Here is a 72,089-nt window from a genome sequence, read left to right on the forward strand (position 1 = left end):
TATATCAGAATGCAGTATAACAATATATATCAATGTGTGATAACACTTGAATAATATATAAAGGTAAAATCACAATAGGACGCAGAATAAATCCCTGAAATCGGATGTGCATGCTCCACCACAACAGTGAAGATAAATTCTTCATAATATTAAAAATAAGGCTTATAAAGTCATCAGAGGGCCCATCATACTCAATACAGCTAACATGCCAGGGAATAACTCTATAAATAATGAAAATATTCCATTGAAACACATGGGATGAAGATCGGTCATACTCGATAACAAAACTTAAAGGGAAATTCTTTCCCAAACATTGAAAATAAGGCTTATGATGCTATCAGAGGGCCCATCATACTCAAACAGCCAATATGCCAGGGAATAATTATATAAATAATGAAAATATTCCATTGAAACACATTGGATTAGGGTTGGTCATACTCGATAACAAAACTTAAAGGGAAATTCTTTCCCATAACATTGAAACATGAAATAATGCATTGGCTTATAGCTATGTGACAGGCATTGAAATGAGGCATAAAAAAATTGTCTAGTTTTCACATATAGGCCCAGATCATGTAACTTAGGGATAACTTTACATGGGAGCCTCATAGTCTACATAATTCTAGACACGAATAGTTAAGGGTATAAGGGGTATGATAATATGGTAACATACAGCAGTATGTAGCCTATATACATTGTATATACAATACATATATAACCATAAAAGACGCATAAAAAATATAAGAGTTACTCCCCCTGAATTTGACTAGAAGGCTACCTTGAAGGACTGAAATGTCTGTCTATAACCGGCGAGAATAGAAAATTATGGCGGATTTCATGCTGCGATAATATTATCTCATCCCCGCCAGATTAAGATGCACTTTGACGGACAGGTACAAAGGGTGTGGGTTTGCCCAGAAACCACGGTGGTGCCAAAATGAAAGCAAGCTATGTTCTTTCACCATGGCCTCGAACAAAATGTTCAACTGTACAACATTTTCATTGTAAACACGATGATCACCAGCAAATCTAGAAATGAGCTGTTTAATAACAACACGCTGCACGGAGGGTGTGTTCGAAACAAGTAAGGCAAAGTTAATTATAGTTCGTGTACATCACAATGAAGTCTAGATAAGTCATTTTCCCCACATTGAATTAACACAGTCCTCGGTAGAACACGTCTTAAAACAGTTAAATCGTTCAACAGAGACTTGGGCCCTGGACGTACGGTCCCCCAGCCGATACCATGAAACGAAACCTGGATCTGTTCTGTAAGCAGACCTAAATTTTCCGATACATTTCGATCATTCGAGGTGAAGTCACTCAGCCTCCGAATGTAAGAATGTCCCATTATCAAAACTGGGAAACCCTTGATAGACAATGCAACGACTACGTGAGCTTGGAGAAATGTACAGGAGAAAGTAATTGGTTAAACGATATCTGGTTTAGCTGCTGGAAAAAATCTTCTTGTAGGTTTATCCACAAATCCGGGAAACACTACGTGAGCATAGGCCTATATATGGCACGAAGTTCTTATCATCAATATCTAAGACACTTCAATATAACAAAGTAAAAAAACACTTCGAAAGATATTAAACGTAATCACAGCAGCAGAAAAATTATGAGGAGTGATGAAGATATGACGCGGTCAAAATCACGAAGTGGTGCGCGCCTAGCTGAATGGTCAATCCAGGCCCTGACTTCCTAGCATCACGGCTACTGCCGCTGGTCACGTGAACAGCCCCTCTGACTTGTCAAGCTAAAACCGTGACCGCATAGCGAGTTGCCCAACACGGCCCTCGCTGCTAACACGTGCGCACACTTAACATCCAAATAACAAGAGATACAAACTACATAGGGTAACATATGGTCACCAGGTGGTCAGAGTTCAAGATCTTATTCCAACAAACAAAATCATGCAAGAGCCAAGTTAACATATAACATTATAATGTGAAGACATCTGTAGGATTATGACAATTATACATATATATATATATATATATATATACATGAATATATAAAGTAACCATCTAACACAAATGTATTTATTTCATGAATAAATTTTATTTGTGTAGGAAATTATCCATAAATTGTTTCACGAACTGTACCAAGAAACTGCATTTCAGCAGTAATAAAGTAAAGAGCTGCTTATGCTAAAAACATATCTTTCAGACCTAAATAAGTCAAAACATTTTTAAAAAAGGGAATATGGCTTTTGATTTTTGATGAAAAATGAAAAAAACATAGTTCTTATAAATAGAAATAATTATAAAGCAAAGAACAACAAATATGTATTTTGTTAAACAAGTTACTAATGCAGCCTTAGGTCCTCAAATGCTCCCTATGTTCATAAAGGTCTTTTATTTCCTCAGCATTAAATGGGCATCGTATTAGATAGACTATTTCTACCGACAGAGCTTCAGCATACAGTGCGATATGTGGCCTTCTCTTGACTAATTTGTTTATGTTTCCTTTGCGGTTTTATTTAACAAAGAACTTTTAAAAGCAGGACACATTGACCTTGCAATGTAGTTCATTAAATAGGACAGAACACCGATGTCTGCAAATGAAATTAAATTAGGTAGGTCGTTACTATCAACAGTACAATCAGCATGCAAAGGACAAACTGTGTCCCTCTCTTGGCAGAGTTGTTCTATTTTCCCTGTGGTTGAACCTATGTAAGAATGTATTACTAAAACAGATCACAAAGACCTCGCAATGTAATTCATTTCACTTTTAGATACATTGATAATAGAATATATTTCTTTGTACTATTTCATACTAGATGTATTTAATGCTGGTTAGTTTGTCTGTTGGTTTATTTGCTTTATATCTTGTTCTTATTGGAGAACGTGACGTCACGTACTTTCATCAACCAATACTAACATTGAGAGTGCCTTTGATGAAGCGGAAGACACCTTTTATTCGGAACACATGGTCTAATTCTCCTTGTACTTTTCGGGAGTGACCATATTCATATTTTGTCATAGTGTAGAAACCTTAAGGCTTAAGTATCGTTGTAAAAACTTAAAGGCGTAAGTATTAGTATAGAAACTTAAGACTATAAGTAGCAGCATAGAAACCTTAAGACTATAAGTAGAAGTATAGAAGCCTTAATACTTAAATATCAGTATAAAAACCTTAAGACTGTAAGTAGCAGTATAGAAACCTTAAGACTATAAGTAGAAGTATAGAAGCCTTAATACTTAAATATCAGTATAAAAACCTTAAGACTGTAAGTAGCAGTATAGAAACCTTAAGACTGTAAGTAGCAGTATAGAAACCTTAAGACTGTAAGTAGCAGTATAGAAACTACAAGTAGCAAACCTTAAGGCTTAAGTATCAGCATGTAAACATTAAGACTTAAGTATCAGCATAAAATCTTTAAGACTATAAATATCAGTAAAGAAACCTTAAGACTTAAATATCAGTAAAGAAACCTTAAGACTATAAGTAGCAGTAAAGAAACCTTAAGGCTTAAGTAATAGTGAAGAAACCTTAAGGCTTAAATATCAGCATATAAACATTAAGGCTTAAGTATCAGTATAGAAACCTTAAGACTATAAGTAGCAGTATAGAAAAACACATAGGTTTAGGCATCATTTATATATAGGTTTAGGTTATATATAGTTGTTATATTTTATGAATGAACAGGAATGTAAATTAAACACATAAAAATGAGAGAGCCTGTAAGTCGTACCTACCATTTTGTAAGAAATCGGTCCAGTTATATTGTTTTAATTTCTCATGTACATGCGAATTGGATTCAAACTCTTCATTGAATAACGGGTCTGTGTATTTTAAATAATACTAGGCTATAGTCCTGTTGCGAATTAGGATAGTTCTTTTGCAGAAATATCAACATTATTCTTTTCAATGGTAAGTGATAACGAACGAAATATTCTCCTTCTTTACAAAAAACCTTTTACCAATATTTTTTCCAAAAGAGTTTAACATTAGAGACAAATTAGGACACTAAAATTCACAATTATCTCCCTTACATTAATAAACAAATACAATTGTTACACACGTGAATGATTTATAACAATACATGGATAATATTTAATAGTAGCTTCAGCAATAACAAATATATCTCACAAGTGTGTCTAATATTTTAGTAGTAGAGCGAGTGAAAGATACAAAAAAATGTTAGTCACAGGAGTTAGATATATTTGTTATTACTGAAGACAACATTATGTATCCTATTTATCACATTTTTACAAGCAAAATAGCCAAATAACTAGCATGTTTAGAACAGATATAAAACAAGGAATCTGCCGAGACATTTTGCGCACACTACTCTCTCATTTTAACTTCGATGTGCGCGACAAAATATAGACCTTTTTTTATTTCATTAAAAACATGTAAATACAAAAAACATTTCAATGCTAATTAAGTTTTATATTCACATATCAAGTGTTACTCATTCCTGTCACTAAGAGATCAAAATAGCAGTAAAACAAAACATTCAGAGAAAGTTTACCCTGTGACAATTTACTATGCGGCTGACGGTGTGGCGGCAACATACAGCTGTCGTTGTTGATGACACGAATCCTTATAAAATGTCTAATGTGTTAACTTCACATTAAAGATGTCGGTTAGGGATTAGATTTGATCTCTGATAAGGTAATTTGCGTTGCATAGTTTGCTGAACTTGAAGGAAATGAAAGTGGTGTTACGAGTAAACAACCCCTTCTGGTTTCTGTCTTTTTATTTATCGGGTTTTATGATTGGTCAATTTTATAAGGTGATTTGTGTTCTCTCATTTCATTGGCGTAAGTCCGCAAAAATATCATTTTTATTGCATTAATGAAAATAGAAAAAAAGGGTTATCTGTACTTATGAAAAATAACACTTTTATCAATGAGTTATTTCTCTATATATCACTGACAAATATGTAATGTTTATCAATAACACTCGTAGTCGGTTTTATCTAATTCCCTGTTTTTATATATTTGTTTTTTTCTTATATACTGTTTACACATTAGCCATGATATAACTATCAAATTGAACTCGATTTTTAAGATACGTTGAAAGTACTTTTACATCGTTATATATGTGTGTGTGTGTGTGTGTGTGTGTGTGTGTGTGTGTGTGTGTACTGAACATTTTTTTCCATTACATTGCTTTGATGTAGATGGAAACTGCTTTGTTGTCAATATATAATAATATTTAATAGAATCCTTTGTCTGAAAAGCTGGTACTCTAAGTGCTTTATATAAAGTACATGCTGTAAGACTTATGCTTATTATAACAGTACAACGTTAATGCTACATCAATATTGTTGTGTTCTAACGTGTTGTTCTCAATCCTGTATTTAGATCTGTAAAGGGCAGTGCCATGGCTTTCTCTTATCTCGTTAATTTAGAAAGGCTAGACTACTAAACACATTCAAATATAATAACTGTTATTTCAGTTATCAAGTGTTCCTATCGATAATGTTTTTATGACAAAAAAAACAAAGCACACTTTATTTTCTACTGTCCTGTTTTATTCACTTAATAGTTGAGATGGGGCTTAGATTTGTTGTGAACGATCACCATTTATTGCCCCGCACCAGCTATAACTACATCAACATGTCTTATCATGTTATGGTCTTATCTAAAATTACCTTTTTATCTGGGTAGAGCATTTTAGAATAAGATGTCTGAAACAACGATATAGGTTTGTTTCTATCGTTTAAGATATCTTTTTAAGTATGAAATTAACTATATTTCTTTGTACGATATGAAGCTGAACGTCTTTGATGCTCGTTAGTATACATAGTGTTCAGATGTATACTTTCTGATCATATGAGAACACGGCATTATCAACTTGGATTGACCAATATTTGCAAAGCGTGTCGGTGAATAAGAATACGCTTACTCTTATTCTTCTTGTACTTTTGTAGAGGTTTCTTTTAAATCTTTTTTAATTCGTATTTTGCGCTTGTTTTATTGAACTGGAGTTTGAATTGGGATTTGTTGGCATGTTGGTATTTTCTTGTTTTTCGGGAACGTATCATTACAGATGCGGGATTGCACAACGCAAATATGTGTGGTTCTATCACATGAATGTGCGATTCTTTCTTTGTGGATATCAATCTATAAACTATTTACTGATAAGTGTAGGATAGGATATCTTTATTTTCTAAATAAAAGCGCACAACTAAGTATATTTCCGAATTGTCCAGTTCAGTTGCATAAGCTAAATGTTTTTTCTATCTGTAATTTAAAGCTTGTTTTGTCCGCTAGAGACAATATGCCCGAACTTATGTTTCCTAAAGAAACTGTCAAAATAAATGTTTAAAACAATAATAGTAAGCTAATAGGTCGTGTAACATAGCATGATAAACATTAATGTAACATAAACGATAAAAACAATAGGATGCGACTGGTCGCTGAAGGAAGGTATGGTAACAGTCGTTTTAATATCCAGACGGTTGCATTTAAACAATATATTAGCCAATCAACATCTAGATCTAACATTCATCTTGTTTTTATATCCAGGCGGTTGTAGCAAAACAATATATCAGCCAATCAACATTGAGATCAAACATTCATCCTTTGGCAATATATTTGCGAGACAGACGTACTATACTCTTTAACGAGAAATGAAATGGGATGGTTGGTCTGGGTTAGCAGTTATAGGCAACTAAATCGAGTCACTGTATCGATTTATGGAATAAGATTACAGTGCAGTATATCGAAATAATTTGTTTTCTTTTTTGTCCAAAATGTATAAACATTTGTACGTGTATTCATGACTTAAATCCTTTTTAATCCATACTACTCTTAATTGCAAATACTTATTTAATGGGACTAAATGGTTAGATATCGTTATTTTTTCCCATGCGTTTGATTTTCGGGCAAGCGTTGTAATACGTAAAATTACACTCCACATCTTAACACTTTCTGACAGAAATTGGTAAAGATTATCAGCTTCAAACTAACGCTTGTCGACACTGGCTGTTGTGGCTACCACTGATTGCTGCTTTGGTCGGAGATAGGCGAGTTCATCACGTGACCTTTTTGAGCCTCGTTTTGACCCTCCGTGGTGATATGATTTCTTACTATGTATAATGATGTAATTAGCAAAAACTAAATTTGCATATTTTAATGCTTATTTTGTAATGATACTTCTTGTTTCACGTTATTCGTGTGACAGAGCGAAATAAATGAATTTTAATTCATTTGAATCTTAAACTGCATCCGAAAAGGCATTGTTTACACTACCCGAATGATAACGATATGAATTAGTGTTGGGTCGCTTTAAATTGTTGAAGTTGTTAAAAAAAATGGTTATGCAGATTTAAAAGATTATGATTAACAGAAAGTACACAATTTTGATAGATATTTTAATGTTATGAAATGAATATCTAACCGATTAGTCCCTTTGAAACGGAAACATTAAGTGATTATGAAGGGAATGGTTGTTGCGACTTATGTTCACGAAAGTTTACGTAGCACTTTTTAAAGAATATTCGGTATAGAGAGCAAGCGATCTAAATATCGTTTTGACTTACATAGAAAAGATCGGGGTCTTAATTGTAAGGACGAGGAAAATGCCTGAGATAAGGCACGTACCGTAGACTATAATAGTGTGATATACATTGTAATCAAACACGCATAACCAAATTAGAAGATGTTAAACTATTCTTGATTATCTAATAATACTGATAATGGTCAGTGTTTTGAATAATATTTAACAGTAAATTACAGATATGATATGTTAGGAAACACATATTAACGTACATGAAACACTGCGTTCTATTTCATCGATATTTGAACAATGTAAACAACTGACGAAGGAATCAAGTTCTGACACAAGCTCGGCACCAGATTGCATAGCAAGGAATTTTATTAACTGCTTAATCATTACACCACCACGAAATTCCCCAAGAGAGATTTTTGAAGTTACAGTGAGAAACGGTTTATGATTCCTGACACGATCATTTTATAAGATATTCCATTACGCTATATGAACACCTGGAAAGCAACATGTACATACATACAGGAGCAAACCTGATCATTTATACACTGAGACTAGTTACAGCAACGTAAATATGTATTTCACCCATGACACATTCGGGTCAACAAACATCAATCTTTAAGTCAATATTTTTTTTTCAAATCTGCTAGAGAAAGGCATTTGATATTTGTAGTATATAAGATGATAAAATTGAAATTATTTTTGTCTTTAATTGTGGTATCCAGTACACGTGTTATTGGAAAGAAGGAAATAAATATCGACTGTTTATGAAATTTTATAAAAAGGTAAATAAAGTACACTATCTATCAAATCGTTCTTAATGATGCATTATTTTCATATGACACGGTAAATCAGACAATCTGAAAAGCACTGTGAAGCCACAGATAAGCAGCATATCCGACATTCTGCTGTTGTAGATATGTTCCATCATCACATGCGATATCTGTTATACGTTGTCCTGTTGCAAAACAGTATAACGATGGACATTAAGGAACAATTAAGAACGTGATGATGTATAATTTGTGACGGTAGCGCACACCGGTCATGTTGTTTTCACTGTGACCAAAGAGATCCTTGTTTTACTATCTCACGACGCTGTATTACAATTATACCTCTGTAACGTTCCGTGGCCGTCGGTACGCCTGAACACGACAGTCAATGCTTTCAAGGTGAAATCTAGGTCTCATCTGTGAAGAACACTTCATAATAGTCCCTGATGGAGAATCGCACAAATTTGTGACGATGAAGAAAAACTGAACGGACAGCGGGACGTCTTGGTTGCATGATCGTCTCCCGTAACCTGTTTGGTACGGTTGTAGCACTAACTCTTTTAGGTTCGGAATATTTCTAGCGGTCCAAGAAGAAGTCTGGAACCACTTGCGCAATATGACGTCCGTATGATCGCACGTGCACAAATGCACCTTTCCCACATGACATCACACACGTACGTCTTGTTCTCGGCTGTCCCGTACAGTATCAGTCTGTTGAAAACGTCTCTGCAATGCATATGTGTATTAAAATGCACCAAAAACTGTCTTGTCTGATTATCATGAGATATGCCATCTTCGAGCATGCCAATTATGTAAACATTCATTTTCACATATGCGTGGCATTTGTCACAATTCTCTCCGGAAAATCAATGATTATGCGACGGTCATGGAAGCATAACAATAGCAAAGGTACACACAGTTGTTAAGTCTAATGCATTAGACCAATACAGATAATATGGAATCTATTGGTATATTAGCAGCTAACTGTCAAGGCTTGGGTGATCATAACAAAAGAAAAGATGTTTTCTCATTGTTACGAAATAAAAAATTTAATATTTATTGCATTCAAGAAACACACTTTACTACTGAAATGGAATATTCTGTAAGGTCTGAATGGGATTATGAATGTTTTTTTAGCTGTTACAGATCAAACTCAAGAGGGGTGGCAGTATTAATTAATAATAATTTTGAGATAAAGGTAATTAAAGAGAAGAAGGATAATAGTGGAATTTTTTTAGCATTAGATATGTTAATAGAGGGTAAAAATGTGACTTTGATAAATTTATATGGTCCAAATACAGATAGTCCACATTTTTATGAACAGGTAGTTGATGTTGTGAATGAGTTTGATAATGAATTCCTTATTATATGTGGGGACTTCAATCTCGTACTTAATCCTGACATAGACTATGATAATTCTTATAGACAAGTAAATAATCCAAAAGCTAGGGACAAAGTAATAGAGATGATGAACGAAATAGGGTTAATAGATATATACAGAGATCAACACGAAGACTCTAGAAGATATACTTGGAGAAGAAGTAATCCAAGGAAACAAGCTCGACTAGATTTTTTCCTTATTTCCGAAAACATGCTGCCCAGTATTCAGAAATCAAGCATAGACCCTGGTTATAGATCTGACCATTCAATACCTACAATATCTTTTAAGTTTAATGATTTCAAAAAAGGAAAAGGACTATGGAAGTTTAATAATTCTTTACTTCATGATATAGACTTTCTGCAAATAATCAACAAACACATTACTGATATCAAGAAGCAGTATGCACTACCTATATACAACCTAGATGCTATTCATGCAATACCAAACAGTGACATTCAATTTACCATCAATGATCAACTTTTTTAGAAACACTGCTGCTTGAAATTCGAGGAAAAACCATATCATTCTCTGCATATAAGAAAAAACTTCAAAACCAGACAGAAAACAAACTAATAAAAACAATAGAAACCCTAGAATCTAGTGATAACATAGATTATACATTATTAGATTCTAAAAAAGAAGAATTAAGAAAAATTAGACAGCATAAACTAAAAGGAAGTATTATTAGATCTAAGGCAAAATGGACAGAGGAAGGAGAAAAACCATCAAAGTATTTTTTGAACCTTGAGAATAGAAATTTTACTTCAAAGATAATTCCTCAGATAGAAAAAGAGAATGGAGAAATTGTAAGGAAACAAGAAGATATTTTAAATGAAACAAAGCTTTTTTATGAAAAATTTTATGCAGGTGATAGTTGTAATGTTCATGATATGAATTTACAAGACTTACGTGAAATGAATATTCCCAAACTTAATCAATTTGAATCACAAAGTCTAGAAGGTTTACTAACTATTAGTGAGGCTTCTCAAACATTGAAGAAAATGAAAAATAATAAGAGTCCAGGCTCTGATGGTTTCTCTGTAGAATTTTTTAAATGTTTTTGGAAAGAACTGGGTGATTTTGCTGTTCGATCAATCAATTATGGTTTCTTCAATAAAAAAACTTTCTGTAACTCAACGCCAAGGAATTATCACTTGTTTACCAAAAGGAAATAAACCTAGACATTTTATAAAAAATTGGAGACCAATTTCACTGCTAAATGTAACATATAAGATAGCATCAGGCTCTATCGCAAATAGAATTAAAACAGTCCTAAATAAATTAATAGATTTAGATCAGTCTGGTTTCATTGAAGGTCGATATATAGGAGAAAACATCAGGCTCATTTATGATACAATGCAATTTGCAGAAGAAAATGATATACCGGGTCTTCTATTAGTTGTTGATTTCGAAAAAGCATTTGATTCGGTTGATTGGAAATTTATTGACAAAGTACTTGACTTTTTTGAGTTTGGTGAAGATATTAAAATTGGATAAAACTTTTTCTTGCTCAACCATGTTCTTCTATTAATCAAGGGGGGAATTTGTCAACATTTTTTTTAGATTAAAAGAGGGTGTAGACAAGGGGATCCAGTTTCCCCTTACCTATTCATTTTATGTGCAGAAATCTTGGCGATAAGATTGAGAAATAATGAGAATATCAAAGGTATTCAAATAGAGAATACACCTATTCTTTTATCACTGTATGCAGATGACACCACTATCATTTTAGACGGTTCCAAGAAGTCGCTAAAAGAAACCTTACGTGAATTAAATGATTTTGCTAAAATATCCGGTTTGAAAATAAATGCCAGTAAAACCCAAGTTATCTGGATTGGAAGTAAAAAATATAGTCAGGAAGTCTTTTACCCTGAACTCAATCTACAATGGGGAGACCATAAGTTTACCCTATTAGGTATTGATTTCCATGTTGATCTACACAGAATACCAAAACTGAATTTCGATAAAAAAAACTTGTGAAACTTAAGGCAGTTATTAAAAGCTGGAGTAGGAGAGCCTTGACTCCATTTGGGAAAATACATGTTATGAAATCGCTTTTAATTTCACAATGCAATAATCTTTTTATATCAATACCAAATCCAAATGAAAGCTTCCTAAAATGCATTACCACTGAAATATACCATTTTTTGTGGAACAGCAGAAGGGATAAAGTGAAAAGGGAGGTAATTACAAAACAATATGAAGAAGGAGGACTTAAGATGTTAAATCTGGAAAGTTTTGTCAGATCTCTGAAGGTAACATGGGTAAGAAGACTATTAACACAAAGTGGAAAATGGCAGGTTTTGTTAAATACAAACATTGATATAACTATGTTAATGAGTTGTGGACCACAATTTATAAATGAATACCTCAAAATATGTAAAAATCAGTTTTGGAAAGATGTCTTTAAAGCTCACATAGAACTTAGCCGGACAGAGGAACTTTTCTCAAATAAGACAACATCAATATTAAAAACACCACTTTGGCATAACAATAAGATAAGAGTGGGGGACAAGACGCTTTTTTATAAGAAATGGTACTCCAAAGGGGTTATGATAATTAATGATTTGATAAAGGATATTAATTCAGGAGTCTTCTATAGTTTTCAGGAATTTGTAACCAGATATGGCGTGCCAACTAATTTTTTAGAATATCAGGGGGTAATTCATATTGTTAAAAAGCTTATTTCAGATATTACCAATCATCCAGTTGTATACCCATATTTACCAAAGGCTTTTGAGATTTATTTTAAAAATAAAAAAGGATCAAAAGATTTTTATCTTTTATTATGTCACAACAATACATTGTCTACAGGTAAACAAAAATGGAACACCATGTTTGAATACAGTGACGAAAAATGGAAACAAATATACAAATTGCCTTTTAAAGTAACAAAAAATACCAAATTACATTCGTTACAATATAGGATAAATCAGCATATTTTAACTACTAACACTTACCTATCAAAAATAGGGATAGAAAATAGTTCTTCCTGTTTCCAGTGTGGAACAGAACCAGAAACAATTATTCATGCCCTATGGGAATGTGAAAAAGTACAAAGATTTTTACAGAATTTTGAATATCTTGTGGACAGTCTTTCAATACCTTTTGCATATAATAAAGAATCCTTTTTATTTGGAATATTGAATAGGAACAATATCAATTTTGTAGTGGACAACACAATAATATTGATAATGAAACAGTACATCTATAGCTCTAGATGTTTAAAAACGGAATTTTCTATTCATGGTCTCAAGAATCTAATTAAGGAAACAAATTGTGTCCAGAAATTCATAGCTACTGGAAAAGGGAATCTGGTACTGGATGAGTTTTAAAAAGTATAGAGGAAATGGGAAAGTTAATTGAGATAACTTAGCATCATAAATTTGTGTTTCTAGTATGTGGTTATACATTCCCAGGCAGCTCCCTCTTAATTTCTCTCTCTCTCTCTCTCTCTCTCTTTCTCTCTCTCTCTCCCTCTCTTTCTCCTTCTGAGATATATTCTTTTTATGTAGTTATGTGTATTTGTTCTGTGTTTTTTGAGTGGGTGAAGTATGAGTGATAATAACATGTAAGAATGTTTGTATAGGTGTAGTATAGGTAAAGAATGAGTGAATATGTATACATAGTGGAAAAATGAGTGAACACATCCTTCAGGGGAGTTTGTATAGGTGTATGATATATATATGAAGAATTAGTGAAAATGTAGTGTATGAAATATAAGTGAATCAATCTTTTATGAGTGTTTTTGTTATATAAATGAGGTGCAAGTGAAATATGAGTGAATGTATTATAGGTGAAGGATGAATGAATATATCCTATATAATTAATATACCAGTTGGGAGTGTTGTATAGATGAAGTGAAGGTGATGTATGAATGTAGGTGTATGATGAGTGACTGAAAGAAGAAAAGCTGAATGGGATATAAAATATAAATGAGAAAGTGTGGTATTTTTATTGTCTTGCAATGTATCCTGTTTGAAGAAAAAAACAAAAAGTTACAAAAAAAAAAAAAAAAAAACAATAGCAAAGGTAGGAATTTAGGCCAATATGGTTTTTTAAATTATCGGTGAGAAAGATATTATGTTTTTTTTTTTTTTTTTTTTTTTTTCTTTGTTTGTTTGGGTTTTTTTCTCGTTATTTTTATGCATTTGCTGTTTTTTCTTCGCGTCGGTATATTTTTTAACAAAATGAGGTATGTTCTAATCAGTATTTGTCTCGGTATGCTACGGAAGCTGGTTTGTTTCACAAATTTCAATGTCATGTTTACGACTAACTGCAATTACTCATGATATGGTCTCATCTGAATTGATTTAATTTGAATGTGGCATATCTATCTCTTACCATTACTGAAAAAAACGATATCAAGTTTCGACTGATCTAATTTTCATTTAATATTGGTTTTATTTCTTAGATTTCCAAACTGTACTGCATTTAATTGTTTTCTGCAACCAATGAACGATTAACCTTTAAACAAATGTTTGTTAAAACAATGAACGTTACAATGTGAATTGACCGACATACTATCGACCTTCCTTTCACCATGTTTGTTCTGTTTACGATAGATGCATCGCATTGTTATTCCCCGTGGGGAAATAGTCTCGTGTAGATTCAAATGTCTGAAATGTTGATATTCTCACAATATTCGATTATGAGTTTTAAAGGCAATATTGTCAGACTGCCAATTCTATTAAACCTTTGTAAGTCCTTTTTTATTTAAAAAATATTAATGATATCCTTTAAGTATTGGCCAAATGAAATGTTGAGAGAAAAAAAAAACAGAAAACATGCATCAAGAACATCGCCATCCAAGTCTACTGACGAGTTTACGAAACGATAGAATGTCAGGTAAAGACGTTTTACGAAAGTGTAAGCGTCAACTGTTAAACAAGAAATGTCTCTGTCACAAAAATAATGGCGTCGATCATTAAGCTGTACGAGCCATATTGGTTCTGCATTTGTCTTGACAACGTACGAGTATTCGTTTACAATCCTACATTTGATTACTGTATAGTATCATATTTTCATCCTTTTATATTTTCACATTTTTCAATGGTTATATCTGCCTAGTTACATTGAGAATCATAAATTACGTGAAATGTCGATTTCTGAAGTGTGCTGGAGAGGCAAATAATGTATATGTCTGCGGCAATATGGCATAGCCATCTTTTGCTTGGTCGATTGAAAGATTGTAAATTGATATATTATATAATATTTCTACATAAAAACATCCCTACGTCCAACGGTGCCTACATGTAACAGTTGGTGAAATATTCAATGGTTTGTTACTTCGAGAACGACGCCATTGAAAGTTGGTGCTAACAGACAGATAACCTTTTCAGTGTTAAGTGATGCAGATGCATGGCACGACAACAGGGGAATTAATATCAAGATTTTCTTTAGATGATAGCACGGTAGGTTATATGGATTCTGTGTAGATTGTATAATGAATTTTGACTGAAATATGAGGCGCAGTCGAGTGTTAAAACAACCAAATGCATGATGCACTATCATTTACGATCCAAATCGATTATAAGTCGGTTAGTTTTACGTTTCAAAGCGACGGAAGACGTTGGAGGTCTCCGCTTTTCACCGTTGTTTCGGCCAGATGGCCGTCAGCGTGTGCACTGGTGTCGAGGAGAGTGCCCTGCAGACGCCTGTGTTTTGGAGCACTACTGATTCTGGGTTAGATCGGTTATGATTGAGGAAGGAATTTCACTTGATTTATATATATATATATATATGTAATGATAATTTGCGTGAATCTACCAGTTGTACGCTATCGAGATGATATCCTGAGGCCTCGTGTTGTGCCTTTTATTATAAGGGACGTTCTTGAAACCTAGAACATTGTCCCTACTGATGGGCCTCCATATAGTTCCCAAAAGACCTCCTTGTGTAATGGATTAGACACAAAAGGTAGGAATCGTAACAAACATCATAAATAACCTCCGCCATTTGGTAAAGGTACTTAATGAGTAATGGAATAACATTCCTCTACCGGCAGCCAATACCTTTATGAACCCCATACCACACATAATATGAGACGCTTTAGTTGTTCTGGGAAGACAAAAGCGATACTAGGGGATCTATCTGAAAAATCATTTTATTAAACCATAAAGTTGAAGCATTTTCATCTTCGTTTATTAACGAAAAACGTTTTAAGTAGGTTACAACGTTTGGACCTTTGAAAGTCGTAGAAAGAAAAAAACATCATTATTTGGCTCTAAATCTGGGCACGGACATTACAATATATATATATATTGCATAGGAATGATATTGCATTGCGTTCGAACGTGATGTTATTGCATTGAATTCCCACGCTATAAGACATTATTTCGTCGGACGCGATATTTCATGATAGTATGTCCCCGCGTAATGATATTGTTATCCAACGCAATATTGTTTCGTTCGCAATGAAAATACGAGAGAACGCAAAAATATTGCTTTGCCTTTCAATAACAATGCAACCCAATTTTGCAATGGCTGAACGCACATTCAGTAAGACGCTTCCCAATGCGTCGCTGGAGAAGGGTCCTGTTCTCAGATGAGTCCAGGTTTTTGCTTTACCTGGCAGACGGCTGACTTCCTGTCTATAGATGTACCAACGAGCGCTATGCAGATGTTTGCGTGATAGAGAATGACCGCTTTGGAGGAGGATCGGTCATGGTATAGGGAGGGATTGCGCATAGTATCAAGACTCCTCTGGTCGTTATTCAGGGAAATCTCACAGCCGTCCGCTATAGAGATCAAGTCCTAGCTCCGCATGTTGTTCCTCTAGTACAGCAGCGTCAACTGACGTTTCAGCAGGACAACGCCCGGCCTCATGTAGAGAGGGTTTGCCGTGGTTATCTCGCAGCAAACAATGTCCCCACCCTAGACGTAGTCCGAATCCTCCAATCAACGTCGCTCAGTTGGCGTTGGATGAGGTTTGGAATCGTATATCATTGATGAGGGTTAATACCCCGATCAATTCAATGCACAAAAGAGTTCGTGCAGTTACTGCAGCTCGCCGGGGTTGCCGTATTGACCTGGAAATTCCTAATTGCGTTTCTTTTCCCTCTCAGTATATATTGGCCCTATCTATCGTTAATTTATAAGATAAACAAAGTGGATTCAAGATAGCCATCTTGTTTCTGACTATGATAAAGGTTATTGCTTTTTTCTCGCATGTAGGTTCCAAGGTTCCTCTTGGTCAAAATCTGTGTCCTTTTGATTTTGAAAGTTGAAATGACAATCTGCAGTTTTGAATGCAGTCAGCTAAAGTCAATTTCGTATTTTATTTTACTACGTTTGCGCATGTCGAAGTATATATATATATATACATATATATATATAGAAAGAAAGATGTATATAATTTGATACGTCTCAGATATAGGGAAAGCAAAAGCGAAATGATTATAAGTTTCATGTGAAACATTTCTTGCTAACTGTATTTGCAATACACTCTTTTCTTTTTCAGTTCCGCCAGCTAAGCTACTCATCTAACAGCAAATTATTAAATAAAAAAACTATTTGATGTCTTCAAATTTCGTATCGTTGTATTGTAGGGTTTTGATCAATATCGAAGTCACAGGTGTCAGTTATATTCAATCTATATGATAACAATGTCATATTAAAAGAGGTCAAGCTCATAACTGGAATTTTCACATATATCTATTACTATTCTGGAACTGAAGTCAACAGCATAACTATACATATTTTTTAAGTCAATGTAATGATATTTTAATCTGTCTCATACAATGTTGTTGTATATGTGCAACGAAAAGAAGTACTATACACATCCAGGATGTTACAATGGCTATAGATCTGTACAGTATAATTAAGCAGGTACCAATGAGCTCATGACATCCAGAGAGAATAGTGCGTTATAGTACTTTGAGGCAATACCACCTAGAACATGTGTTAGAAATGATTTAACAATAGAAAATAAGTTCAGTTAGAAAGGTTCAAAATAAGTCACTGTTACCCTTTTCTATCACAGTTATGATAAGATCAAACTTCTTTCTTTATATAGTTCATATTGGCATATATCAAAATCAATTATGATTTAACATGACTCTTTATATCTTTCACAATGTCACGGTGAGAAACAAAGAATTTGAATAATGTATTCAGAATAATTACAATTGATAATGTTTGTTCAAATATTGATGATAAAAATAAAACTGATTCTTATCATCTGTATTTTGAGACCAACAAGTTAATACCGCTACGCAATACATGTTTAGTTATCTACCTATGAATTAAAGGCAACACCTGTGAACATGTGAATACATTTTACGAAATAGATAGGAAGTTGGTATACCTACATTGTAGGTATGGGAAATGTATACCTACATTGGATAAATATGTGGATTGTGTATCCTTAGTTAGGTATATATCTGATACAATGTATATCTTAAACATAAAACTAAGTATGCTCCAAACAGGACTTGTATGCACACTTTGTTAGAAAATATTAACATGGCTTGAGGATGGAATGATTTAGAGTAAATACTTGGGGTAAATACACTCAGTTAGACTTTGTAACACTGATGCCAAAGATAAAACACATTCAGAAATTCTCAAACACAAAAGACCAACTGATTATCAGTTGACAAACCCAAGACTTGTAACCCCAAACATATGAGCTGGTAGAGTGTTAATTTTTACAAATGCGCTAAACTCACTGTGAAAAATTATTTCAGTTTCATTTTTTTGCTGAAAAATGTGTGGGCGAAAGATTAAATCCTTGTCAATTTGGGCATGTTTCTTGTAAGGGATTTTGCAATGAATGAATTGTTTAAAAGCTAAGGGACTACCAACTTCCTTTAAAACAGGCAAGTCCTAATAGATATTTGGCACAATCCAATTTCATTCAGAAATAAGAACATCTCGGCATAATTCCAGCTATCGGTACAACGTATTCATATCTGCTTTATAACAACCACGTTTTAAAGTATGATATTTATATAATTCAACGGTTAAACCATTTAAAATGAAGTAAAAAAGGAATATTCTAATATTTGAAATATCACATATGTTTTACGTGAAAAAAATTTGAAGCATACTAACAATGCTAAAAGCTGACTATAGGAATATAGGACTGCAAAATGTCAATACCTTGAATGTGATCAAAAACCAGAAAACCAAATTGGCTGACAGGCGGTCGTGTTGGATTTTCGCCATGGAATTGTAGTCACGTATTTCATGAGAAAAATTAAATTGCATTTCTCAAATTTGATATATATACGTGCTCTATGGTCCTTACCTGTGGTTTTAGATTTGGGGACAGACAAGGAAAACAAAATGGTTGACAGGCGACCATTTTGGATTTGACCATTACAAATGATATTTACTGTCTCGTAAGGGGAATTAAAAAAAATAATAGAAAGAATAACGGAAAGGATAAAAAAGAATGGGAAAGACCTAACAGTTCAGGAGAAAAGAAAGATAAAACAATGATGACCGCCAAAATTCCTTTGGGATCTCTTTTTGCCGTGTACTGCAGAGCTTCAAACCTGTTGAGGTGTAATCAGGGCTAGTTCAAAATAGATATAGCTGATGCTTTATATGGAATTTCTACAAATTTAATCATCATTGATTGGTTAAAATGTCGGATTGAGGCGGATGTCAAGAACATAGAATTGAACCAAAATATATACAATTTCTAACGAAATCATCAAAATAACAATTTCTAAAGAAATGATCAAAATATTTTAATAAGTAACGTTTTATAGAATTCAAAATGTTACTAAATATGTGCAATCGATACTACTACACATAACTAAAACAGGCTAAATGTCTATAAACAAGCTACAAATAATTATCTAAAATGACGCATTTCCTGTAGCAGTGTGAAGAAGAGTGTTTTATCAGGACACAGGTACTTTGTTAGTGTATCATGGTATTGAATATACTCCTTAAGTATATTTCCTGTTGAAAGAAACAATGTTACCATTCTACATACAATATCAGTTGTTTCATGTTTTTATTGTGAGTCAATATCAGCATCCTTGCAATGTAGAAAAAAAATCAATTTCTCTTTCCTTTCTGAGATTTTACTGTCCGTTTTAAGATTAGCAAATGTCAGTTTTAGTGCAAAATGTATGCAAATATTGACTTGGATTTTGGACAATGCAAGCAAAGCACAATTTTTCATGATACCAAAGCAAGCCGCGATGGCTGTTTTAAAATGCGTGTGAACAAACGTATACTCAGTCTTGTACCAAGACACAGGCCTTTAAAGTATTGTACTAAGCTAAGTTTCGGGCTGTAATCGTTAATGAGAGGCTTATTCGGTAGCTACGATGACACCATCAACTGAAGCAGCACGTGAAAAATAGCAACAGAAACAATATATGTAAAAAAATCTTTTGTTATTGATTAACTGTTTCAGGAAGGATAATTTACTCTATCATGCTTCTGCAGTGACATTGAAACAACCCCCTACGCTATCATTCTACACTGACAGTGATAAATCAGTCCTTTTTGCACTTTGATTGTTTCCCGTCAGCCGTTCCTCTGTGATAGTTTCATAAAATAAAAGGCGAAACATAACATGTTGCTGTGGATATGCACGTGATCAGACAAAGCGTGCCACGAGTGCTCTTTTCTGAGCAATACTTGTATTTGTTGGTACTCAAATAGAAAATTTTTAATGTTGCAATTTTTAATGTATTCTCCATGCTTGAAGTAATAACTTATTTTCCAAAATCTTGGTTACTATCATTTCTAATGTCTGTGATGCGCTATGCTTTAAGAGACATGTCATAGGATGGAACGAGTCAATGATTGACGCAGATTTGTACAGAGGCCTGATATTTTTGTTACCAAGTCTTTCTTTGCAAATCGATATATGTTCAGAAGAATACCCGTTCTAGTTTCTATCGCAAGCAGGACATTTACAACTTTAAATGCATGGTTTGAATTTACTTCTCACATCAACAGGAAGTACAAAGATTTTTCAATTCACATAAGACATATATGTTACTAGTACAAGGCTAATAAACCGGATAAGCATTCTAAAATACCAGTTTGGTTTCCTATTAAGATCATTGGGAATTAAGTTTAAAAACCTACATACTCGGAGGAATATTGATTTGCAGAGTAGCAACTTCCTTTCCCAGATTTCCACAGATAAAGGTCTAAAGCTTATATCCGTGGCGGTAGGGACTATAAAACAACTGCTACTACTATTGTAATAATTATTACATTAACAGTAGGGACTATAAAACAACTGCTACCACTATTGTAATAATTATTACATTAACAGTAGGGACTATAAAACAACTGCTACCACTATTGTAATAATTATTACATTAACAGTAGGGACTATAAAACAACTGCTACCACTATTGTAATAATTATTACATTAACAGTAGGGACTATAAAACAACTGCTACCACTATTGTAATAATTATTTCATTAACAGTAGAGACTGTATTATAACTGCTACCACTATTGTAATAATTGTTATATTAACAGTAGAGACTGTATTATAACTGCTACCAATATTGTAATAATCATTATATTAACTGTAGGGACTGTATTATAACTGCTACCACTATTGTAATAATTATTACATTAACAGTAGAGACTGTATTATAACTGCTACCAATATTGTAATAATCATTATATTAACTGTAGGGACTGTATTATAACTGCTACCACTATTGTAATAATTATTACATTAACAGTAGAGACTGTATTATAACTGCTACCACTATTGTAATAATCATTATTTTAACAGTAGAGACTGTATTATAACTGCTACCACTATTGTAATAATCATTATATTAACAGTAGAGACTGTATTATAACTGCTACCAATATTGTATTAATCATTATATTAACAGTAGAGACTGTATTATAACTGCTACCACTATTGTAATAATCATTATATTAACAGTAGAGACTGTATTATAACTGCTACCAATATTGTAATAATCATTATATTAACAGTAGAGACTGTATTACAACTGCTACCACTATTGTAATAATCATTACATTAACAGTAGGGACTGTATCATAACTGCTACCACTATTGTAATAATCATTACATTAACAGTAGAGACTGTATTATAACTGCTACCACTATTGTAATAATCATTATATTAACAGTAGAGACTGTATTACAACTGCTACCACTATTGTAATAATCATTACATTAACGGGAGAGACTGTATTACAACTGCTACCACTATTGTAATAATCATTACATTAACAGTAGGGACTGTATTAGAATTGCTACCACTATTGTAATAATTATTATACGCCCGAGGTACAATGGTATATACACCTTTCGTCTATAAACATCATCGTGTCTTGATGATGTATGATCCAAATTCAGTTAACCTTGGTCAGTAGATGAATAATAAGAAAAGGTAGGCTAAGTTCACCAAGAGCACCATATATGGCCTGTTGTAGATTTATCAGTTCAAAGTTTCGCTGTACAGCAAGTGCGAACTATTTAACATTGTAGAATCAAGCTTGGAATGACCTAATTTCATTGTAATGCTTAGCACCAGTGCATAATGTTTTAGTTTTATCAAATTTTATTTAGATATCGCTAAGGAGTCATGAGTTAAATAATATCGAAAAAATGGCAAGTGCACGTGTTCATTTGGCACGGCGACCTCATTACAGTGCTCGTCACTCCAGCTTCCGGAGAAGCAGGTATGTTTTAAGCTTAATCAATATATTGTTAACAGTTCACAGCTATAAACCGAATAAGATTGTACTGAAAATTTTGCAAATAAACCTCATTTTAGTGCACTACACGCCGCCTAAAAAGCAGCGTATTCCTAGAACCAAACGAGATTGATTAAGGTGTACGAGACGATTTCGTAATCGGGACTCTTAAGATCATTTGCTTTCTGTTCTTTCAGTATTTGTGTATCTCAAATTTCTTCAATTTATTTCGACAGTGTTCCTTTATACGTCTGTGTCTCGCTCTATCAGTCCGTTCGTGAGGTTTTTTTTATCCTTCCGGATATCAATACCTTAATTTGTATGTGTATGCCTGTTTGTGTACTCGTCTTTGTGTTTGTTTTGGGTGTAGTAATGTCCGTCCGTCTGTCTTTGTCTAATTAAATTATCCCTCAGTACATCCTTCTTCGGCTGTGCCTTTGTGTTTGTTGCTATATGTCTCTTCACCCCTTTCTTCCTCCATTCACAATTACTGTGGGAACATGAGTTTCAAAAAATGACATTCTTGGGATACCCATTTCCAACAGCAATATCATAAATATGGTAATGACAAGTGCATATTACTCATCATCCTAAATAAATATCTCCTGTGTAAACCTTGATTAGTTTGTACATTGATTGGCAATCGTTACGGACACATATTTATCTCTGTAGGCACGAGGACATCAAAGCTATAAGATATATTATCCTCTTGGCATTTCGTGCAATTTCAATCTGAATTAAGTGACCCGTAGTTTTGCGTACATTATCGTAAGAATGTCCTCACAAAATGACTAAAAAATCGGGAAAATGTCCCAGGAAAACGTCCGTGGCACTATGCTTTTCCTCTCTCTCTCTGTCTGTCTGTCTGTCTGTCTGTCTGTCTCTCTGTCTCTCTCTCTCTCTCTCTCTCATAAGAAAACGCTTTTGCTTTAAAGGTATCCATGCCTTTAAACAACGATGAACTCAGACGTAATATCGACGTTTGGTATCACTTAATTATTCGAGCTACGAGCGCACTGTTTCAAATGGGCAGATAAGGCCAAACGACCTAAAGCAAAATAACTGTTATCGTGCCATGAATGCATCATATCAAAATGGTGCCAGACCCACTTCAGCTAGCTATTGAATAATCTTTATTTCTACATAAATGTTTCTTTCAAATCAATTTTCGCCCTGTTTAGAGCAAAATAGTTTAATTAGACTAGAATGTTACGTCGGCTTTACACTGTTATATACACATTGTTGTTTTGACAGAATATTTTCATTTAACATGACCTTTAAACATGTGTATCTATCTCATGATCGTTGTTGACAGCAGTTGAAGCTAGATACAATTGCTAAATTGCATTTTGAGAAGGATTTGTAACAGACATGTCATTCTTGCAAGAGATAATTATAGGTTAACAATTTATAAAACCGAGACTTGAACGTTCTCGTTTCTCTGATTGGTGTCTGGATATGCAATCCCCTAGGTGCAACTAGCCACAGACTCCTTCACAAGCATCTGCAATAATTGGGTTTTATTTCTGCCCTGACAAGTTATTTGACAGAGCCTTGTCTTAAAACAAATCACGACTGTTCCCAAGAATCAGTTAATAAAACAAGGGTTGTTGCGTGTAACAGCATTATGAAGACTTTGGGTGCAGTTTGATAGTAACTTGAGGAAATATTTTGAACAATTTTAAGTATTTTGTATAATTTGCCGTTTCATTTTACTTAAACCACCACCTAACAAAACTGTAATTCTATCGTGTAATGACGATATGTTTTGATATTGCAGGAATTTATGAAGACCCGAAACTGCCACAGTTTAAGATGAAGTGGAACCTTTCTGATGTTTTTATTAACCTCTCCCCCCCCTCCCCCCCCCCCTTGCAAAAAAGAAAGAAAGAAAGAAAATAAAAATAAAAAAAAAAACAATGAAATACTGACATGACAACAAAATCATCTATGACAATATCTAAACAAAAAGACGAATAGGACCAAGTGTATCGGAAGGGTAAGTGCTTCTTACTTCATCTAGGACACCTAATCAATTATTTGAAAATCCAATTTAACCTTGTCAGGTTCCTAAATACAAGCAATTGAATAATCAGGCGTACGAAACAACACAGAACGTTGAAATCATGACGACCACAAAACCTCGCCATAATCTTCACAAGCCTACATCTCTCGAAACCTTGTTTTGTGATAGAGGTGATAAACGCAACAGATACTGTATACTGTATAAAATGTTAGAATTTTGAGATATCTGCCGTCTTCCGTGTTATACATGACGTAAGCTTGTATTAGGTTGTGGCACAAAATTTATAGCAAACAGCCCTCAATATTCTACAACTTTGACCCAAAGCACAACGAGTTTTTTAACTTCTCTCTATTTGCGAATGATTCTCCTAAAATCGGAAGTATAATGGCGAGTATGACTGTTTAAAACACTTATTTTCACTTTTCAAAGATAATATAATATGTCGTGAAATGATTTATAGTTTTCTATAAATACCTTAATAACACTTCAAATCGTATTACTACTGCTAAATATTTCATGTCAAATATAACCTGACAGACCAAAAAAGACTGTGAGACTGTCATGATCTCATTTTTAGTTCATCGTCAGAAGAAATTCCGTTACCTGTACTTCGATGTGAACGTTAAAAGTCTTTACCAGTCTTCCGAGATTCTGTATATACTATAATGTTTAGCAAAGTATCGTCAAATGCTGTTTGTCTGAAATCTTATTATTGAATTGTGGTCTTGACCTGGATATACCCTTCTGGGATGTGTCTGTTACAGAAATTACAAACTCACAATGGAAGTTGTTGAAGACTTATGATCAGAGGTATAGTTTTTCATAACACGTCTGGAATTTATGGAGCGACTATAACGTCTAGTAGCATTCAATTAATTAATAAAGATAAGTTTTTTTAAAACTTATAATCATATTCAAGTCTTCAAGTCCTGTAATGATTCCGTAGGCGACAATTTTATAATAAGCAATATTTCATAAAGTAAATAATTTAGAAACTCAGTTCTGTATCCAATTATCACAAGGATTTGACGTATCATGTACCCTATTTTGCAATTATTGTGTTTAAATGAGATGCATATTAATACTTTACTTTAATCCTTTGCTTTAATTCAAGGTAATACAATTAATATCTGTGAAAAGTGCTCCTATTGATAAAAAGTGTCGAACCCGAATTTTATATTTGTAACTGACACTGTATTATTGACGTCTGTCATGTAATTTGGTTCAAATGACGCGCCAAACATTTTTTCTGCAATTTGATTGGATTGGAAAACTACGTTATGAAAGTCCCTTAATGCCAGTTTTCTTCCAATTAAACAGTCTGACTACAAATAAATAAAATCGTTGCTTTTGCTTTAATTTCGTGTTCATGCGATCGGTTTTTAGGAGTTGAATTCTGTTTGGGCAAAAGTTGTAGTACTTGTGTCAATTCTATGACGTTCACAAGAAATTGTTAAATCGATCAACACGAAACGTGTATAGGTTTGGTAATCCGAAGGTCAACAGCTGAACTATTAAAAGTTAATATGTAAGTTAAATTAAACTATCCAAAACTGTATTCTACTAGACATAAGTCAGACGTGTTGTCCAGAAGCCAGAACATACTTTCTGTTAATAATCTATCACACATGTTTATATACATTTTCCCGGGTTAATTACATAAGCTTACCAATACCGTCTAGCAGGACAGGTCAGCAAAACCTTAGCTTGTCGTAAACCACCTAATCTACCACTATGTGTGTGCATTAGACCATGTAAATAATTCATGTGTTATCCACTTCTTGTTAGCAAATATGTAATATTAGATTATCAATGTCTACGACTTTTAGTATAAATACGACTAGGTTTCTAGCCAGTCGTCGATCGGTTCCTGAAGGCATGCGAGTGTACCACCTCTCCATGTCTACACACAATAAATTTACATCAACCTGAACAGCGTTTGGATTTCTTCATCTCCACTCAACACTGCACCACTCTTCATTCTCAACAAAGAAGTTCACCCACTACACTTTATCGGACACCACATCACTTTATTGGAGCCGTGACCTGTGACATCACTTTATTGGAGCCGTGACCTGTGACATCACTTTACAGCAAACCATGTTCACAGTAATATTTTTGAGTAGTTTAGTATCCTGTTAATTGGCGATCATTGTAATGAGATTTGCGTGTGTGTTCTCGTTGTAAGATTAAAACTCAGGAGGATATACGTTTAAATGCTGTACTATTGAAATATGACACGGTTAAAGAGCATAAAGGGAATAAAAGAGGGATAGGTTATAATGCAGCTTCAATCTCATCTGAAACGCTCGTTCATCTCAAGCAATTAGCATTGATTCTTGATTTCAGGACAGACAATATCACTCAGAATATTAATTTAGTAGCATAACTCTTTTTGTAAACCATTTGGAATTGATATTTATTTGAAATAGTTGTTGCATTGCAAGGTTTTCCAAACTAATGAACAACCATGCAGGTAAAACTTCAATGTAACAGGATTATTGATTGACCTCATTTCTAGCACAAACATCCTAATATGTTCAGAAAATTGTAAGCAAGGCATTGATTGTAAATGAAAAAGACAAATTGCGTTAATTGCTTTCTCTCACTTCAAGGTGAGCAACCTCATTCACGAAGGTGAAGTTATTAGTTGGAAAATATAGGAAACAATAATTATGTTCTTTTTTGGTGTCATTGTTGTTTTACGTATTTTCAAGTTGTATTCCTTTATGTATTTGTTGTTTTTGTGTTTTTGTGTTCTAATTATTTAATGCTTATTTTCTAAAATTGCTTTCTAATGGAAACAATTAGAAAGACGTTTCAGCTTTTTTTTTCTTGAAGTGCTAAACATGAACATAGTATTCGTTTGACGAAATGAGCTTTCAAAGACACGTCATGCAATATTCATATCGGACAGAAATACCTTTTGTGAGTTATTTTGACAATTGTTAGTAGTAGTATTGCCGTGAGTAAAAACTAAAACGTATCAATTCGTAGAATAACAATATTTTTACAAAAACACTATACATATTTAAAAAAGAAAATTTGTGACGTCACTTTAGATAAAGAAACAATGCACACATTCACTGATTGCAAAGTGACGTATAATCAGAGACCGTAGATATAGAACAGCTATGACTTCAAGTTTGACGGAGAATGTCCATTTTCCACAATATTTGCTTGACAAATCGATATTGTGATCAAAAGGATCTTAAAATTCGTTTCCCTTTGATGAAACGAGTCTAAGGATTGTTCGCTTTAACGAGCCTTTCAAATCGTTAAATAAACATGTATCTTTTTCACTCTCTGTATTGATTTCTTAACCGTTAACTCGAGGCTTCCATGTTTCGACTGTGTAACAATCATTTTATCATATTAATTCATTGCCGAACAGCTTGACAGAATGTCCATTTCAGCTTTCTTTGAAAGACCATTCGTTTTATATTTTCAACGCATGTCTGAAGAGAGGCGAAGGATGAAGTCAAAAACCTATGTTAATTTTTTGTCTGTTCTTATTATTTTCTCTCCTGAATGCCTCTCTAATCTAGTTACTGAAGCGCAAGAAAAGAAACAAGGTGCGGCATAGTATGGGCACGTAATAAGTATCCTAATGACAAATGTATTGAAGTAGACACATAGGATTACAGTTATTTCCCTTTATTCTTATTTGAGGGTATGTCCACCAAATGTTGATGTTTATACAGAATCCAATTTGTCTTCTTAACATGTCATTGTTAACAACCATGTCACCATGCCACATTATTGATGAATTCCTGTCCTTAAAGTACAAGAGATTTATTAACCTCGTCCGTGATATATGCCTTCCAGAATTGGAAATTAAAGACACGACAGACATTTTTACATCAGCCGGTTATTTCCTACTGTGAAACCGTCGTAGATAGCTTCCACTGAACTGTATGAAAAGGGTGCTGATCTCAAATTCTCGATTGTGAAATTTCCATTTCTGGAGTCTTTTCTCCCCGACCTAGGATATTTACAAGTCATAGTTGATTTGATATTCAAGGTCCCGTTCCCATTGTTACGATTTTCAAGCAAGAAGTCGTCAACTGACCGGCATACTCGTCACACAGGATTTCAATAGATGCAGTTTGGTGAAAGTTACGGGAAAGTTTCACGATTGTGATTGTGATCACTTTGAGAAATCGTTTTTGATATGAAGTTGGACGTGTTTCATACCCGTTAGCTTGCCTGTTTGTTCCATTGTTATATGCCTTGTTGTCATTGGAGAATATGACATCACTTAACTTGGATTAACCAAAGTTCACATTGCGGGTGTCGTCGATGAAGCAGAAGACACTTAATCTTCCAGAACACCTGGTCCTATTCTCCTTGTGTTTTTTTGTTATTTTGAATTATGATTATTAAGTTAGTATTTCCTCTTTTTTACAACAACAATCGGGGAAGGACAGAACATCATTGATTTCGCCTGTAAATGTGATACTGCTTGCCCAGTCAAATCTTAATGTAACCATTTCTTGACTCCAATATATCATCAACATACCGTTTCCGCAGGCTAAACTTGTTTCGTTCTCCATATGCGCTATAAAATTACCAAGACTGGAAACACTGGGTTGCCATTGACTGTGCTAAAGCATTGCCGAAAGATGGAAAGTGAAATTTGTTATTATAAGCACAAATGCTAGTGATTTGTGTCTTTACGTCTGGGTGAATCTAGCTCTAGGCTGCTATGAACGGTCCAAAGTACTATGTCAGTGGGCGTACTGATAAAATAAGACACAAATTATGTAAGATGAATTCTTTATCCTATTGAATGCGGAAAGTGGATAGACTTTCTGAAAGAACTTTTGAGTGATGAAAGGAACCCAATAAATTCGATGACACCTGTATACTGGAAACTTGGAAGAAAGGGACCCTTGTATGTGGATCCTGTGTAAGTAGAACATTTTAGAGATGTTCTCAGCATTTGCATCAATGTGTTTGTTTGTAGTTTAGTTCTATGAGTTTGTCTTCAAAATTTTGTACTTAGAATCGAAATTAAACTGTTCGTATATGTAGTTTCCATGAAAAGGAAACTGACAATCATTGTTTGTGCTTAACATGCCGGTCCTTTACCAAAGTGTTGCTGTGTAATTTTGCAGATTTCACCTGAGATCTACTTTGATCAGACTCATTAAATGTTCTGTATATGCCTGCAATGTAGCTACCACAAAATTGTCAAATCGTTTAGCTTTATTTATTTCAAATCTGGTATAATGTTTCGTCTTATATCACAGTATCATATCAATTATGTAATATCTAAATTTGTTTGGAAATAATAATAATAATCTGGAATCTATTTGTTTATTTTTTGATGAAAATTGTTCACGTATTTATTTTTACAGTTGCAGAAACGTACAAGTCAAAAAACTTTCTGAATCAATAAGTCTTTTTATCATACAATTTCACAGAGAAAGAGAGAGTGGCTACGGGTGTCGACATAAAAGGTCCGAATACGTACCGACTAGGCCTCCCGTGTAACAAACACAACAATTATGATTTACTGAAGATATATCTTTTATTTACAAAATTATAAAAATGAGAATAATACAAAAGTAATAAGAATGACATGTCCTTCCTAACAGTATGAGATCTTCGAGCATTCATTACCGAGACGAAAAGAGACGTCCATTTAATATTTACATATGTTATGTGTATAATATGTGTGCCCGTGCACTGAGGCTGGTCACGTGTAGCACACAAAACACTTCAAATTACGAGTGTATCTAATTTTTCAATCTGTATCTGATAGATCTACAACTGCCCAATCAATACATTTATGGCTCAATCTGGGATTTTTGTCAGTTGTACTCGTAAATATTTAGAAATTTGAAAAGCTATATACCACCTTTACCTTCTTAATTTATATCAACCACGATAGAATCGTTTATCTGTGAACCGAACGACGTGCGCACAGATGTACGATATCTTATTTTGTCTAGTTTTCCTATCGTGCGCACATCCCCGCTCAACTGTATGTTTACATCACCTGATGTTCAACGGGAAAACACTGCTGACAACTTTTCATCATCAAAATGTTTCAAGTATTAAATGGCAGGTTGGTTTAAAACTACAAATGTGTGGCTTTCATGAAACTATACAAAACCGAAAAGAATAGGTAACACGTCATCATCATCATCATCATCATCATCATCATCATCATCATCATCATCATCATCATCATCATCTTTGTAGTTTACCGTCTAGTACATCAATATACCATAATTGACAAAATTCTGATCAACAAAAGTATTCCTCTCTACAAGTGAACTACTAGAAGACATCAGTTTTGCTTTATGCTGATGACACGTGTGGCCCCGATAGTCTTATTCCGTTTTAATTGAGTTTTACCCTTTGCCCAAACTGCACATGCGACTTTATGTACAACAACATCGCCATCTGTGAAAAATAAACTTTCTAAAAAAGGAAGCAAAGTTCAAAGTTATTCTTTCCCATAAAACAACGGAAAGTTTCTTTAACCTCGGCTCTTTTTCTCATATATATCAACGTTTAACCAAATGCTCCTAACAAGTAAATGACATTTACTCATTGCTAACTAGCAATAGGTATACGTTGACGAAAATTAAAGATCTATGGAATCTCAACCATGTTTTAACTAATAGAATTCATAAATTATATCAACACTCCCTGAAGTATTCATGCATATTATAGTCATTCACTAATCCATCCATCATAAACACTTCACGTTAAGTTGTCCATGACTTAATTTTCTTGCCACTTCTTATTTTGTACTCGTGCACTCAAGTTACACAAATGTATGTCAGCACTCCCATCCGTCATCAACCATGCAGAATAACTCACAATAATTACTTTGTTTTTGACCGAGAAATCGTCGCTTAATTGCCAAAAGTCCTTTGTTCCGAAGGTGTGCAGTATAAGGAGTACATACAATGCAAAGGTCCTTAATGCTTATGTCCAGGTATAACAATATACTGCAAATGGATTCGTCTTTATAACAAACCTTGGTAACTTTGTTTTATCGATCCAGGAACATCAACCACTATCGTAAGATCTAGTATGAAATCACCACTGGACTTGATGCATTCAAAGTTTATATCAGAGATGTCAGGTATATCGACACATGAAAAAGCTTCCCTGTCAGGGTGTCCCCTAATCGTATTACTGAACATATAGTCCACCATATTCTTAAGATTGTGTTACCCAGTGCAGATCATATCGGACGCAATCCAACTTCAAAGAATTGTCCAGTTAAACCCTGCAAGGTCAAACTTGTTAACAAACAAATGATTAGTATTTTAACTATATTCCGAATGCGGAAAGTTAAAGTCTTCTGCTTCATAGAGGAAATCCACCATGTAAATCTTAATCAATCCACATCACTGAAGGAGAACCAAATACATAACATCACCATCGCCAAAACATATACTTTCAGATCTGATCAAAACCCTCAGAATCTTACCATGACTTGTCAGACGAGATAACCTCTAATTCATTCATCAATTATCAAAGAAGTCTCGCATATTATACACGTTGAAGCAAATATACTTAGAATACAAATGCTATTATCATACCTGCGACACCTGTTCCCTCACGAAACAAAATATATACTTCGCGATGGTAACTCTACGCAGGTATTGTTGTTAAGTGACCAGAAACATAGTTCCAAAAATCGATGAAACAAGCACACCTGGCTCATGCGGGTGTCTTATGTTCATTAAAACATTTGATATCCAGAATAGCAATAACATGCTGACATGTCGGCAGAATGTTTATTCAAAAATCAATTTCGATTAACCCGGAAAACAAAGGAAAGACTGACATTTTAATTAGTGTGTAGTAGATTGAAAACAGGTATTTCGGAAGATCAAGCGTCTCTAGCATCATCGACGAGAACCGCAATGTAAATCCCGGGCCATATAGGGGGAGCAAGGTAAAACAGAGCCAACGAACATCAAACACGTTCGACGTAAGAGAATGGGGTATGGTCATGTATTGAATGGTTTAAAAGACATCAAGATGTCAACACCATCATAATCCAAACTCAATTTCCATAAAACTAGGGTAAAATATGTCTCATGAATGAGAATAAGGAGAATAAGACCAGGTCTTTCGGAAGATTAAGCGTCTTCTTCTGCATCGACGTCACCCGCAATGTGAATTCTAGTAAGAAATGTCATATTTCTCAAATGACAATAAGGTATACAAAAATGAAACCAATAGGCAAACTAACGAGCATCAAACCTGTCCAGCATCATCTCACATAAAGAAATATAATAGGTCTCAATGAAATCACTACGGCGACCATAAAGTTTCCCAATATTTTCCATCAATCAGCATATTTTGAAACCCTATGTTTCTAGTTTGTCTTTCAGTTGACGACTTCTTACACGAAATTCGTGATAATGGGAACAGGTCCTTGAATTTCGAATCAACAGTGACATGTAAATACCATAGGTTGGGGATGCAGGGGTATTGCTTATCAAGAAATGGAACATTCACATCAGGGAAATTTGAATCATCACGTTTATCACACAGCTTGATGGAAAGTTGTCCATGTTGGTTTGTTGTAGGAAAAGAACGAGATAATCGGCTTATATAGAAGGCTCTGTCGTGTTTTTGATTTCCAATTCTGGTGGGCATATGCAATGAACATGATAAATTTAAAGACAAGACGTCATCAATTAATGTGAAAGTGAAATTAAACAACTTTGCAAGGTCTTTCTGACCTGTTTTGATAAGCTCTTCAATAAATTCAGCCTCGTATAAAAAACAAGTCAGGCAACAGAGTTCTTATTGATGACATGATTTTTAGAAGTGGTTAAAGATTAGTTAAAGCTCTATGGAGTTCTTTGAAATCAACATAACATTAATTCAACTTCTTGAATAAATTGTATTTCAATAAGACTTTAGCCCTGACTTGATAGTACTTAGTATTAAAGTAGGTACCATTGCATGGAACGCGTCCATTCCATTTCAGCACTGGTTTATTATTATTATTATTACAATTATCATAATGTTTTATTATCTTTGTTATTATAATTAGTATTATCAACTGAAGCCAACCAATATACAACCAATTAAGCTATATTCATGTCTATATACATTCCCAGGTCATTTCTGTTCTTAATAAGAATACGCTGCTCCATTGAACCTCTTCGTTAATCATATAATTGACACTGAAATTGATAATTAAACTACATTCGTTCAATGCCACCTGTCAGACCCCGTAACTCTCACTCCCTTGAGTTTATGTACGATATTATCCTCTAACAAATTGTTCATAGAATTTACAGCTTTAAAAAGGCTTACCAACTCTTTCCAAATACATGATTTAAGACGTTCATCACCCTTGATCCGCTAGCATCACTACAAATATTTGAGAACATACATTCTCTTCAGACAATCCTATATGCGAATTCCTATATCTAGCACCTGTGCATCATAGAAATGCATCAAGGCTTATATTTGCTATATGAACAACACTAAAAAGTCAGACAGGTTAACGTATCCTCAATCCAAACGCAAATTCAATTAAACTATTGCACAATATGAAGTTTTCATGTCGTTTTACCATGGTAGGAAATTCGGAAGAGATGCATGTACGCTGATGGAAATCGCCCCAGTTGCCTAAAGCTACAGTTAAATAAGCTCTTATTATCTAAAAGGGTTTTTTCAGCTGTACCAAAATAAACACTGCCATTTCAGAGTTGGTACTTTTTCGTTTCGTATTACAGAGACAATTTCGAAAGAAAACATTAACTACGAAGAAAAGATTGTATAAAAGTTAGTACAAGTGAACAACACAGTTTAATACAACATTTAGGGTTATACACTTCAGAATTAAGCAATTGATAAAACTGCTTAATGCAACTAATTTGTCTTTCCAGGAATCGACATTAATACTGAGGGCCCAAGCTGTTTCAGAGGAAATGATTGAATAAAAATCCAAAATAATTTTTCAAAAAATGGCAGAATCTAGATTCATCAACCTACTTCAATCAATATCGTAATTTTCATACAACTGATAATTTTAGAACAGGCATATGTGCCTATTCTGAACCCTGCCACAATTGGGATAAATTGAAACGTGTAATGCAGATTAAGGCCAATCGCGGGGACCAATAGTCCACCAGCAGTGTAAATATTCAAATATCTCGGCAGCAAACATTTGAATATCCAAGGATTCGAAACAAATTGTGTATGATTCCTTATCCACTTGAAATATGTGAAATTAGGTTCATATACGTCAACAATTAACGTAGAGGCGATATTACATCAGTCTCACGCAATAGGAATATCATGAAGCAAGCTTAAAAATGGCATTATTCGAATAAAAAAGAAAAAAAGTGACAAGTCTTATTCAAAATGGTATCGATTGGGAGAGCATGTTTATCATATAACTTGAATACTTCTTGACATCAGTTGTTAAAAAAAAATATTAGACGTAAAAAATGTTTATCGGCGATATTCGGATTTAGCATAACCTTCTTTGGCAACGTCAAAAGGTATATGACTGACGCCATGAAGCTACGACGTTTCCATGGACGCTTACAACCAATTACATCCCCCTTTACGTTTCATTACACGTGTAGGTAGTATATGCATTATCAAGCCTTATTGTGCACTGAGGTATTGACCAACATTTGTCTTCCCATTGTACGTCAATTCATGCGGGCTATTGCATGTCTTTTGTACAATAGTTTTAGGTATTATTCCCAGTCACGCTGGTGTTAATTTAAATGCTTCGATAAAGTGCATACATTGAAATAAATGGCGGTCATTGACATTTAGATCTTATCGAATGCTGTCTTGATAGATCCTGTCCCGATATATCCTAAGTAAATAGTGAAAAGAGGTCATATACAAAACAAAGCAAAACTACAGCATTTGTTATCAGATTAAGCAGGTTTACGTTAAGTATTATCAACCTGCCTCCATAATGAAAGTCTGTGTGTTGGCAAGGCAGTTACAGTCTGTTCCAATTAAAAAAAAGAATATTTTGCATAATAGAATTTTTAATAACTGCAAAGGATAACCATAGAACATAACTACAGTCTGTTCTGATTTAAAAAAAAAAAAAAATGCATAATACAATCTTAAATAACTGCACAGGATAACCACAGAACTAAGCAGATAGCTTTCCCTGTTTCTCAAGTCGTATTTCATTTCAACATGTTTTATTTATAAGACTGTATTCAATGTAGATTTAATACCATTAGAGTTAAAGTGCACCGCGTGCAGGTACATTTATTCATATATATGGGGGCTGGGTTGATATAACGAAGATATATTCCAGTGTGAGCTATGGATCACAACTCATAGATATTTGATGAATGCACATTGCTGTAACATATAAATTACAGAGGGGAAAAACTGATAGTGCGGACACAATTCTTTTTTCAATTTCCATTTTCAACAACTTTCAACATTAATATTCAATGTATATGTTCATATTTGTACATTCGAAGGCAGTTATTGGCAAACGTTGACAAAACGTCATTCACATGAAATTGTAGAGGTTCCTACTCCTACCAACATGCTTTTGATAATCTAGAAATGAAACAATAAAATGCTCTATTCGATTATTCAATAAATACAATATTACATACGAGTTTGTTGTGTATTTTATATAGTATACGGTTAATGAACCAAAAACATCGCGCACACATCGTGTATACATCGTACACACACACGTACTCTACAGTATCAAGCACACAACTGTGCTATTTTTGTACACATTTTGTGCTATTTGTTTGGTTGACTAATATTACGGATTGAAAACAAAACGGAAAACTCGTGCAGTTAAGATTTAATAACGATCAAAGGCGGCATAAAATTGATTGGTGTTAATATAAATCATTAATCTTGACAGTTTGCGAAATAACACTAGACCCTGCATTGATTGTTCTTTCTATCGTATATTTTCACACAACAGAGAGTGGCGAGTGGCGTGCATCGGGCAACAGAAATATCCGTTTACGTGGTAGGTCCGGATCCGCGCCTGGCGAGGTCACCCGTGTAACAAACACAACACGTAAGACTTGTCTGAGCGTATATTTTTGTTTAGAAGATGAGCGTAATGAGTAAGTTATTTGTTTTCCTGACGATTTCATTTTTCAGATTGTCGAGAAAAAAAGAGACGTCTATTAAATATTTATCTATTTAACGTACTATCATGTGTCCGTACACTAAAGCTGGTCACGTTTGTAAACAAAGCAATTAAAATGCCGGGTGTATATATCTGTTCAGTCTATATCTGGTAGATCTACAATGTGTTTAACCTGTATATTCGTGACTAAAGTAAGAAAATACACAGGAAAAACAAAATGACACTTGGCCACCGCTTGCACGAATTCCTGCATGGAATATCATATTGAATTCATGAGAACATTAATTCGCCTTCAGGGGGCGTTGTACCATTCTTGTGTTAATGCTGCGATCAACTGAGCGCGGTTAGCTGTTTTTTTTTACGTTTCCTAATACGCCTGGTCAGCTCATCCCACCGCTGCTCAATCGGAAACATGTCGGGATATATGGGGCATTCCAGAGAGGCTGCGGTCGAGCATTGTCTTGCTGGAAAATAAGGTTATGACGTCTCAGAAGTGGAAGGAGATGTGGTTGGAGGATTCTTTCTCTATATCGAACGGCATAGACGTTTGGATCCAGGACCACTAAGGGTGATTTCACTCCATAGGAGATGCCTCCCCAAACAGTACCCAATCGAATTTACTGCGTTCAACCACACATGCGTCGTCGAAACTTTCTCCGCATCTGCGACGAAATACCATTTTTCTTCCGTCTGAGCGATACAGACACTCTAGACTCGTCGGTGACCATCACACGCTTCCACCGACGCATCCCTAACCTATTCGGGTTATAAATAAATTTTTAAAAAATAGTATTAAAGATAAGTTGAACATATAGGTTTTCCCCTGTCTTTGATGAGACATAACTCTCATGTCATTAGATTGTGAGTAAACATATTTTGACATGTATAAATTGTAACAGTATTCTTTGTACATGCAAAGTACCACGTACAACAGCATAAATCGATTGATTCGACAAGGAATTCTCCAAAACCTCAAGACATAATTTCAGGCATCATAATAAACTTCCACGCCAGAGGATATTTGTAACGATTCACTCTCATAAACTAATGGGGTGGGGGGGTTTCTTTTTTCAACTATACACTTTATAAAGCACGAAGTACAACCTCCAAGTAATAAACTGTACGACTTCAAAGAACTATTGAGATATCTCAACACTTCTTACTCAAACCAAAATAGAGCAAACTCTATGTAAATATCTTATTAAAACATAATTTTCGAGATCGTATGATGTGAATGTTTTTGATATTGAAAACGCTGTTTTCAACGAGCAGTTGACGGAGAAAAGTTAACGGTCATTTGCAAATCTGAGATCACTTTGCAATACAATTACACATATGCGCACATGTCGAACGAGCTGGTAAAATGCGCAAGTGTATTTGTAATGAGGTATTGGATTACTCCTGTAATAAAGCAAAGCAATAGAAGCGATCGAAAGTATGAATGTCAAATGTCTGTAGCTCTGGTTAGTATGTTAATGTATACGCCGCCTTCATTCTCTTTTGTTCTGCATTAACATAAATGCTGTCAATCGGAACGAGCCCGATGTAATTTACCTTGTTGTTATGTGACATTATTTACACAGCCCAGAATACGACAGTAAACATTAGCTTTACTTCCGATAACATATGGAATGGTACCTTGCATGGTGGGCGTAATAATTATACCTGCTGTAGAGGCGACAAAATTTGTTATCTGGTCGTTTTTTCTTTCTAAACAACTATTTTTTTTCTAATGTCTCCCTTGACACCTGCTCACTTTTGGAACTTTTAAACTTTCTATCTACATGCAGACTTTTGGTTTTATTCCCTGGTAAAGACTTAGCTGTCCTGCTTCATATTCAGGGGTTATGATCACTCTCGCCCTCTGCTTGACACAACGTTATATATGTTTTTGAACTTTAACACAAGTTCCGTTCTCCACAATGTTAGTACGAGTCCATGCATACTCGTTAGTTAGTACCCTTACCACTGCACTATTGCTGAAGGCAATCACCAGGCCCCTGTTGAAGGTAGCAACAACCACTTTTTCATCAGCCCTTAATTGGAATGCACATAATATAGATGGATATATCGATGGTGTTGTCCTCTGTGGTTTCGATGCTTCTGTATGATAGTACGAGCACTAGGATTGAGGCTGTCAGTTTGTGTTACTCTTTGTCTCTTTTGCAGGACTGCCATTTTATAGCTTGGCGCAGCTCTAGTGTTTCCCTTACCATGCATATAAAAAGGCAATCAGTGATTTTGCCATTTTACAATGACAATAGATGAATATACCTAACACTAACCAAAGCGCTTATAACTTCGATTTTCCACACCGAGAAAGTGTCATCTCGTTCGAAAGCTTGTTAGTTATGTTGGTGCTTGCTTGACAGTCTTTAACTTTTCTGTTGATTTAATAAGAGTTAGATAGGGTACAACAACAAAAGAAAGAGTCCACAACACAGTGTTTGAAACATTGAGATATGTTTTAATTAACTCTTCTATTGATCGGCCGCGTTATATTGCCTTTTCTTTAGAGAGAACGGCACCAGTGTTATGTCATCGTTCTAAACTGTACATGAGTCGTTTAAACGAACTACACCCAAAGGTGAGCTTGCGATTACTCTTCATACATCAGCTGTCTTTTTCCTATTATGATGTTTACATACTATCGTAAAACGAAGTCTCGTTTGAGTAACAACAAGCCACAGTCCTTCCGTGAAATATTCCGCCTGTGGTAGATTTGTATTCGGTGGGACTTCGCTTCTACATTGTTTTCTAATTTTTGTTGATTTGGTTGGTTCATAACGCGATCAGGCACAGTTTGCTAAGATTTATAAGGTATACTTGACTATTAAACCCACAGTAGTTTGCAATAGGTTTTATACTTCCTTAGCCAGCCTCATCAGGCTTAAGTAGCATATAATGTGTATGTTCTGTATTTATAGCAAATGCATCCAATTCTATACGATAGTTTGCAACTATACCAATCGTTTGTGAATCTGATAGTTTGCTTTCCTATATCATCATAGTGCACGTAAGGGTTTTGTAAAATTGCCACAAACTAGTGTTTGGGTGTTCTGGAAGCTTCAAACTGTTGGAAAGTTGTCTTGAACCGAGTGAAGTACTGTACGAAGGCTACCCGGGGACACTGTACTTTGTGATAAATGCCCCAAAGATAATACATGTAATTGTAAACCAATCTGTTCTAAATAAAACATCGTTTTTTGCATCATTTGTTTCAGGTCTTCTACTATTTTGTCTTATTGTGTTTATACCTTAACCTTATCTAAATTTAGACATCATATCGTTATCTTCAATCCGTGTAAAACCAGCATTATCAGAAAATTGATCATCAGTCATGGAGACCTAACTCTTTAACGTTCGTAGCACGCTGCGTTAGTCTTTTGGCTATTTCCAATTAAAATTATATCTTCCTTCTCAGGCAAGTTATCCCGTCCTTTGCGATACTGTTTTGCAATCTGGTTAAGTAGTGTATCCGAGTCTGAATCTGAAGATACATGTTTACTGCTACTGGTACCGTCCTTTGTCGGTACAACATAGGTAGATTGCCTCAGTTGTCTAATCTGTCCACTAGATATTTCCCAATCGTCAATTTTGACAAGCCGTAAGTGTTCAGCATGTGTTGCGTCGTACTATCGTCAAACCGTTTTTTAATTACAAAGCCATTGGTGGCGTCTGTTTTACGGTCCTAAAATACGGTCACCACTTCCTTGTAATTTGTTCTTTTTCTAAAATGGTTCTTATAGAATACTTCTCCTTGTACTTGTGTCAGGAGTATCCGTGCAAATCATTCTTTCCATTTAGTTCATATTGTACCCTAGTTTTATAGAATTTGAGTTTTAATTATGATTATGTTGCCATGTCGGTATTTTTTATGTTTTTTCGATGACTCACTGATATCAAACCGTATGGCTGCTAATAATTGATTTAGATACACATCCCAAGATGTTAGGTCTTGATAGTTTTTTTAGGCAAGATATAATGTAGGGTTCTAGGAAACCTTTCCACTTTTGCGTTATTCTGTGGAATAAAGAAATTTTAACGTGACTTATATTAAGACTTTCTAACACATATTTTACAACCCTGTTGTCATTTTCCGTCCCTTTGTCAGGAATTATTTGTAAGAGTCCTATATCTCGACAATTTTTCGTCAAACACAAAATAGCAATATTTTCTACCAACTTGTCAGGCACTGCAAATACTTCTGGCCAACCACTATGAATATCAACAAAAGTCATAATATATCTGTTTCCCGGTAAAGTCTTTGAGTATGGACCTGAAAAATACTATTATTAGCAAACATATATGATAGTATATCTGTGTCTTGTAATGAATGTTTTCTTTTCTTAAGGGTAGGAGGTCTGACATATTACAAAACCATACTCATGGAGCTGCTTATACAAATTTAACCGAAAATAGTTTTTGTTGAATGGCGTCAAATGTTTTTTCTATGCCTACATGTCTATTTTCCTGATGATATTGTGTGACTACTTTTTGTCTAACATGTTCTGGTATATACAACCTTAGCACTGGTTCGTCATCTGGTCCAGAAATACAGTACTGTATGTCTTCTTTTATTAGATAGCTTTTAGCTTTATCCTCCTCAAATTGTCTTTTGATTTCCTTTACTTCCTCATCTTTTAATTGCTCGGCCTTAAGTCAAACTCCTGCAAGTTTTAAACAGCTTTTTCTAAGACATCTGGAGAAGGTAATTTACTGCTTGCAAATTATTTATGTTAAAATTGATTAGAATTAAGGGTTCAGATTTCAAATGCCTTGTCACGTTTTATCTGGTTCATATAAAGTTTCATTTGAAATGGCAATAGTACACCCTGTGGTTTGCATGATAAAAGATCAGCACACATATCTTATGGTCCAGCTGTGTATTCTATTTTGCTATTTCAAGCAGCTTTTTCCAAAGGCCAAGCTTGCATATTTTTATTTTGCATGGAACCTGAGAAATTTTAACGGTATGTGATCCTTTTTATAAAACATTCTGTATTGTGCAAATAATGATCTAACTTCTGCATGGCATCGTAGATAGTAAAAACTTCTTTTTTTTTACAGTGGACTACCGTGTTTATGTTTCCGACAGCCCATGAAATAAATAGTATTTGTCTCCCTTTGTTATCTCGTGTTTGTGCAAGACAAGCCCCTATACACGTTTCACTGGCGTCTGTATACAGAGTACATGGTTCGGTAATGTCTTTGTACGTAAGCACTGGTAAACAGCCACCTATTTTTCAGGAGTCCATTTGAATCTATCGGACTTTTTTGTCAAATTGGAATAAATTGTTTGCAGTTACTACACACGCTTATAAATATATGAACTTCTCTGACAGTTTTTGGGATTGACATTACTCGTATGATATTAACTTTGTCTGGATCAGGTTTAACACCATTTTGGTCAATCAAAAAACCAAGATACTTCATTTCACGTTGAACAAAATTACATTTTAAATTATGCTCTTTTAATCTGTCAAAAATTTGTTGATTGTATTTCAAATATTTTTTCCAGGAATGACGAAACTATTAAAATGTCCAAATATGCAATACCAAAGTCCACATAACGCTGTAGTTTTCTATGCATAAGTTCTTGAAACACAATAAGGAGAAACACAATAAGGAAATTAGATAACCCAAATAACATTACATTGAACTCAAATAAACCTTTATGACAAGCAAATGCCGTTTTCTCCTTGTTCTTACTGTCCATGGCTACTTGGTAACAGCCTGATTATAAATTTAGAGTTGTGAAGTATATTGCCTACGAAAGCCAGAATATCATCAATCAGCGATAAAGGGTATGAGGTTTTGTTTTTTGTGTTCTTTTTTTCTTCTTCTTCGTCTTCTTCTTCTTCTTCTTCTTCTTCTTTTTCTTCTTTTTCTTCTTCATTTGTTTTTTGTTTTGTTGTTGTTGTTGTTGTTGTTGTTATTGTTGTTGTTGTTGTTGTTGTTGTTGTTGTTGTTGTTGTTGTTGTTGTTGTTGTTGTTGTTGTTGTTGTTGTTGTTGTTTAATTGCTAAAATCACACAAAATTGTTTTCAGCAGTTTTTTGTCGACTATTACAACTGAGAACTCCAAGGTGAGGTAGATCTACTTAATGACATTTGCTTCAAGCATTTCATTGACAGCTTTGTCGATTACTTCTCTTTTTTTCAAGCAGTATTCTGTAAGGCCTCGTCTAAATTGGGTGATGATTCCCTGTGTCTCTCGTCATTTCTTCAGCTGTTGTAATACCTAAATCAGAATCAGTCTGAGCAAGATGTTCTTGGTTCTTGAAAAGTATATCAGATACAATCATTCGTGATTCCGCCGTCACATGAAGTTCATTTTCCATACTTATTGGTTCAAGTTTGTTAGAATCTTTGCTTTCAATCACAGAACATACAGACACTACGTTTTGTTCTAGAATACATTCAATCTTACCCATTGCACAGTCCCTTTTTTATCTTTACTGTCTTATTGGTATAGTTAATAACCATGAGTGGTATTCTAAAATTATCGTTTACCTTGACTATAGGGTATGAGATCATTAACCCTGGCTCATCTATTGTAGATACTTAAAATGCTGTATCCTTTAGGTATTCTATAAGTTTAACTTTACCTTTCACAAACCATTACAGTGTAATGTTTTAATACTACATATGTACTATTTCAAATTACTGACGAAATGTGATGTCTTCTTCTAATGGCCCATATGTCTTCTTAAGTCTTCGACAGACTATACTAAAATATAAGCGAACTCCATGGTCTTGTAACCAATTCTTTTATTACATCAAATTTATGCCTTACATCCTCATTTCCAACTTTGATAGTCAGGGTTGTCACTCCACCAATGTTTACTGAACTACCATTAAAAGACTGTAAGTGAATTTTTGCTTTGTCAGCTTCGGAGGATCTTTTAGTCTCCGATATACCATTCTATGAATCAGCGACAACTCTATTCCCGAATCCACTAATGATCTAAACTTTTGTTTTCCACTTAAATTAAGATGGAATCAGGATTATATGCTAAGTATATTTTAAATATACTTTTTTGTTTTAACCTTCTTCCGACAGTGACCTCGCAATGACAGGAGATAATTAGCTGTGAACACCTATCTCTCTTATATGATTCGGAAATATTAATGGTACTGCCCCTTTGTAAAGAAATATATTATCTGTTTCTCTATTGCGGAGTTTGGTTGTTCTACTCCTTCGAACGCGTCAGATATTATATCTAACAACATTTCACAAAAAGTCTTCGTTTTCGTCTCTAAACTGAAGAGCTAACGATTTCTTTAATCTCTACAAAGATTCCATCTTAACCTCTTTATTGACCCATTGAATGCTCTTGCCAATGACATAAAATACAATACGTAGTTACTAACCCCAAAAATCCCGATATTCCTTTTGTTCCTTCATACTGTTACTGCTGAAGAAGTAGACACGATAAGACCCACTATATGCGACTACTGAAGTTCCGTAAATAGGTACTTGTATACCCGAAACTTGAGAAATATTCCCGTTTTCGTGCAATCTGCTTAAATTAAGAAGCATTTCTTCCACCAGTATCCAGCAACACGGAACCTTTAGGAGCCTTTAGGAGCCTTCCTTCATATTATGACATTTATTATAGTCACATACCAAGTTACTTTTTGACAGATTTAAAAAATCTGCAGTACAAAATGAAACGGAACGCCATTTTCAGTTTGTATCGTTACGGCGTTGTCCATATTATGATTGATAACAATCGAGCTCTGAGTGTCGCAACCAATTAAAATCGTTTCCGTATATACAACACTAGTAACATATGCGAAAATATAACATGGGCGAACTCATCGGATAACATATATTATATACATGTTAAATGCTGATTTCAAAATGTATGAACATATCATATTACATTTTTTTTTACCAATAAGGATAAATATAAGGTATTCCTGTTAGTATTGGTTTCGGATTTATCTCGAACGAATGCTGCATTTCTGATAAAACATTGAACAACGTCATCAAAATGAATGAAAGACTATTGGCAAACATACCGGTTCAGCCAACAGTACCAAATTATATACCAAATTCTAAATATCAAGTAAAACATGATATGAAACATTACAAAACTGAAATTACTGTTATTTCGATCAATAAAACGAAATGCATGCGTAAGTTAAACCATATACTGTATTAAAAAAGAAACTAGACCACAAATAATTTTCATTTTGAGTCAAGTCAAAACTCGATCTTAAGGTTTTACGATCAATATAAACTCTATGAGTCGACTTTTAACGTCAAACATAAAATCCTGTAATGGAGATTGCAATTATTGACGACAATACAAGTCTGAGTAAGATATCTGATATCTGTATACACAATTTGTTATGACTACATTGTAACATACAGTCAATTAAATGGAACAGAGCACGTTTTCTATGGAACTCTTTTTGAAAATGGGATACTAATCATACTGATATATCCTTTTAAACCTTATCAAAGTAAGTTCACGCATTATAGTGTTTAAAAGTCGCCATTTACATAAGAATGTACAATATACTTCAAACTTCAGTCGGTAACACAATTTCCATGTACATTTGCAATGCTTTTTGATTAACATTAAGATAAGACACAGCAAAACACGCGAAGAGATATTTACATCACACTGAGATTTCATTTCATCGTGATTTCGTCTTCGTCTGATTATGCACGGATCCATATTCAGTAGCATCATTCGGATAAATCATGGCTTTCCAAAAGACTGTAATTCGTCTCCGTTCCTCGCTGCTTCAGGTTCCTCAAAAAAGAAACCAACATCCAGAGGTGTGTGATTGCGAGCAGGATTGAGACAAGCACTACTGCAAATCCCATTACCAACAGGCCGATGCCTTGGTCCTTTATCTTGATCATGGTATGTATTTCTCCGATACTTGTAATCTGATGCATTTGCTGAGCAAAAGGACTTAATGCTACACCCAACAGCAAAGCTGAAATAAGATTTTTAAAAATCTTACAAAATTCAGCATGGAACTGAAAAAACAGACGATAGCTACAAGGTAGATGGTATGAAGGTTTAACTAATAACATAAATCGATGTGAAAGTAGCACATTGCTAAGATGACTTTTTTCGTTATTGCATGCTATTAATTCTGCAATATTGTTATGGAAAAGACTATCACCAATTCATTCTACCATATTTAATTTTAGACGAAATTGTCACATACACTTCTCTTTAATACAGCTCCCAATATTCCCAAAGAAAACATCTGTTCTGAAGCTTACAGAGGACCTCTGCGAGCTTGAAAGTAGGTCACGTCAATGTTTTTAAGAAACATGACAGTCCTTTCTCTCAACATTCTTCACAGCCAATGTTCAAGCCCTGTGCTATTGAGAAAATGGCGTTTGGAGATTTTAACACATTTTAGTCCTGTGCATTAAACTTAAACAAAATTGGAAGGTGTTCAAATCGCAATGTTAAAACGTCAATATCAGTACATAGGGTCTTCCGGTGTTTGAAATCAAAAAGAGGATAAAGAGCGGGGGGGGGGGGGGTATTTTTATCTAGAATTCAAGTAGTAAATCATCACTGGAATTGAAATGAATAAAGCTATTTTGCATTTTTGTATTTCTTTACATCATATAGCTAAATAAGTTTGCGAAATCTATAATAGAAATCATTTATAGATAAGTGAGATTATAACTACATCCAAAACAAGTAGGAAATTTTAGTAGACACAAGATTAGGTTTTATTGATGCAGTATATTTGAAACATATTTTTATCTATGAAGAATGTACTTCTATAAGTTGTAAGCAGTTTACACATTCCATCATTGAACTTTTGTTCTGATGATAATTGTTTTAGATTGAAGAAAAGTCATTTAAAAGCAAAACATCGATATGTTGCTGCACTTGCATTTGCGGTAGAATATGTGTTACCACAGATACTAGTTAATTTTCACATATCATTCTTATTTGTTCCTGAATAAGATATTTTCTTCCTATTGTTTTGTCTCTCATCAAAAGTTAAAATTATAATACTTCGATATTAATAGTAAATAATATAAAAACTGCTAAATATTCAGCTGATTTCCACAAACCTTGGATTGTGTGACATAAAGTCAGCCAAAGCAGGGTTAATGGTTGCGCCTTGGTGCCATTCCCTCTCCTAATCGTGCTCATACACTTTAATACGAACGCAAGGCATGCGAATATCAGAGATATGGCCATTTCAAGTTCAACCCGAATATACATAGTCCTTATCAAATCTGAAATACATATGAATATATAAGCAAATCTGGTTGACTTATCTTCATTTTAAAGGGAATACATGTTAAATTATTTTGGTAAATGTAAGCAATGACATTCCCAGAATAGCATAATTCTCGGAATGTACAGATTGCGATCTCTAGCCTACACATGTCATATTTCGTTTTCAAAATTATTTAGCAAACGTTGCAAATTATGAAAAAAAGAAAATAAATGATCAAGATATCTTTAACTGCTTAGGAGTAAATTAGAAAGTATAGGGGGAATGATATGTTACAAATTGCATATTTTTAAAAACATGATGAGAATATCATTTGTCGGTCGTTACTTGCAAGGACACCAGCGGCGTTTTCCTTCATACCCATGCTGTGCATTTGAGCTTTTACTAGGTTAAAGTTGGTTTTGATGATATCTGCTAGAGTGCCATAGTTGCCTTCCAATGTGAATGGTAGCGGAGCTGTCGTTCTGATTTTCATACGGAAAATTCCGATAGACATACTCATTTGAAAGTCACTTGGGACGTCGTGTAGTAGAGTCGTGGCAGGGATATTTGCTGGTGCACTTTGTTCCGAACTCATCTTTGCCATAAGTGGCTGGATTTGAGTCATATTAAAGCACATTGTGTAGCTGATCAAAGACGGCACGAAAATGATAACAATGGTAAAAAGAACGGTTAATGCTGAGCAAATACACAAAACCGCTACTGATTTGGTCGCCATCTTTGTTTCTTCCTGGTTGTTAGCAGCTGTAGAATCTGAATACTGATATCAAGGTAATATTCTATATTTAGATATACCTCACTTCTGGTAATCCACCCGACTGCGCCCGACAAGCATTATATTAACATAATTGCCATTTTCGTTTCTTTGTTTAAAACTTCCTTGGGTTAGCAGCTACATAATGAAATGTTGATATCAAGGTAATATTCTATATTTAGATATACCTCACTTCTGGCAACACCCGACTGCGCCCGACAAGCATTACATTAACATGATCGCCATTTTCGTTTCTTTGTTTAAAACTTCCTTTGGTTAGCAGCTACATAATGAAATGTTGATATCAAGGTAATATTCTATATTTAGATATACCTCGCTTCTGGCAACACCCGACTGCGTCCGACAAGCAGTACATTAACATGATTAAAGTGTTAAACAATAAGCCACTACGACAAACATATGTTTAAAGAGAAGTTCGCCACCATAAAATCAATATATATATATATATATAAATCATAATATTCCAATAAAGATCTTACAAGTTTTCACATAGTGGTGTATGTGAGTTTAACGCATCATCGACATAGCATGACTATTGTGGTTATAAACAGTTCACAGCACACACATACATAAACAACCAGATACAATGTATAGTTGATGTCTTGCATGGGACACCTGCAATATCAACACACGTAATGTTCTTAAAATATCGGTGAATATGCCATATAAAAAATATCAACAACACATAGATATTTACAGAAATATCTATAAAATCATGCAAGTTAATTCTTTCATCATCAATGGACTTTTCCGTGATGGAGGATACTTAATGGCGTCTCATTAAATGCCGAATATATTTCACGAGTATGATTTAGATACTATGTTTTACGAATGAGGAGTACGAGTGAAATATACTAGATTCTTAACGGGAAACCATTAAGTTGATGTTTAAGGCTTTCCAAACATGGAAAACCAACTGATTGAACCTTGGATCCATTTGCATCCGGACAGGAAAATCGGCGAAATTCAATAGGAATAATTAAGGGGCGTTTCAATAGCATTTAGTTGTAAACAAAGTACGTTCCCAAATTCTATTTTACATCAGTATTTATCTTGTTTATTTAAATTTATCTATTTTTAAATTAACTATTGAATGCACATTATATTGGTAATAATCCCTAATGGTATTTTAAGATAATTTAGTTTCGAGGTCAACATGCTTCTTTCAACAAGTCACGTTACATACACTGCACACCATTAACACAAATTCTATTCATACGATATAATTAGAACACGCTACATGCCTGGACGATAGGTAATTGCTTCATACAGTTTAGTGTACATGTGCGGCATGGCAGATTACTCTGTAACATGTCGATGCCTTTGATTTTCTGAATTAGTACCCAGTCTACACGACCTAATTATATAGATCTATATCACCGATCAGTTTAGGATGATTACTGAATTTGTGACCTATTTTACAAACATGCGAATTTCGTGGCTAGTATCAACGAAACAGTTTTTCGTTGTCGTCTGCTAATACTACACACAGTCGCTGTGTACACTGTCTACTTAATACATTCATTCAGGTTGGTTTTGTCTGTTGGAACGTTTCAAGTCTTTTCAACGGGGGTTGCCAGTCTAAGCATTGATATCTTACCAATTCAAAGAGGAAATTAGGATTGGGTATATTGAGTTAACATCACATAACCAATTGCCTTAAGAAAAATTTGTGGATGGCCCTATAAAATGCCATCACCGCCCATCAGTTTTTTTATATCGTTATTTCGTAATACTTTTCTTGTATAGTTTCAACAGTAGTCATTGCCTACAGTTAGCATACCTAATGTAGGCAAACTGAATGGGCAAAACAGGTGTCCAACGAACATTCAAATCCATTGATTATATTTCGCAAAAAGAATGAATGAAAACGTAGGAATGATAGCATGTCAAGTTGTACGATGAGATAAACATCTGATATTACTGTTTTGTTACTGTTTTTATTTTTCCGTCTCTATTACAGTAATATGTTGATGACTTGTGCAAAGTGGTTGATGCATGTATTTGTAAGCATGAAAATAAAAACACAAAAACACGACCGCTTAATCTAATTTTATTTTATAAACAAATAATTCTTTTGAAACAATCACATCTATGGTTTATCGTTACATTATAGGTAGTTTGTTGACTTGATATCTAAAACCAGATAAATATTAATAACCAGATACATATGTATAACCAGAGAAATGCCATATCACTGTCGAAACCATTTTATCGCTGGAGTCAGCTACCAATGAAAAAAAAAGAAAAAAATATTTGCATGTTACGAACCCATTTTGACAATACTGCAATAAAACACCAAATAATGGTTAAAAGATATATGTCAATCTTTTATATAAGAAACATCAATCTGCTCTCTCTCTCTGTCTGTCTGTCTCTGTCTGTCTCTTTCTGTCTGTGTGTCTCTGTACCCCTCCACCACCACCTCTCTCTCTCTCTCTCTCTCTCTCTCTCTCTCTCTCTCTCTCTCTCTCTCTCTCTCTCTCTCTCTCTCTCTCTCCCCCTGCCCAGCAAACAACAGCAGCAACTTACTACAATTGAGAGTAAAGACCTTATCTAAAACGTAATTTGTATATATATATACATCTGTCCTTGATGAAGCAAATCAACACCGGCGTTGTGTTACTATTATCAGTTTTCATTAAGATAAAGTGTCCGCTGATTAACAGTGGTTAAATAAAAGCTGTTATCAGTATGCTTTTATATGTCCTTTTTTCTTTTAATAGTTTATATTCACTGTTAACACACGTTTCCTGTTTTATCAGATAATGTTGTTATGGAATGAAAAAAATTTAAGAAGATATTTTATATGTGACTCAATATCGGTGTCCTTGAAATTGACAGGTGGCACCAATACTGAGTCTGATAATGAAAACAGTGCTACACCATTATCATTTATGTTTGAAATGAAAGCGTACAAAAATAGATTTAAATACTACAGGCAAATGTTTTATGCAGTTAACACGAACTATAACAGAAGACACTATTTTCTGAGAACATCTAGTCTTATTCTTGAGAATTTTAAAGGACCTTCCTATATTTTTTGCCCTTTTTGCCATCATTTACTTGATTTCGGGATTCAATAATGATTTTGTTGATATGGCAGAATTCTTCTGTTTGTTTCTTCATTTTCAAACTCCTACAATAATGTGTGATTATGAACAAATCTACAGAAACCTACTTCTTTGTATCTGTTTAATTGATGTAGGTAAATTCGCAATTACACCAACTGTTAAACAGCGTGATATTTCATATTACAAATATCCTAGTATTTCCAACCTCCAAAATGTGAGGAACGGACAGAGGAGTTTCATAAGTGTATTATAAAGAAAGAAAACAAGAGATTTAGGAATATATTGTTAACTTTTTTCAAAAAAAAAAAATATATTTATATATAAATATTTGCAAGAATTCTATAACATCAGGGCAACTTTTGACAACACTCCAAGGCACAGGCATAGTTAGTGTTACTCGAGTATATATTAGAGCTAAGCACAGGCTGTTCATTTTTTAAGTCTTTGTTTCTTTCCAAAAAAGTACGATATCGATTACCATTTCTCCTACTGGGAAAAGACAAAACATGAAATTTATAAAAGTGTATTATTCCATGCACTGACAAAAAACCTTTGCAAATATACACCAAAGTAAGCATATAATACTAATAATAAGATGAAATTCGAAGATGGAAAGGCCAAATTAAAAAAGAACATGGAAAAATATATGCTATATGTATTTCTGGTATTTTGCATCTGGAATCTCCGAAAATTCACCAAAATATAAGCCACGCTATTAAAGATACAATATATGTGTTTATGTCACTTTAAAAAAACAATGCGACTTTATCATACTTAAACATTAACCTTTATTTCAATTTAGAAATTAGTCACTTACGTAAAATTATATAGATCTTGATTTTCCCTCTCTGTATATATACATATTTTCATTTTTTTCTTTTTGTTTTTTTGTTTTTTGTTTGTTTTTTTTTTTTTTTTTTTTGTAAAAATATCGCGCATGCAGCACACAGCCAAGTCATGAAAAAACTATATATGTTATCTACTACAAATACCAGAAGCATCAACGGCCGATTTAGCACAATTATGCTTCTAATCTGTCGTGTAAATCCCTTATCACTTGATATGATTAAAATGTCATTGATTTGCATTTTTAGTTGATCACATGCTTGGAAGCCAGGGAGTGTCACTGTTAATTACTTTTGATACACATGACAATCCGTACGTTGTACAAACCATTTTTGTGAATCACTTTCAACATTCTAGGTTTCAACTCGCAATATTGTTGCAATGCAGCTAAACATCATATTCACCACTGAGTTTAAAGTTTTCTCTAGGCGGATATGCGAGCTGGTCTTCACTTTTGCCAAAACGTTTGTAAGATTCATTTGGATGAAACAACATCCGGAAGTGTGCAACTGCGAGAAAGACTGAAGCAAGTACCATAAAAAATCCCAACACAAGTATCCCGTATTCTTTGTCACTTATCTTCAAGATAGCGTATATATTTGCCATAGAAGAAATCTGTTGTAGTTGTTGTGCGAAGGCTCCTAATGCAACGCCCAACAGAATTGCTGAAAGAAAAATCGAAATAGTATGGAAATCAGAATGGACAATATTCAATAGAAAATTGAATTGCTGAGAAGGTCCACAATGTTAATATTTTTCATAGTTATATTTAATGATGCATTAGAAGGAGATTTAAGCAAATGATAAACACGATCTTTCCCTAGCTTCAGGATAGCAGAAGCAAAGCTGTACCCGTGGAGAAGATTCACGACAGTCTAACACGAGGCTCTGACGCCTCTTGTCTCAAATTACAACTTCCGGTCCGATGAGGTAGAAACCGCTGTGTTATTCTTTAACACTGTTACACTTTCACATTTGAATTTTTTTTTATTTATTTCGGAAGAATGGAGAGAGTTTATAGCAGCGGAGCAAACATGCCATCCGCTATTGCTAACATGAAGGGAAAGGGCGTTAGATTGCAAGAAGGGATATTATGGAACTAAAAATATTAGAGAGACAGTCAATCATTTGTTTTATGACCTGTCTTCAGGACTGTTATGAAGAAAAATGTGGAATTATATCATCATTCAGTTAATCAGGGGGGGGTCTATGACGGCCAGTGGTTGTCTATCGACGTCGTGATAACTTCAGTGTAGGCATAGCTCAGCGAGTAGCTAACTTGTTAAAGGCATATTCACGACTTGATTAATATGTTAACCCGTCGGTGATGGCTTGTTTTGGTAAATATAGGAAATGTTTTAACCCTAACGAACACTAAAAATTAACGATATGGACTTGTTTGCGGTTTAGTAAAGTGGAATATGATATGGTGTATGAACACTTACCTAGATAATATGGAAAGAGTATATGTTATGATAATTGTAAAGGTCAGAAAAATAAATTCAATAACAAGGAAATAAAGTTGCTTAAAATGATAACATCGAGTCCCCGTAATCTTAATATCGATAACGGGCCTCAGAGCTTCAATAATTCAAATTTGCTAGCCTTTTTAAGCTTTGGTAATATATCTATGCCACCGACTAAGAGAAAATTTGAATTTAACGTATTAATCATTTCATTCTGTATTTTCAGCCATTAAGATTACTTTTACAGAAAATTTGTATTGATTAACTATAAAGACTTTATGATTGATGAAGATGTTACAGTGTATATGTCCATTTCCCTTCTCTAACTCGTTTCCACCCTTCAGGACTTTGGGATGTCTTGATGTTAGTGTCATGTCATAGGACTGTTTAAAGATCTTCATGATATGCATATAGGGCGTAAAACTTCTTTCCGAGTGAAGAAGGGATAGGGGTGATGATGATTTTTTTTCTTTTCCCGCCCTCATGAAATTTAAAACTAAAAAAATAATAGAAATGAAAAACAGAACAAATAAAGAAGATCATAAGTATCCTTGAATGTTTGCGTAATAATGTCATCTCGTCGCACACAGTGAAAAAAGTTTTTAAGCTTAATATTTCACGATACAAAGATTTGTTACATACAGTGGATCAGATGGCAAATGGCTGCTGTAGAAATGACCAATGGATTTGCCTGTCCCTCTCTAACGCACATGTTAGTAAAGGTCATCACCATTGCAATGATTGCAAACAGCAAGGCCACTGTCACTTCAATCTCTGCACGAACGAACATCGTCCTTATCAGACCTAGAAAATAAAACAGAATCCAATTCACTTTTATAGCGAACGCATTGTGTGGTGCTGTAGACGTCTCATTAGATACATATATCCTCAGACAACGTGGACAAAAACCAATCTTATATTGCCGATTGGATGACGGGAGGTGGAAATGGAATATGGCAAATAAACACGGCTATTTTAAGGAAACGTTATATTTTGCGCTGTTGATATTGTTCTATGATAGGTAACAAGCTGCTCACACATTCTTACCTGCTATTGCCGGTACAGCTTCATCTCCAAGCAGCATCTTAGCTACACCCATTTTATCTATTGTAGCCATCATTTGGTTAGCAGTGGCTTCAAAATTGTCTCCGAGAGAAACATATGACCCTCCCCATGTTATCTGTACTGGCATCTTCGGCATTGTTATTTCGAACCCACAGCGCCATATTCCTAGTGAAACACCGAGTCGATAGTCACCAATATTCAATGGTTGTATCCTGGTCGGTTGTGGTGTTGTTAGGCTTCCTGGTAACGCTGTGTCATAATTTCGCGGCTGGATCATCCCAGGCATGGCACTGAGTTTATCACGTAGATCCTTAATATTAGTCAACGACAAGGAGAGTGTGCAGCTTATGAGGTTAGGCACAGAAGCTATAACAATAGTAATGATAACGATGAAAGCCGAGATTAAAAACGAAATCGTCGTTAGTTTGTTCGCCATCTTTCTGTCTGAAAATTAACATAAAACGCAGAATGGATTCCTCACCAAGGCCGGCTCCGATCGATTACACAGAACACGCGTTCTCTAGTGCACCGGACGCATTGCAGACCAGTCACTTCACTACTGTGCTGCTGTAAGAGCGCCCATCGGTGCATTATGAACCGTTGCATGTATTTTCTGTACGTACGCAGTATGCAAGGGTGCCTTTACGTACGCACGTATGTGACTGAGTGCGTACGTGTGTGCGCGTGCATGCGTGCATGTACGTTTGAATCAACATACAACCATCAAAGGTAGCAATTTAATTTAACCGTCACATTAACACATTCATCGATGAACTTTGTCCAAATACTCTTCAAGAACATTGTGCTTCCCATGCAGTCCATTGATGCCCTTAAGCCAAATTGGCACACCATGTTGATTTCAATTAGTTAGGAATATTGTTGTGACATCTATCAAACTTAGATCAACGTCATTTTATAATTGTGTGATAAACAGTCCAAATCAAACATAGTTTCAAGTTAAAGACTTGTTGCGTGTTCAATGTTCTCTTTATCACGTACGCGAACGTGTGTAGTCCTTATATCGCTTTTGAAATTAAAATGGAAAAAGAAATATATAAAAGATGAAAAATATATTTTGTTCTCACAAGATTTTCAGCAGTATTTATAGCCATGAATAATTTGCCGGAAGTAAAGGATAGGCAGGAACTTATTTTTTTTAAAGTACTCAAGACGTATATAACAGGTATGCTATTTTGTCTGCAGATGAAGATATTAACTAATGCGATTAATGTTTGAAGAGATTATATTTCCTGCATGCAAAAGCATCTAGGCTTGCTTGATTAAGAAGGAACCCCTACCTTACCATCATTCAATCTTTCAAGGAAGAAATACTGACTGATCTTACTTCAGTATAGAAATAATTTATTAACGATTAGGATGCGAACCTCCTCCGTTTATATTGGATTCCCGCAACTTCACAAAAATCCATATTAATAGCATTTTATTGTGGGATTTTCTAGATGTTCAGCTAAACAATTCCTTCTTCCATTCTTCGTAATACCAAAGTGATGTTTACTAACGAAGTGGAATTATTGTAATATGCATTTTAAAGAACTTAAAACATCTTAAGACAAACATTCAACATCATCTTCTAAACAAACAACATTTCTACTATAGAGGTATTTTTGCTCTTTGTACATCACTGTATCCCATTCTTTAATTGAAATACAACAACATAATGTAACCTCAACTAACTATTGTCACTTATTTTTCCCGCCACATGTTTCTAATGGCGGCCAATCTCTTGATAAAAATGTTCCTGTAGGTTTGCAACTACAAATCTGGAGAGATTGTTTAATGGTGATCATTTCTCTAATGGGTTTGAAACTGTGGTTGCCAGGGAATGTAAATAAATAGAATACGTACATACAATGTATATACTTCTGACCATTTGTCTTTTGTTATTGACCTATGATATGATAAAATCATGTACGCAAAATGTAAATTTCAGGTTGAAAATTGGAAAGACATCTGCTTTTTAACAAAGTAAAGTTTCAGTGTAGAAACTCGCATTATGTCATCAAATAAAAGTGTCTTATAATGTTAAAATGTGATAATTGATAGCCCCTGCAGAAAATACCGCCCGGTCACATTATACAGATAACTTGCGAACCTCGCGTTTAACTAACAAGATGTTATGTGTATAGTAGAGAGCGCATATTACAGTTAGGCGAGAAAACCAAATGCCATACTCACAGGGACAAACCCTCAATTAAAGAGGGAAAGTGCTGTATTTCCAAGGCATTTCAGACATTGGGTAAAATAGTTGTCAAGAAAGAATAAGAAAAAAAACTAGATCTAATTTTTTACTCCCTATCCTCGGTGAGAAAGAGCTAATGCCTTTAGGGTATGCATGATGCGTGGGTTTTAATGACACATTAAATGATAAAGTAAAAAAAACCGTCATCTCCACCAAAACGAAGATTTCATTCATCATATTGTCAAATAGTCATCCTCCGGATATCTTCTGATACGTGGTTGTTGCAGGCCTGAATCAGGATCAGGATTAACTCCGTTCAGAAATTCAACGGCGCAACCTTTCCAAGTGGATAACAAAATATGGTTCCCATTTGCCTTGGTATTGCATTGAAAAACACGATACACAGTGATACACGATATACTTTATACACGATACAGTAAAAGTTGATACACGATATACTTTATACACGATACAGTGATACACGATATACTTTATACACGATACTATACACAGTGATACATTGATATACTTTATACATCGTTGTCATGTATCATTTTGCAGTATATGTACTGCGGACTTATCAGCAACATCAAACAAAAATTGTTTTGATACACGATATACTTTATACACGATACTATACACAGTGATACACGATATACTTTATACACGATACTATACACAGTGATACACGATATACTTTATACACGATACTATACACAGTGATACACGATATACTTTATACACGATACACAGTGATACACGATATACTTTATACACGATACACAGTGATACACGATATACTTTATACACGATACACAGTGATACACGATATACTTTATACACGATACACAGTGATACACGATATATTTTATACACGATATTATACACAGTGATACATGATATACTTTATACACGATACACAGTGATACACGATATACTTTATACACGATACTATACACAGTGATACACGATATACTTTATACACGATACACAGTGAAACACGTTATTTTTTATATACGATACACAGTGAAACACGTTATACTTTATATACGATACACAGTGATACACGATATACTTTATACACGATACACAGTGATACACGATATACTTTATACACGATACACAGTGATACACGATATACTTTATACACGATACACAGTGATACACGATATACTTTGGTGATACACGATATACTTATACACAGTGATACACGATATACTTTATACACGATACAGTGATACACAGTTATACACGATATACTTTATACACGATACTATACAGTGATACACGATATACTTTATACACGATACATATACGATATACATACACGATACTATACACAGTGATACACGATATACGATACTATACACAGTGATACACGATATACTTTATACACCATACACAGTGATACACGATATACTTCATACACGATACTATACACAGTGATACACGATATACTTTATACACGATACTTTACAAACTGATACACGATATACTTTATACACGATACTATACAGTGATACACGATATACTTTATTATACACGATATATTTTATACACGATATTATACACAGTGATACATGATATACTTTATACACGATACACAGTGATACATGATAAACTTTATACACGATACACAGTGATACACGATATACTTCCAACACGATACTATGCAGTGATACACGATATACTTTATACACGATACTATACACGGTGATACACGATATACTTTATACACAGTGATACACGATATACTTCCAACACGATACTATGCAGTAATACACGATATACTTTATACACGATACACAGTGATACACGATATACTTTATACATGATACTATACACGGTGATACACGATATACTTTATACACGATACACAGTGATACACGATATACTTTATACACGATACACAGTGATACACGATATATTTTATACACGATACACAGTGATACACGATATATTTTATACACGATATACAGTGATACACGATATACTTTATACACGATAACAAGTGATACAAGATATACTTCATACACGATACACAGTGATAAACGATATACTTTATACACGATACACAGTGATACACGATATACTTTATACACGATACTATACACATTGATACAAGATATACTTTATACACAGTGATACACGATATACTTTCAACACGATACTATACAGTGATACACGATATACTTTATACACGATACACAGTGATACACGATATACTTTATACACGATACACAGTGATACACGATATATTTTATACACGATAGTGATATACACGATATACTTTATACACGATACTATACACAGTGATACACGATATACTTTATACACGATACTATACACAGTGATACACGATATACTTTATACACGATACACAGTGATACACGATATACTTTATACACGATACACGGTGATACACGATATACTTTATACACGATACACGGTGATACACGATATACTTTATACATGTAACACAGTGATACACGATATACTTTATACACGATACACAGTGATACACGATATACTTTATACACGATACACGGTGATACACGATATACTTTATACACGATACTATACACAATTATACACGATATACTTTATACACGATACAGTGATACAGTGATACAGTGATACACGATATACTTCATACACGATACTATACACAGTGATACACGATATACTTTATACACGATACTTTACAAACTGATACACGATATACTTTATACAAGATACAGAGTGATACACGATATACTTTATACACGATACACAGTGATACACGATATACTTTATACACGATACACAGTGATACACGATATACTTTATACACGATACAAAGTGATACACGATATATTTTATACACGATACACAGTGATACACGATATACTTTATACACGATACACGATATACTTCCAACACGATACTATGCAGTGATACACGATATACTTTATACACGATACACAGTGATACACGATATAGTGATACACGATATACTTTATACACGATACTTTATACACGATACACAGTGATACACGATATACTTTATACACGATACACAGTGATACACGATATACTTTATACACGATACACAGTGATACACGATATACTTTATACACGATACGATATACTTTATACACGATACACAGTGATACACGATATACTTTATACACGATACACAGTGATACACGGTATACTTTATACACGATACTATACACAGTGATACACGATATACTTTATACACGATACAGTGATACACGATATAGTGATACACGATATACAGTGATACACGATATACTTTATACACGATACAGTGATACACGATATACTTTATACTTTATACACGATACACAGTGATACATGATAAACTTTATACACGATACACAGTGATACACGATATACTTTATACACGATACACATACACGATACTATACACAGTGATACACGTTATACTTTATATACGATACACAGTGATACACGATATACTTTATACACGATAGTAAACACGGTGATACACGATATGCTTTATACATGATACTATACACAATGATACACGATATACTTTATACACGATATACAGTGATACACGATATACTTTATACACGATACACAGTGATACACGATATACTTTATACACGATACACAGTGATACACGATATACTTTATACACGATACACAGTGATACACGATATACTTTATACACGATACTATACACATTGATACAAGATATACTTTATACACAGTGATACATGATAAACTTTATACACGATACACAGTGATACACGATATACTTTATACACAGTGATACACGATATACTTCCAACACGATACTATACAGTGATACACGATATACTTTATACACGATACACAGTGATATACGATATACTTTATACACAGTGATACACGATATACTTCCAACACGATACACAGTGATACACGATATACTTTATACACGATACACAGTGATACACGGTATACTTTATACACGATACTATACACAGTGATACACGATATACTTTATACACGATACTATACAGTGATACACGATATACTTTATACACGATACACAGTGATACACGATATACTTTATGATACACGTATACATGATATACTTTATACATGATACACAGTGATATACGATATAATTTATACACGATACACAGTGATAATCGTTATACTTTATACACGATACGATACACAATGATACACGATATACTTTATACACGATACACAGTGATATACGATATACTTTATACATGATACTATACACGGTGATACACGATATACTTTATACACGATACACAGTGATACACGATATACTTTATACACGATACTATGCAGTAATACACGATGTACTTTATACACGATACACAGTGATACACGATAGACTTTATACATGATACTATACACGGTGATACACGATATACTTTATACAGACTGATACACGATATACTTCCAACACGATACTATGCAGTGATACACGATATACTTTATACACGATACTATGCAGTAATACACGATATACTTTATACACGATACACAGTGATACACGATATACTTTCAACACGATACTATACAGAGTGATACACGATATACTTTATACACGATACACAGTGATACACGATATACTTTCAACACGATACTATACAGTGATACACGATATACTTTATACACGATACACAGTGATACACGATATACTTTATACACGATACTATACACAGTGATACACGATATACTTTATACACGATACACAGTGATACACGATATACTTTTATACACAGTGATACGATATACTTTATATACTATACACAGTGATACACGATATACTTTATACACGATACTATACACAGTGATACACGATATACTTTCAACACGATACTATACAGTGATACACGATATACTACACGATACACAGTGATACACGATATACTTTATACACGATACTATACAGTGATACACGATATACTTTATACACGATACACAGTAATACACGATATACTTTATACATGTAACACAGTGATACACGATATACTTTATACACGATATACTTTATACACGATACACAGTGATATACGATATAATTTATACACGATACACAATGATGATCCTTATACTTTATACACCATACACAGTGATACACGATATACTTTATACACGATACTATACACAGTGATACACGATATACTTTATACACGATACACAGTGATACACGATATACTTTATACACGATACACAGTGATACACGATATACTTTATACACGATACACAGTGATACACGATATACTTTATACACGTTACACATGATACACACACGATACACAGTGATATACTTATACTTTATACACGATACACAGTGATACACATACTTTATACACGATATACTTTACACATATACTTTATACACCATACACAGTGATACACGATATACTTTATACACGATACTATACACAGTGATACACGATATACTTTATACACGATACTATACACAGTGATACACGATATACTTTATACACGATACACAGTGATACACGATATACTTTATACACGATACACAGTGATACACGATATACTTTATACACGATACTATACACAGTGATACACGATATACTTTCAACACGATACTATACAGTGATACACGATATACTTTACACACGATACAGTGATACACGATATATATATACACAGTATACACACACAGTGATACACGATATGATACACGATATATACATTTATACACGAATATATATATATACAGTGATACACGATACACAGTGATAACGATATACTTTATACACGATACACAGTGATCACCATATACTTTAACACGATACACAGTGATTTCACGATATACTTTATACACGATACACAGTGATACACGATATATTATACACAGTGATACACATACTTTATAAATACAGTGATACACGATATATTTATCGCTTTGTGTATAATGCTTTGTAAGACACCACGAAACGCCACACATTAATTTCTTATTAGTCGTGAAACACGAACTTCACTTCAATATATACTTGCCAGTATACAGATGTATCATATACAATAACAAATATAAGTGCATACATGTGAACTGAAATTAGACGAACCACAAGACTCAAATGATATAGCCGGACATCTTGAACTCTCAGTACCAATACTTCTATTCTGTCATATGTTGAAAATCAAACATTATTAATACATTTGAGAGTAAATTGTACTACTTATAGTCGTTCAATATTGGTAAACCACGAATCCTTATCGTATAACACTATTTATTGAGTTCGACTGTCCGTACTATTGACACGATACATTCGGAAACACCTCAGATATTAATTTTCTTCTGCTATTTTCTTTTTGCTTCTCAACAAAATTGCTTTAGTGAAAAATGCTTGTCATGCCAGCAAGACTGTTAACAGTTCAATATTTAAGAAACTCGACTATAATTGATTATGACTTGTTGCAATATCCATGTCTGGTTTGTTCAAACTAAGGTGTCATGCACAGCGGACGCTATGAAATTCTTTGCTAATGGCTATTGATTTTATGAGCTACAGAATTGCCTACTTAATCTAACACATGATATTTCAAACTTTTTTTGTAACATCATAAGAAGTTCTTCTTCAGACATCTTTTTATTACAAAGTGCTGTTATTTCGTCTGAGATTTATTTCTAATAACATGAGAGCCGCGACAGCTAAATCGGTTAGGGCGTTGCCCAGGTAAACCTACAAGGCTTATGGTGCTAGGAGTAGCCACTCGCCAGCTACTGAAACGAGACCCAGCCTCAAAATGGTCCTGGCTGTTCCAAGGACGTTGTTTTCTTCATAGTCTAAGATATCAAAATGATTTTAGTCCGTAAGGCTATTGACCGTTCGAAATATGGCTTCAATAGATGAAATTTTGAAGACGTAAGTGCAGAAGGATCAAAACTTCAATGTATTTGATTAAGATTTTTTTTTTGGAGATAACGATATAGTAATCAAATTGCATATCAATAATTTACCCTTAACATATCGTTAAATAATACAGGATCATGAATCCTGCGGAGTATTGAAATCAGTTTGTATAATGAAGAAGGTTTTTTTCAAGTCAGTTAAAATATCTAAACAAACATTTTTTTTTAAATCATTACATTTGAATGTCGTAATGGGCACTATGCCTCGAAATTTCGCAAAACAAGACGTAGATACACTTCTAGAATAACTAAAGTTATTGGAGAAATTCAAGGAGATCAGACCTACCAAAACGTGTTAAAACATGAAATTGGGCATATCTAAACCATATTGGAAGCCATTGACAGCCGAACCTGACCTGATGCAGACAAGCCCCCTCTCCGAAATGTGCAATGTTTGTTGCTTACATCATAACTTCTCCCAAGTGTGTCTATAACATAAGAAATGTACGGAATGGCGCTACTTCGTTGACTTTATATATCCAGTTTGTTTGTCTACCCTGCCGGTTACAAATTTCCCCTCCCTCTTCATACTGTCTCTCCTTTTGTTTGTATCCGTTAATTGTCTATCTCTCTATCTTTCACATAATGGATTGGCAGGAGAGGAGTACACCATTACATTGCTTGTGGTGATACTTGTTTCATGATTGTCTACACAAAGACCACATGCTGCCTTGCATCACTAAATCATAAGGACTCGATTGACTATTCAACACCAGCTGCTTACCTTGATCTTGTCCTACAACATAATTAATGGAGACAGTTTTCAAGAAGCTGTGTAATAAGCATGATGATTTTGATTTCTCTTGTAAAGTTTCCATTTCTAATGAGTAACGTCCCAGCGTCTCTAACCTATGGTTATTGACATATCGCAGTTGTTTGGTTATCGAAGAGTTTATCACTATCACAACGTTCGTTCAGGGCGTTGGCAATTGACAAATACACCCACAACTTTGAGTTTAATGAGTGGGAAGATGGTGAAAATGAAATTTTACGGTCGCCAAAATGACAACATTGGAAAATATTACGTGTGTTAGTCGTATGTATACCATTTGGTTGCGTTGTTATTTACCGTTTGTGGACAACTAGGATCGACCAAAATTTACACGGCTGCTGCCGTCGATAAAGAAAAAGATGCTTTTTTCTCCTTGAATACCTTTTTTCATATTTTGCCTTAGTTTTTTTAATGAATATGAGAGTCAAATATGCTTATTATGGTTCAATAGACATATTGGTATTTTTTTCGTTCTTTGTCTTATGATAGGTTGCTATTTCCATCACCGTCTCTGCTTGATTGGGCGTAGTGCATTTTAACCCACCCCGTGCATTGACATGGCTTCATAGATGAATCACGTTCAAAATTAAGAAAATACCATCAAACGGAATTTTATCTTGTCCTTTATCACTGTGTTGTCACACACAACGTAAACCTGTAATGTACAAATTGGAACACGGAAATTAACATTGATGTACTGTGAAAATTAGTACATTGATAAATTTGATTCCTCTAGCATAATGTACACAGAATATCGGATTTTATGCTTATCCAATTATTCTTAATAAAAATGTACTGTTAATGATATTCCGTTAAAGGTTTATTGCATAACATATGATTTAAATTCCGACATTATTTTTAATTTTACAAATTGTACATAAATATGTAGTTTGAACAATAAAATAAACATTTATTGCTATAATGATGATGGAAATCGCAATTAAACGCAGAAATGTATAGCTGATACATAATAACTAGACAAAATTAGATGAAATCTTATCTCAAGGCAATAAAATATTGCAAGGTACGAGATTGATAGCAGGGTTTGAAATATTAAATCCTTTTAAAAGATTTATCTGATTCATTGCAAGCAAAACAAGGATTCAGGCGGGAAAATGCAACGACAAGGGAGTTTCCGTTGCTACCTGTCAAGTTCTTTTGATGTTTTCCCATGCCATCTTCTACAAACCTCCGCCTGCTGGTGCTGGTGATAATGGAATGTCAATTCAGTTCTGATTTTCAATTTTTATTTGTCGGTCACCGTGACAAATTACGATTGATCCATAACACCAGACCCCATTCACACGCATGCACGTTCATAAGATTCGTCCATATCATAGCACATTGCATAAGTTATCTCTACTTTAAAATGAAATGCGCGATTAAGTAAGTTTTGTCATCTCCTATGATGGACTTGGATATTGAGCGGTTTTTCGATATCACAATAGTTAATATACTGATACCCAAAGAGAAACGACTGAAGTCCGACTAAAGATACAATTTTGTAAGAAATCCACAACAGGAACTGCATTTTTACTGATTAATTCGATAGTTTGATAAAATTGCAATTAAAGAAAATGTGTCTAGATTTAATTTGATAAAATTTACAATTTCTATTGTCTTTCTAATGAAGGAATCCCCATGAAAGGAAATCACAAATTAGCCAATAATGTGTGTGTGTCTCCCCTGGGCATTGACACAGGTTGTGCAACGTCGTCTCATGGAATTGCTGAGAGTCTGGAAGAATGCCCGTGACAAACTGTTCTGTTCCGAAAGAGTCTCTGTGCCAGTCAAGGGCGAACATTCACATTATTTAGTGCAAACAAAAACCTATATGTTCTCGAGCAGTGTGGGAACAGGTGTTGTCCTGCTAATAAAACTGTAGTTGCGGCTGTGCAGCAAACAAGGGAACGATGTATGGCATGATAGCGTCATCAATGTACAGCACTCCTGTTACACGTTGACAGAAGACGTAAAGAGGTGTCCGATGGTAATAAGTGTAGGCTCCCCATACCATCATGGCTGCAAGCTGGGCCCGCCTACGAGGTGGGTTACCCGGATGTTGCGATCATGAGCCTGAATTTTCATACTCGGTCTCCCCGTTCAGAGACGATTAGAAACGATTGGAAATGTTAGCAAGTCTGTTGATAGTGCCTACATAATAACCATGTGTCTGGCTACAATAGTGGCGGACATACTCGCTTGAAAACTTCCAAGAACCATTCAACTCCGCAATTGCGTTAATCGTGGCTGCGGTGAAAACTTACCTGTATTGACAACATCCGTGATTGCACGTGCACAATTCACGATTTTACGCATTGCGCATGTGTCGGCTTGAACAGTGTCGGGAGTGAACAAAAATCACATTTCATTAATTGCACTGACAATTTTATATCATTAATTTACACACTAGTATACAAAAGGTCACAAATAAAAAACATTCACGTGAAAATGTACTTTTTTCATTTATTTTTATGCGGTTCAGGATATTCTCAACTAAAACTTGAGACAGGGAGAATTGTTGTTGAAATTATTATTTTCTTAAAAGGTTTAAACAACTAATAAGCGACTAATTATATTCCCTTTGTTCTGCTGCCTTTTTTAGTTTTTCTTTCGTTTCGTTCTGTTTTTGTTTTTTGACGTTTCGCAGAAAGAAAAGAAAACTCATGATACAAGAAAGGTTTATATGGAGATTTCTGAAATAGTAAAAACACTACTAAAAGCGCCAGTTTCGAATTTATAAACAAATACATCTTCTCAGTAAACAGTGTACTGACATGAATAACTATTAAAATGATAACTAACTTTCAATTTTACAACACTATCTCTTGTAAAGAACATGGGAAAACATATCGAATATGCCTGCAGATGATAAAACAAGTGAAAGATGTCATTCAGTCACTATTTGGTTATATTAATTTGTTAATAGAAATACTACTTTTGAAATTATCATTATGTTTTGTGCATACATTACCATTGTTTAAAGGATATCTATACTATATTGGTTGAGCTCATGACTTTTTACTTTTGCTTCGGTTGGTATACGACGGACTTCCTGCAAAATGGTCAAGGATGTAGCTAACAGCTTCTGCAAGGACACCATGTGTCAAACCGACAGTGGCTATTGATGCGAATTATAAGAAACATAGAAACACTTACATATGCGGAAAATGAAATCATAAATATGATCGAGTTTCTAGGCATAACTTGGTATACCTATAGAAATTAAATGCGCCTGTATATTGAGTAGCAGTACGCAGTTTCTCGTTGAGGCCATGTGTGTTATTTTTGTTCATTAGATTACCCCATTATAAAGGTTTTGATTAAAATTTTTAAAAATAATCCTTGCTAAAATTGGTCTTGTCATGTTGAAGTTACAGGTTTTCCTACCAATCGGGATGGACATTTATAGCAACAGAAAGCTAAGCAATACCATGTGCTGAAAACGTCTCCAACATAGATTGTATTAGGTCATCTGTGACAAAGTGCGTTGTGCAACAACAAAAAAAAGTCTTGCTCTGATTTTACGAAAATTTTACAAAAACCATCTATAGCTGAAAATGGACCAAAAGTGTAAATCACATGGTCCTCAACAGCCCGGGACCTGAGGGGCAGGGCCATGAATTGACAAATTAATGGAAACTGCAAAAATCTTTTCAAATACATAAAAGACCAGGTACAGTGGAATGAAATAATCTTTATGGATGGAAAGGCCTTCAGATTATTTTTATCAAAAATTGTAAATTTCGTGACCCGATGACCTCCTCTGGGAAGGGAGTAAATTTGCTATAGATTTTATAGGAAAATTACATTTTTGAGCATAACTTATTTTTTTCTGTCAGAAATAGTTCCAACTCGTGTGGCATTATTAGTATAAGCTGACAGATGCACATATTGGCCTCGACAGACCCCCGGGGTTTCTGGACGAGCCCCCAAAACAGGGCGTTTTGACTAAACATTTTCTACTCAACACCCATATAAATCAGTGCCAAATATTTTTCATGGCTGGAAGTGCCTTCCGGTGCTATTCCAAAATTGTGAGTTTCATTACCTTGTAGTCTGCCATTTCCCCCTTGCGAGAGAGTAAAGTCTAAGGTATTTGTTTTATAGAGAAAAACATATTTTTGAGCACAATTTGTTTATTTCTTTTAGAAATAGTTCAAACGTTGTTAGAATTATCAGTTTAAGATGACAGTGTTATGAATGCACATATGCCCAGGGGCTGACAGGCAGGGCTAAAAATGGTCAAATTGGCTGAAATTTCAAAGGCGTTCCAATGTTCATTGATGGACGAGGTCATACAGGAAAATTTGATTTTTGTGTGTAATGTTTAAAATTCAAACTTGGTTAGAATCCCTGGCATGGGGCTGCTGTTAATGTATGTTCACACAGTTTACATTTGCATCATGTATTCCATGTAGTTAAAGTTACTTTTGTTAACAAAATCCATTCCGGTGATCGTTATAGCAGTTTGAACTCTTGTCTGTATACCCCAAACTGTCTTACCGCTTTGCCCCCAAGTATCTTAGGCTCTAGCATGCCATCTTTCACTTTTGTCTATACGTAATAAGTCCATGAAATATCGGGGAAAAGACATAATTTTCACAAGAATTGCATAGAATATTAAATGAAAATGTAAGGCATTTTGAGACTCGATAATAACTAAATGCTAATTGTTTAACAATTGATCAAGCTTGAAATACTTCATAATGTTTTTTTTTTTTTTTTTTTTTTTCTAAATTATTGGTGAGAAATTTCGATAAATTCGTCCTAATCTTTTCAATATCCTTTTCTCTGTTAGAATATGTTGCTGTGCTGATTAGGATTGATGAATAATGAAATTGCATATTTTACTGCTATAGCAAATCTGCGATGTTATAGAAAGCTAGAGATCTATAGAAGAGATAGAATATTTCTAAGGTATAAAAGCTAAAACGTATCTTCAAAAAATCAGTGGAGATAAAAATTGATTTCAGTTAAATTAAGAGAAATGACAGTAAGAAGCACAATGAACAAAGATTTATCATTATTGCTGAAGGATATTAGTTTATGTACAGAAATTATCTCAAATCATCATACGTCATGTTAATGTTTCTCTCTTCCAGATGATAATGTGCTGATAAATATACTTTGCTTTGTTAATACCTAATACCTGCATTCTACCTGCTGACTCCTTGACGCTGTTTCATCTTTGGCCTTCTGTTGAGCGTTCTTCCCTGTCATGAAGGGCTTGTGGTTTTGTTCCGTGGCCGGGATATACCGGTGTCGATAAAATGATAGTTACTACTCTGTGCTAACGTTAAGCATTTGGGTAGATTGTAACAACTGGATTGTCCGTCGCTGAAATGGTGCATTCGTTAATGTCGGTAAGAATTTAGGAGTTTAGGTTCCGTGTGTGTTTTGTTGTCACATTTTCCATCGATATGTAGTCGTCATATTACTGACGATGATTAGGAAAAGTTATACAATTCAGACACAAAACCTCAACATACAGTCTAACTGTTTTAATCAAGAAGCAAACAGCATTGTATTTATCGCATTTTCTTTATGATAGAAAAACCAATTGTTGAAAGAATCCTTAAAACAATAAATTCTGATGTGAGACTGCCGTATCAGACTTTTGGGAGACAAAAATGACAATTTCCATTTGTTTATTATCATTCAAATAAACTCAGGCTTTCTAATTTGCGTCAATTAGTCACAATTCGTCAGAAAAATTTCATATAATCCTTGTAAAATGTAATTAGATATCTTATGCGAAGGCCAGATGAGGTTTTTACCATATGGTAGGTCAGACAACTTAAGTGTTCAAACTACTGCATGAAACGTGCGAAACGGACATTTGATGATGAGTTGATGTGATTGATGGACATGTGGCGATGACCTTCGCGAAACATAATTCAGCTCATATGCTTCTTTCGAGACATAATCAATTCTATCGTCACTGCTACACATGCGGTTAGGATATAGATATTTCTCCTGGGAGATTGACGTCTTAGTCATTATCATTCATATGAGTCGCCAATTCCCATGAATCTTGAAAGGCCATTGAACGTACACAAAGTGGTGTTGATCAGTCTTTTAAAGACTTGCCAGTGAAGCAAGAGGTTCTTACGTGTCAGATGAGGAAATTTAGTCGAAACCAATCTCAAATATGGATTGGGAAACAATCAGATCCATTATTCAATAAATTTCATAATACCGTTTAGTTGATTTTTCGGGCAATTTGTTTCGCAATTTCCATGTAAATCGAGAGGATGTTCTATTCACATATTAAAATTTCGTGATCCGGCATTGACTGAATATCAAATTAATTTACGCGAAAAGCCCATGTATTATATCATGATATCTGTTTCAAATATTCTTACAGGTGAATAACACGTGGTGACAGCCGAGGCGGCTAATGAGGACAAACCTTCCGTACCTAGATGTAACTACAAGATGTGGGTATTCACAGAAGCATATTGAGGGCAATATTCTCATGTATATTTCACGAATCAAATTTGAATTTGGAGGTGAATGATCCTTGAAATAGAAAAATATCCCTGATAAATTAACAGGCTCTCTGTATTCTATGCTAGATGATTTCAACATAATGATTTAAAATATGCTTACATTCTAAACTATTCAAATTGATCAAACAAAACGTTTATTTGTTATGATGATTAATGCGCTCTCGTAGGATATATAGATCAAGACATATCATGCTGTAGCCATGCCTGATTATCCCAATTAAAAAGCAAGAACTTAGCATACACACATTAAAGTAACGGAAACTACGTATGGCATTCGAGACAGGTTTGTTCCGATAGATGATGATCAACCTTCCCGTTGATGGCACACCAATGATATGAAACTGTAATACTAAAAACTGGAGATTAATTGCAGCGGTGCTATAGAGTTTATAATCTTTCAATATGTATCCGACCATCCCTTGGTTAAAATTCATCTCAATAACAGTCTAGTGTTATGATATGTGTTTCTCCTATATCATTATATACGTGTTGAAATTAATTTTAAATGCACTTGCATGTGAATAACTTCAAGTGAGAATGATGAGTTTGTTTTAAAATGCTTTATTCTTAGAAGTTAACACAAACAAAGCTTATAATCTTAGATTACATTTAACTATTATTCCACGTGCAGTTGCCCATGGGATACATTCTTAAGTATGGTTTACGTGCACTATTTGGTGCATGTTCAAATAAGAGACATGAAATTTAAAAAGTACATATTTCTATTAATCTAAAAAAAAAAGAACAAAGAGATTACTAGTGCGTTGGCTGTTCTACTACAGTTTAACTATTCAATTTTTTTTCGTTAAACATATTTCTTACCTTATAATTTTACGAATAAAAAGTGAGAATTTCAATGGGATTTACAAAAGAATAAGCTAGTATATCACCGTCACTAAAGACCACTATAAATGGCATTGACCTGAGATGTAAGCGTAGTGCAATCCATAAATATCATGTTTAAGCCATTTCATTTCATTGTTTTGTTTTGGTTTTTTGGTTTATTTTTTTAATATTTTGTAGGAATTTAATGTGTCTAATGACTATATATAACTCTTATTTACTGCTTCAACAACGCATAGCGGTAGAGTGCCGATAGAGCAAGTGCCGTAACTTGAGAAGATGGCAGTTAAATCCTTGACCAGAATGGCTTTAACTCGTCACACTTTTAGCACGATAAAGCTATCTACACAACCCAATGCTAATATATGTACTATTAAATTCTTATGTCTGTAATGGGGATTCTAGGTGGGAAATATAAAACAATGGCATCAAAGAATATGCGTTGTATGACATGCTCTTTCCATATGTAACAAATATCACCAAAGACACGAACTATTGTGAACACACGCAGCGATAAACAGGCATACTGAAACAAGGGCATGGACGGAAACAATGCAGTAGAAGATACTAGTATGCCTCCATTGAACAGAACGAAAAACACCAATTTCCTCACCTCATGCATGTCATACAGTCACAAGCATGTACATCATTATTGAAATAGCCGAGCTTGTATTCTTTTTTCTTCGGATCAGTAAATTTCAATACAAAATGGACACGCTGCATCATTCAAACAGTAAACAAGTCTAATGCATATTTCAAAATACCAACAAACATGAAAACATGTAACATTATCACAACATCCATGATCATATGATCGACCTGAGCTGTGAAGGAGGAGAGAAGACTAAGTGCTAAAGGATAATTGCCTTGGATATCTTTTGTCAAATGCCAAAGCGAAACCAAAGGATGA

General features: G+C 34.3%; 2 protein-coding genes across 2 annotated transcripts; both read right to left on the reverse strand.

Moving 5' to 3' along the window:
• Positions 1–45,136: 45,136 nt before the first annotated feature.
• Positions 45,137–47,392, reverse strand: LOC132544168 (uncharacterized). The gene is made up of 3 exons (XM_060207740.1): positions 47,002–47,392; positions 46,505–46,672; positions 45,137–45,393 (listed from the first exon to the last, which is right to left on the reverse strand). Exons 1-3 carry the CDS (start codon positions 47,390–47,392, stop codon positions 45,137–45,139), a joined length of 816 nt encoding a protein of 271 aa, XP_060063723.1.
• A 2,098-nt stretch (positions 47,393–49,490) lies between these two features.
• LOC132544116 (uncharacterized) lies at positions 49,491–54,452 on the reverse strand. The gene is made up of 3 exons (XM_060207683.1): positions 53,883–54,452; positions 53,478–53,639; positions 49,491–52,034 (listed from the first exon to the last, which is right to left on the reverse strand). The coding sequence occupies exons 1-3, from the start codon at positions 54,334–54,336 to the stop codon at positions 51,757–51,759; spliced, it is 894 nt and encodes a 297-aa protein (XP_060063666.1). The 5' UTR covers positions 54,337–54,452; the 3' UTR covers positions 49,491–51,756.
• Between the last annotated feature and the right edge of the window lie 17,637 nt (positions 54,453–72,089).

The sequence above is a fragment of the Ylistrum balloti genome, unplaced genomic scaffold (genome assembly GCF_031769215.1).
Source record: "Ylistrum balloti isolate Yb309-2 unplaced genomic scaffold, AGI_CSIRO_Ybal_v1 Utg369782, whole genome shotgun sequence".
NCBI lineage: Eukaryota > Metazoa > Mollusca > Bivalvia > Pectinida > Pectinidae > Ylistrum > Ylistrum balloti.

Coding starts and splice junctions, on each gene's coding strand:
- LOC132544116 (XM_060207683.1), bottom strand. CDS start 54,336: ATGGCGAACAAACTAACGACGATTTCGTTTTTAATCTCGGCTTTCATC. Junction 53,640..53,882: donor AGCTGTACCGGCAATAGCAG/GTAAGAATGTGT, acceptor TTTATTTTCTAG/GTCTGATAAGGACGATGTTC. Junction 52,035..53,477: donor CATTTGCCATCTGATCCACT/GTATGTAACAAA, acceptor TTTTTCTTTCAG/CAATTCTGTTGGGCGTTGCA.
- LOC132544168 (XM_060207740.1), bottom strand. CDS start 47,392: ATGGCGACCAAATCAGTAGCGGTTTTGTGTATTTGCTCAGCATTAACC. Junction 46,673..47,001: donor CGCCGCTGGTGTCCTTGCAA/GTAACGACCGAC, acceptor TATGTATTTCAG/ATTTGATAAGGACTATGTAT. Junction 45,394..46,504: donor TTTATGTCACACAATCCAAG/GTTTGTGGAAAT, acceptor ATCTTATTTCAG/CTTTGCTGTTGGGTGTAGCA.